Below are 72,089 nucleotides of genomic sequence, written 5' to 3' on the forward strand. Positions count from 1 at the left end.
GTTTCCGGACAAGCCCTGGGAGCCCCCGGAGGGGTCTCCTGAAGGGGGGGGTACTGTAACACCGGCAGTGCTCCAGCGCATAAACGCTGGATCGCGTCAACTCAGGCGCCGGCGCATAAACACCGGTGCATGCCAAAATGGACGCTCCCACCAAAACACTTAGGAGCTATGACATCTAATTTGGGCGCCTGGCTTCCTATTGGTCCCTGATCTGTCTGTCTTCCTCAGCCTGCTCCTGATTGGTTCCTGTCCCCTTAAATACCTTCCTCTTCCTTCTCACATTGCCCAAGCTGGCTTCTGTTTCCACAGTTCCTGCTCAAGTCCCGTTTGCCTGCTTTCCTGTTTATTCGACCCTTGGCCTGTTTATTCGACCTTGTACCTTCGCTGCCCGGACCGACCACTGCTTGAACTTGACGACGCTTTTGCCTTATCCCTTGGTACTTCGCTTCTCTGCTTCCTGAAACCGACCACTGCCTGTAATTGACTACACCTTTGCCTGATCCCTGGATACTTCGCTTTTGGCTAACACGCTTGGCTCCTTTGCTGCCTCCGCCGCAGAAAGTCCGGGGCCCCAAAAGGGCGTCGGTGAAGACCGGAGCCGTAGAGGAGTTCCAGTTGCCATCTGTCCGCCTAGGACCAGCTGTCCTCCTCCGGGATCCCAGGTAACAGATCGTTACATAATCTTAAAGGGGTGGTTCACCTTCAAGCTAATTTTTAGTGTGTTATAGAATGGCCAATTCTAAGCAACTTTCCAATTGGTCTTTATTGTTTATTTTCTATAGTTTTTGAATTATTTGTCTTTCTGTTCTGACTCTTTCCAGCTTTCAAATGGGGGTCATTGACCCCTCTAAAATGCTCTGTAAGGCTTCACATTTATTGTTATTACTACTTTTTATTACTCGTCTTTCTATACAGACCCTCTCCTCATATTCTAGTCTCTTCAAATCAATGCATGGTTGCTAGGGTAATTTGGACCCCAGCAACCAGATTGCTGAAACTGCAAACTGGAGAGCTGCTGAATAAAAATCAAAATAATTCAAAAATCACAAATAATACAAAATGAAAACCAATTGCAAATTGTCTCAAAATGTCACTCTCTATATCATACTAAAAGTTAACTCAAATGTGAACAAACCATTTAAAGTGACTCTATCAGCAATAATACACAAAGCATAAAGAAAACTATCATAAAGAATTGTATTTATGAGAAATGCTTGAAGGAGAACTAAAGCCTTACTATAGAAGTAGGCTAGAAATGTTGTACATTATGTTTTGGGCATCTGTACCTGTCCATGGTAAACACAACCCTTTATCAGGGAAGTATTTTAATCTGCCTCCTCCTCCTCTTCACATATTTTTTGGGCTGAAACCAAGTACTCAAGCATGAGCACTCAAGCCTGTACTCAAGCACGAGCTGTTTTATAAACAGACTAACTGCAAAATGTTACTTTTGCTCTCACCGTCAGACATTTTAAATGTAAGAATTTAAGCAGCTGAAGACTGTTGAAAGAGCTGCATAAAACACGTGAAAAATATAGGAAACAGCGTTTTTTTTTTCAGTCTGTTAAACTGTAGTTATAAACATAAAGCCTCAATGTATCCCAGTCCACAGTGCGTTGGTTAAACAACCAGAGTAATGATATTTTGATTACCTCCAGATTTGTCACCCACCATACCAATAAATAATGCCTCTGGCATTTTACAGCAGCCCTTCTGCCATTTACCATAATCCCCAGATTGTTGGCTGGGCTCATACCTCTACATAGCACACCCATTTTACACAACCTGGACCTACCAGTATAATCAATAAATAAAATGAATAAAGAACATATTAAACCCAGACATGCCAGTATAATCACTAAATGGGTAAACCTATATTATACCTTGTATAATCACTAAATAAAATGGATATTAATCCCAGATGTGCCGGTATAATTACTACAGAGAATGTATATCCCCCAACGTGAAACCTATATTATACCTTGTATAATCACTAAATAAAATGGATATTAATCCCAGATGTGCCAGTATAATTACTACAGAAAATGTATATCAGTATATGAGCATAGTAACCCCAGACATGCCAGTGAGATCAGGAAAAGCCACTAAGACCCAGGCCTAGGGCAGCAGGATTTTAGGGGGGTGGCATGCTGGCTAACCACATCCACCTTGGTATGGAAGCTCTAGTGCTGCTCATGAGATACAATAGTTTTTTTAAATTTCCTGTGCACCAATCCCCAGTGCTCCTAACCTGATGATGAAAATTTGTGCATGTGCACGAATGAAGGGGAAGGGACAGGGGTGACGAACGGCTGTGGGCATGAGGGCACCCCCTATGTAAATCTGGTCCAGAGTAGATCACTGTAGAAATGGCCAATGAGCACCCCATTAACCCCAGATAAGCCAGAAAGATCACTGCAAAAATTACCAGTGAGCACTCAATTACACCAATTCTTTCCTAAGTCCCATGCTGCTCTTCTCTCTCTCTTCTTCCTGCATTTGAATAAAAAATCCAAGATGTCCATGCATTCCACAGTGGAATGCACAATCTCCTTGCATTACAGAGAGCTAGCCAGGAAGAATCAAAGAGGAGCCAAGAAATGTGGGACATTCACAGTACAATCAGCGAATGTGCACTCAAAATCATGACTAACCTGCGACAACTGGGACAGTTGGGATGTGTGCACTCATTTTAGACATAATTACCCAGGTATGCCAGTATGATTACTTCCAAAATGTATACGTATATTAACCAAAGGCATGCCAGTAAGATCACTGCACAAATGGACAATGAGCACTCCATTAACCCCAGGCTTGCCAGTAATATCACTGCATGGATTTTGAGTACAATAAGTATTGTCAGACTATTGCACTGGGGCCCAGAAGAGAAATTTACTTACTAAATATGCAAGACCACAAGTTAAAAAAGTGCCTTAGTACAAAACTGGTGGCAGATAATTTTAAAGCAGAAAACTGAGTAGATGAGTAACTACTGATCAAGTACAGCACAGGCAGTTCTCACACCACCCCCAACGTGAAAGTTTAGCCGTGTTACATTTTATGTAGACTGAGAGGACATTAGAACAAATTAGACTGGAGAGCTGCTCCCACCCCACCTCCTTTTCAACTTAATGCTCAGCTCATAAATGTATTCATGTAGAGAACAAATGATTACTTCCTCTGAAGACACAGGTTGCCCACACTCTCACCCCCTCCCTGGTAAAGTTTTTCTTTTGCAACTGACAGAGGAGAGCATGTTACTTTCTGCAGCCTGTTGCAATCATCCTTCACTTTCCAGATGAGGACTGCTTGTTCCCTTCTCTGTTATTTGCACTGATGGAGCTGATGGCACTCTTCATTTTTTTTTTTTTTGAAAATAATCTTTATTCAATTTTCAAGAAAATACAGAAGGCAAAAAAAGGCAGCAGAAAGAAAAAAAAGTTTGACAGTCGGCAATATGACAATTTCCAACAAAATGCAATATAAACAAAGATATAATAGAACGTAATAGAACGGTTGCCTTAAGAAACTTCCTGTGCCATGGAAGGAAGAAGGAAAACAAGGGACAGTAAAGATAGAAAAAAAGAAAAAGGCAAGGAAGAAAAAGAAAAGAAACAAAAAAGTGTCTCAACTCTTACAGCGAACTGTCTCAAAGTAATAACATCCATGGTGGTATTCATTATATAGGCATGATATAGGTAAGGTGGTATTTAGATGAAGGGCTGTACTGTCTAGTGACGGGCGACAGGGCTGGAGTCATATAGTAAGTCCTCTATATCGGAGCCACGGGTCCCAGATCCCATGAAAAGTATCAATCTCATCACTAGCCATCATGGCAAGCTTCTCCATCACCATGTAACCATCTATTCTGGACTTAACTAAAAGTATATCAAGAGTAGGCGTTTTCCATGCTTTAGCTATAATTTGTTTGGCAGCCGAAAAAATACGGCATATCAATTTTTTCACATATTTATTACATCCTGTAATTCTGCCGTGAAGCAGTGCCACTGCAAGAAGTTTAGTTAAAGTGAGCCCTGTGATGCTAGTGTAACCTAGTGTACTCAACAATTACGCCATGGCAACATCAGTTTAAAACCAGCTACATCTGATTCCAGAAGTTATAGAAATACAAATTACTTCTATGTCAATAAGTGCAGAATTGTTTTTAAAACACTTACTGAATTAAACTACTTTGCTCAGTTAACATTATGTTTATTAAAACAACCCCACAAGAATATTCAAAGAAATAGCTAGTTAGCCTTGGCCACCATTTACACTGTTGGCAGTTCATTGTCAGACTTAAAAATATTTATTTAATATTGACAATGCTGGTGCACTATGTTGAGTAGACATTCTGACGCTGTTATGAAACCATTACTAATGTCACAGGTCACATAATTTTTTTTATAGCAGGGATAACGTGAGAACAATCATTTTTCTGTGTGAAAAGAGAAAGAAAAAAAAAGGCTCCCTGTGGCAAGCCCAGTTCATTATTTTCACTTCAGGAGGCCACACTTTGTTCTGCCAGATAAATCATCCTGTACATTTTTTGAAATTACGTACACGTTGGATAGTAAATCATATACTGTATAGAGAGCCTAATAGGTGAATCATTACGGGACAGTTTTCTCATCTTCATCCTTTTTTCTTTGAAATTTCCAATCAATTGAAACAATTTTAAGCAGTCTCTGACATCCTAAGAAAACTATGTGGAGTGTGTAAATAATAATAATAATGATAATACAGGAAATACAGGTATTATATCCGTTATCCGGAAACTGGTTATCTGGAAAGCTCAGAATTAGAAGGCTGTCTCCCATAGACTCCATTATAATCAAATAATTCAAATTTTTAAATATGATTTAATTTTTCCCTATAATAATGAAACAGTACATTGATCCCAAGATATTACGAATCCTTATTGGAAGCAAAACAGTTCTATAAGGTTTATCAAGGGGCCGATTCACTAAGCTCGAGTGAAGGATTCGAATGAAAAAAATTCGAATTTCGAAGTATTTTTTTGGTACTTCGACCATCGAATTGGTTAAATTTGTTCGAATACGAACGAAATCGAACGAATCGAACGAAAAATCGTTCGACTATTCGACCATTCGATAGTCGAAGTACTTTCCCTTTAAAAAAAACTTCGACCCCCTACTTCGGCAGGTAAAACCTACCGAAGTCAATGTTAGCCTATGGGGAAGGTCCCCATAGGTTTGCTAACCTTTTTTTGATCGAAGGATTTTCCTTCGATCGTTGGATTAAAATCCTTCGAATCGTTCGATTCGAAGGATTTAATCGTTCGATCGAACGAAAAATCCTTCAATCGATCGAACGAACGCTTAGCGCTAAATCTTTCGACTTCGATATTCGAAGTCGAAGGATTTCAATTCGAGGGTCGAATTTCGAAGTATTTTTTACTTCGAAATTCGACCCTTAGTGAATCTGCCCCTTAATGTTCACATGGTTTTTAAGTATACTTAAGGAATGGAGATATAAGAAATATCCCTTATTTGGAAAATCTCAGGTCCATTTATGTCCTGCAGGTTAAAGTATTGTTTAATGTATGCTTGTTCCTTCAGTTTAATCTTAGCCTGCATTATTGCCTTGTGTTGCCTGTCCTTATATTGCCTCTTCTTAAGCTATCATCTTTGCCTTAAACCAACACTTCTGCTACTCCACCATAATACTTGTCACAGTATGTGAAATGGTAGAAGAAATAGGCCACCAGATTTGTAAAAAAACAGATACTTAAATATGATTTGATTATTCAACCTGCATCTTAAAACAGACCAGCAACCTTAAATCACTTGACTGAAGGTATCAACCTAGTTTGAGCAGGCAATGTCAATAAGATGAGCTTACAACAAATGGTATGCTTATTTCCCTGGCTACAAAACAAAGGAGTCCACATGCTAGATTGCAGTGAATCACAATAAATAATTTTGGATTAATCCTTTTACTGGAATCTACTATGTAGATGTATCCCAATTATTGTACAGACATTTTTCAATATAATACAATGCAATACATTATATACAAAATTTGTAGTTCTGCCAAAGTTATAATTGCTAAGGTGAAATTAAATACTTATTAGGATAAAGCAGAGTAATATAACTGCTTATCTCCAACATCCCCACAGTCGATGATAATGGGATAATAATGTAGGTTGGTACATATGTGTATTTGTCTCTCTCTGTCAACACTTTATACATAATCTCACTTATTTTCAACTATTGCAGTGTGTACCATGTCTTATGTCAGGGTTATACACTATTTTTTATTGGCTCAGACAATACCAAAATGAAAGGACAGTAAACAAAACTAATGAATATAGCATACCATGGGCAATCTGCTAAGGAAACAATTTTTAGCTTTTATGGAGTGTGAACGCTCCTGGGGATATAATACTATCATGTCATTTACAGCCATGTGCAGAAAGGGAGTTCATCAATATCTGAAGAAAATATTGCAAAGGACATGCAATATAGATTAAAAGCAGTGCACTAGAAATGATATTACTGAATTGTGCCAAAAATATATTGAATCTATTGAATAAAGTATCTTCAGCTGAAAGAAATGACCTTATAAAACCTTAAACTGCCTATAATTATATGTTGGTGTTACATGTTTTGGTTGTCTCTATATTACGTAGAGTCTCTAATTTTGAATCTTGTGCTGAAGCATAACTGAAATTTAGGGTTGAGCTGAATATGACCTAGGGCTGTAATATGCCTTTCTAGCATTTGAGAAACAAAGGAAAAATGTGGGGAAACCTTTATAGCTGATAGATTGGGCTGATTTAATAATTTTCCTGAATGGCTTTGGGTTTATTTCTTTTTTTTTGTCAATCGTGTTTTTCCTCCTATTTATAAAAAATATGTGATCTCTATTTTTACCAGAAATCATTACTAAATCAGGCCTTACGTGACTTAGCAAGATTCATCAAACAATTAACAAATACAGTACAACAAATTGCATGGTGCTTACACAGGTGTATAAAGCAGACTTACCATGGGTCAACCATCCCTACTAAATTTAATCTCTGTAATCACTGGAACTTCTGACCCAAAGAACAACTAAAAAAAACAAAGCTACTACCAGGTTCATACCAATTTGCACGCCAAACAATCTTTCCAGGCTCTTGTTTCTGCCTTGCTGCTAAAGCCAAATGATTGGGACCAGGATATAATTCGAGAAGTTTTTGTCTTGGTTAGGTAAAATATCAAATCCATCATCTACTGTAAAAAGAGAAAACTCTTGTGTATAACATTCTGCACAATGATGTCAAATGACTTATAACAATTGTAAAGTAGTAATTCCTAAATTACTGAATGATATAATTTCCCTGCTAGACACATTTTTGCTCTTACTTATGAGTTGCATTGATGAGTTAGCCTATGTAATGTGGCATGGTATATTCATTACTCACTTCTGAGGAAGGATCCAGGAGAACACTATTATCCCTCTACTGTGAAGTGGTTGTGTATCTGATTAAATCCATATTCCCCCATGCAGTGAACCATAGAGCTATTGTTGCAGCTATAATGAATTCTTTGATTCTTTCAACAAACATTTGAAGGATTGCCTTCCTCCTTGTCTGGTATAACAATGTTTCTCAAGTTCTTTATTAGAAGGTCAGTGTAGTCATAGCCATTCTTCTTCCTTAACTAAATTAAAAATAATGTTAAGTTGGGTCACATGGTTTCGTCTATTTCTGCTAACCAATTCATCTGCTCGTGTTTTATGACCTTTTTGCCAAAGGTTAAAAATGGCTACATTTTTTCCAATCTAGACTTCAAATGGATTTACATTAGGGCAAACATATGAAAGGGAAGTAATATTTGTGTAATCTCTTACTGAAATGCAATCATTCATGCAGGATCTGAAAAGAAAAGGACTTCCTGTTCTTGTATTCAGTGCCCTGCTGAGAAAATAGCCCTCACCAACAAAATAAACAAAGCTTTTGACAGCTCATGGCTTCACCATTCAGTGATGGAGTGGATATCACTTCAAACTGTATTCTCTTTATGTAGGAAAGGTTAAAAAAACAGTTTAAATAATATACCTTAATCAAAATATATGCTAGAGAGTTTTATATGTACATACATTTTGTCCTCCTGTGCAACATCAGATTTAATTAATTGTTCAGGCAGCTGTAAATAGTGAATTAAAAACTGTGCTACTGTGTGCATAATTGTCATATTCTAAATACAATTGGTGGTAACTACAGAAATTGCATAATTTCTTATTAACCATGCAAAAGAGTTTTGCATATTAGAAATGATAAGCTAGTCTGCCCTCAAGTAATGCCAAAATTCATATTTGTAATATAAATTTGCAAATGGATTTTGACTGTTAAAAAAATGTTCTCCCAGGAATGCTATCACGTTATAAACTTAACTGGTCCAGTAATTTAAACCTATTGTTTCTCTTTTCTGCAAGGGCAGCTTTGTTATAAGAGCTTTAATAAATCACTTCTGAATGCTGTTTGGTCCATGTGCTCAGAGTTAGTTCCCATAAGTACCACTTTTGTTTTAAGAAGAAATGAGCTAACCTCCCTCTTGTTTAGAGGCCTCAGTGCCTTGGTTTCGCCTCCTCTCAACATAATGTTTCAAACAAGCTCATTGCTTCCCAGGCCGAAATCATCATTTGAATAAAATAGGGCTGCTGGTGTATACGTTGATGTAGCCTTTAATCTTTCAATGTTTCCATTCAGCTGTTTGGCTTTTACACAGGAAGATCATGCCTGGTATTTTATTGTTAGTTTGGGATCAGCACAAATATTCTATCATGATGTCTTAAATGCTACTGCGTAACCACGAGCCCAAGATAGTAAGGCCCAGGAAAACACAAAAATAACTTATCATGAAACATGACTTTTGGATCTAAGGACACTTTACTCTGGCTTCATTGAAGCATGTGCAATGGGTTACATTGGGGCTTCCTTTCTCTCTATTCAGGGTCGGACAGGGCCAGCAGGACACCAAGAAAGAACCCTAGTGGGCCCTGCTGGACTAGACCCACTACTGCTGCCCCCTAACCTCCATCCCTGGAGGGTTGCAGCCTCAAGCAGGAAAAAGATACGCAGGGGGTGGAGGCAGTTGTGGCTGGGGTGTGTGGCCCGGGGATCCATTATCTAGAAACCTGTTTTCAAGAAAACTATGATTTACAATAAGGAAATCTCCCATAGACTGCTTTTACGCATAAATAATAATAAACCAGTACCTTGTACTTGATCACAACTAAGATATAATTAATGCTTACTTAACACAATGCAATCCTGAAGAGTTTAAATAATGTTTAAATGAGTTTTTAATAGACTAATAGGAGATCCATATTATCAAAGACCACTTATCCCAAAAACCCCTAGTCCTGAGCATTCTGGATAACAGGTCAAATGCCTGTAATAATAATGGCTATAGTGTTGTCATTATGCTATGGCTACTTGCATACTTACTGTCAAGTGATCCCTGAATCTTTTCTGCTTCCTGCATCCTTACTGTCTAATTACAGGCTTTGACTCTGGTGTTTAATATCTCTGGTTATAGCCTGTTTTCTGTCCTTGCATGCCCACATAATCTCAAGCCTGTTCTATGGTTTAGCTTGATTCTTGTTTGTACCTACTTTGACTTGTTGCTAACTATGCTAATTTCTTCAGTCCAAACTCTGGTTTGATCCTGACTTTGATGAAGTCCTTTTCAGACCTACTTCAGATCTTTCAACAGATGCATTTTGACAACTACTATTGCCCTAGGTTATACCTGTGACCCCATTCATAAGTCCTTGAATTAACACCAAAACAACTGAATCTGTTTATCTGTTCTATATAAAAAGCAGATGAACAGCAGAATAAAAGTTATGAGCTTTATAAACCATGGGGAGAAGCAGGTGGTGGCACTGAACTAGCTTTTATTAAAGGATAAGCAAGAATAGTGTGGGAGATTCAAGGCAGGACGCAGGCATATACAGAGGATCAAAGATATTTTACAAGTGGTTTAATTACCTGATGGTTGGGATGTTTATAATATTTTTCATTCTCTAAATCTGAAATGTATTTGTGTTTCCAGATCTACCATTTGTAATATATTTATTTATTTAAATAAGAAATATTAATTAAGAGACATTTGTTTGTTTTCATTGTTGCATATTTAAGTACACTTAAAAGCAGTAATGTTTAAAAAATAAGTCTGACCAAGAAGGGAGGAGGGAGCAGTACATAAACATAAACAATAGACAGAGCTGTCCCTATTCAAAGGGAAGTTGGCAAGGCAGGGTTGTGGCAGAAAATCTCCAAGCAGTGATATAGGACGTGCCCAGACTGGACAAAACATGCTAATTGTCTGTAGGGGATTCCAAACTTAAACTCAAAATGAAGACAGAGCGAGCAGGCTACTTAAGGGTTTTCAGCTCCCTTGCTGTACTTCATGTTACATACCTTCTTGCCATCCAAACAGGTAAGACATTTGTGGAAATATAACACTAGAGTTCCCCTTGTAAGTTTGTAGTTCAGCTGCTAAATGAAGTTGGTTAAAATTGTTGGTTGGAATTTGAAAAAGGAATATTTTTATTCTGTGCAATGCAACCTATGTCGTCACTTGATAATGCAATACTAAGAATTCAAAGCAGTTTTACACAGTTAAATTGCTTGTGTGAGTTCATTTTTGCATTTAACAATTCATTTACATGTTTTTCAGCAGTAATTTCTTAGTGCCAGCAAAGGTATCGTTTAAAATCTGTCACACCCTGTAATAGTACATCACTATCAGTGTATACTGCTTCTTAAGTAAATGCATTTTGAAAAAAAATACTTCCTAAATATGTAATGAGTAGAAAATGAAAATTATTTAAAAAAATAAATTGTTGCAGCAGTCACTTTTACTTAAACAATTCATTTGGTTGGACAGCTCTTATATTTCATATATTTCTCATATTTTGCAATTTTTTTTATTTTATTTTTCCATGATACATTGCACATACCTTACTAAAAGAGAGAGGGGGAAAAGAAATGTTAAGACAAAGTAGAGACACAAGAACATTTTGTAATGCAAAACTATTATTTTATTTGTTTGGGGTAAAGAAAAGCTTCAAAGTTTGCCATGGTCTAGTAACCCAAGTAAACCAATTAAATGTTTAACTTTAAACAGCTGGCCAGTAAATGCTACTTATTGATGGGTTGCTATCGGTTACTAGACCATGTATTACATTGCTCAACACTAAAGGGCTGATTTATCAACATTTAAATTTGAATCTTTACCACAATTATAGTTTTTCTGAGCTAAAATACAAATTTGTATTAGAGATTTAGGGACCCAATTTTTAAAACCCGGATTTAAAAATTTGGTATCTAAAAGCTGCAGAGTTAATGAAGAAGGCAATGGGAGTTGTCTAGGCAAATTTTTTTTCAATTTTCAAAGAGCTTTTAGACCCGAGTTTTTCAAAGAGCTTTTAGACCCATTGATAATGATATGTAGAATACGTATTTCATTCATTCTAGTTTTTTCACAGTTTTATTTGATCATGTTTCTTAGGTTTTAATGATTTAACACAACAATAAAATTCATGCATTTGAATTTTGATGAATAGGCCGCTAAGTGAATTGTCTATGGTTGGTTTAAATAATAATACAGTTATGGGATATGTTATCCAGAGACTCAGTATCCAGAAAGTTGCAAGTTACAGGAAGGTCATTTCCCATAGAATCCATTTTAAGCAAATCATTTTAATTCCTTAAAAACAATTTCCTTTTTCTCTGTAATAATAAAGCACTACCTTGTATTGTTTTTAGTATACCTAACATATGTTGATCAGAATTACAGGAAACAATCCTTACTGTATGTGGATGTAGCTAGTGATGGGCGAATTTGCGCCGTTTTGCTTTGCTGAAAAATTCGCAAATTTAGTGCGAAATTTGCGAAACGGCGAAAAAATTTGTGAAACGGCGCTGGCGTCTCGTTTTTTATGCCAGCGCCCGTTTTTGATGCCGGCGTCCATTTTTTCGAATAAATTCGCCCATCACTAGATGTAGCGCTATAGTAAACTGACTTGTGCTAGGGCAGTTTTAGCTACTTTCCTTTGTGGGCTGACACCACAGATGAGCTCTTTTTCTCAGGGGCAAGCCCTCGCAACGCGGTGGAGGCAGGGTTTAGTGTAACTGTAACAGGTTCAATAGCACAATGATGGGCGCCAGTAGTTCTTTAATGGTTGAACATGGAACTGTATTTAATGAACAATAGCACATAGATCATTTAGCACATTGATCCACAACGGAGCATAGAACATACACAGCAGCATAAAGGAAGCATATACTCACAGCACGTATAGGCTGAATCCCCACAGGCTAGGGAATATACAGCAGAAAGTAAGTTGACAGCCTGTGATGGATATCGCCTAGTTTTCAGGATATCTTCCAGTGGCAGACTAGGGGAACTCGTATCATCCCTATCTCAACACTTGGTTCCTTACTCCGGGTCAGTAATACCCTGGGATCTTAATCCCTCTAATCTCCTCGGCGGAGCCTTGAGCTGCTCAACTAAATAACCTCTCTATCACTCCTAGAGTGAACTATAATTGAGTAAAGCTGTATCATTACTAGGGCCAAAGCGCCTAGGGTCGACACTACCCATTCCCTTCCAGCCTGCTTGGTTAAAGCAATGGACCCAGAACACATGGTTCCTAAACCTTTTATACTCTGGCACAGTGCCATCTGGTGTACACTGTGTGAACTACAGGGGTTACATAAGCACAAGGTCCCCATAAGGACCCACTGAGGTGTCTATATTACTAGGGTTGTGCCTGTCTGTAAAGTGTAAGGGTGTCTAAGATTTTCACATCCCTACATGGAAAACTAGTGCTTATAAGTATGCACAGTATGCTTTTTACCTTGCATAACAAATGTCTCAATTCCATTGAAGAAAAATGTTAAAAGGCATTCTGTCATGGGAAAACGTGTTAAAAATGCATCTGTTAATAGCGCACCTCCAGCAGAATCCTGCATTCATTTTTTTTTTTTCAAAAGAGCAAAGAGATTTTTTTATATTTCATTTTGAAATTTGATGTGGGGCTAAACATGTTAGTTTCCCAGGTGTTGCCATGTGCTCTGATAAACTTCAGTCACTCTTTACTTCTGCACTGCAAATTGGAGTGATATCACCTCCTTCCCTTTCCTTCAGCAGCCTACCAACAGAACAAGAGGAAGATAACCAGATAACAGCTCTTTGACACATACATTGCTAAAAATGCTCCCATACCCCACCGAGTGGAGATATGAGACATCATATTTGTTAGTTACATTTAGTAGGTGAAACAATAGCTTATCTGAAAGCAGTTTCATTGTGAAGTGCTGACTCTTTCTGAAAGTAAAGGATGAGACACAATGACCACAATGACACTATAATATTACAACTAAAAAAACTTATTCGAGAATGAAATTTCAATGGTAGAATGAATTATGTGCAATGTAGACAGTGTAATTTAGAGATAAAAACTACACTATAAAAATCATAAAATACATTTACAAGGTAAGTTTTGGCAGTACTTTGCATTCCATAGCTGTGTCTATTATGAGCAAAATTGCAGGGCTTATACACAACATTGGCAACAATCTACAATGTTACAATGTGCTCCTGCGAGTAACATGGCCAAGGGGGGAGGGGCACATTTTCGCCAGTGAATGTTCCGCCACACTTCACACCACTTTGCCAGACACAAATTCGCTAACACTACACTAATCCACTATAATGCAAAGTTGCATCTCTGTAACCGATCGCTGGCGAAGTTTCAGTAGCATTAATTCATCAGCGCTAGCATTATTTTTAGAGATGTTGGTGCGAATTCTTGAAGTGGCCACTTACTATTACAAATGTCCGAGGAAGCAAAATAAAGACAAAAGAGATCTCCTAATGCCCTTGACACGAACCCACCCTAAAACAAATGTGGCATGCCCTTCAAATGGTTTAAAAAAATTCTCAGCACAAAATTTTTTAATAGTTAGAACTTTTGAAGACAATCCTGCTTCAAAATACTTTTTAAAGAACTTTTATGAGTTTTCGGCATACAGGATATGATGTTACTGACATAAGATTGAGGAGGATGAAGCTTCATCTTATCAGGTCGCCAGGTCTAAGGTGGCAAAGGAAACTCTGGCATAAGAGGTAACATTCTGTAAAATTCGCACTTCAGGGGATTTGCAGAGTAATGATTGTGTGCCTGTGCAAGTATTTGCCTGGACATAGGGCACATAACTTCGCTAGCATCCATTATTTTTGCTATCGATGCTACGCCTGTTAGTAAATCGGCAATGTCCCTGCGGATGAAATTTCTGGCGATTTTTCACTAGCGATGGCCACTTCACCCTTTAGTAAATCTGTCCCAGTATGGTTATTAATTGATCAGTGGCATGCACCTCACTGGAGCAGCAATTAAATCGAGGCATTAAATGTTGCATTTATTGACACTTGTGTCCAAACATGCTCTTTGGATTTCTGCTTAATTGTGCTAAGCGCCATTGCGACTGTCTTGAAATTTCTGATGAATTGATGTGCAGGTGTGCCAATGGCAGGTGCTCCCCTTTGGGAAATAAAATTGCTATATGTGCACTTGCAAACAGACTGGACAGTGCAATGGCATGGGGGAGCATGTTGAAGTGAAAGTACCTAGAATGAATTATATCAGTGTGAACAATGACTATATCCAATTTTTGTGCGACTGCAACTGCTGTTGTTAATGAGCCATGACATCTGTATACACAGATAACTGTGAAAAAGTTGTTAGCAGATCATGACATTAAGGGGCAGATTTATTAAAGGGATACTGTCATGGGGGAAAACATTTTTTTCAAAATGGAGTGCTGCTCCAGCAGAATTCTGCACTGAAATCCATTTCTCAAAAGAGCAAACAGATTTTTTTTATATTCAATTTTGAAATCTGACATGGGGCTAGACATTTTGTCAATTTCCCAGCTGCCCCGGGTCATGTGACTTGTGCCTGCACTTTAGGAGAGAAATGCTTTCTGGCAGGCTGCTGTTTTTCCTTCTCAATGTAACTGAATGTGTCTCAGTGAGACATGGGTTTTTACTATTGAGTGCTGTTCTTAAAGGGATACTGTCATGGGAAAAAACATTTTTTTCAAAATGAATCAGTTAATAGTGCTGCTCCAGCAGAATTCTGCACTGAAATCCATTTCTCAAAATAACAAACAGATTTTTTTATATTCAATTTTAAAATCTGACATGGGGCTAGACATTTTGTCAATTTCCCAACTGCCCCCATTCATGTGTAGGGATGTAGCGAACGGCGGAAAAAATGTTCGCGAACATATTCGCGAACTTGCGTCAAAAAATGCGAACGGTTCGCGAATGTCGCGAACCCCATAGACTTCAATGGGAAGGCGAATTTTAAAAGCTAGAAAAGACATTTCTGGCCAGAAAAATGATTTTAAAGTTGTTTAAAGGGTGCAACGACCTGGACAGTGGCATGCCAGAGGGGGATCAAGGGCAAAAATGTATCTGAAAAATACATTGTTGACACAGCGCTGCGTTTTGTGCTGTAAAGGGCAGAAATCACACTACATTTCTAAACTTGTGTAATAAACTGCTTTAAAACGTCCGGCGTCTACATGCCAATCAAGTCGTGTAAAGGTTACAGCATGTTCACACGCAAAGACAAAACACGGCGCTTACTGCAACGGAAAAAAAACGCAAAGAGCTTTCATGAATGATACCGTCAAGTGAGCAAATAATAGTTTTTAATTACTAGTTGCTTGTCACCTCCAGGATGTTTGTCCTGTTGGTGGCAATATTTCTGTAGTGGTGTGTTTAGCAGTCACCGTGCTTGTGCACACGTGCACGGTCAGGCAGAGGTAATTCAATGTACAGTGAAGTGAACCAAAAAACACTGATTCTGCAGTGTGGGCCCAGTTTTGGTCTACTTTATTGATCACCTGCGGTGACCATAAAAGATGCGATTTTGCCACTGTTGCAGAACCCTGAAAAATTAGGCATGTGTACTTTCCTGAAAAATTATGTTTTTTTTGTCGCAGCCACTGAAGCACAGAGGCCAGAAAAAATATGTCATATGAATGCTAAAAATATAAAAAAAATTTGTCGCAGCCACTGAAGCACAGAGGCCAGAAAAAATATGCCATATGAATGCTAAAAATATAAAAAAAATTTGTCGCAGTCACTGAAGCACAGAGGCCAGAAAAAATATGCCATATGAATGCTAAAAATATAAAAAAATTTTGTCGCAGCCACTGAAGCACAGAGGCCAGAAAAAATATGCCATATGAATGCTAAAAATAAAAAAATTTTTTGTCGCAGCCACTGAAGCACAGAGGCCAGAAAAAATATGCCATATAAATGCTGAAAATATGAATTTTTTTTTGTCGCAGCCACTGAAGCACAGAGGCCAGAAAAAATATGCCATATGAATGCTAAAAATATAAATTTTTTTTGTCGCAGCCACTGAAGCACAGAGGCCAGAAAAAATATGCCATATGAATGCTAAAAATATAAAAAAAAATTGTCGCAGCCACTGAAGCACAGAGGCCAGAAAAAATATGCCATATAAATGCTGAAAATATGAAATTTTTTTGTCGCAGCCACTGAAGCACAAAGGCCAGAAAAAATATGCCATATAAATGCTGAAAATATTAATTTTTTTTTGTCGCAGCCACTGAAGCACAGAGGCCAAAGAAAATATGCCATATAAATGCTGAAAATATGATTTTTTTTTGTCGCAGCCACTGAAGCACAGAGGCCAGAAAAAATATGCCATATAAATGCTGAAAATATGAATTTTTTTTTGTCGCAGCCACTGAAGCACAGAGGCCAGAAAAAATATGCCATATAAATGCTGAAAATATGAATTTTTTTTTGTCGCAGCCACTGAAGCACAGAGGCCAGAAAAAATATGCCATATAAATGCTGAAAATATGGATTTTTTTTGTCGGCAGCCACTGAAGCACAGAGGCCAGAAAAAATATGCCATATAAATGCTGAAAATATGAATTTTTTTTGTCGCAGCCACTGAAGCACAGAGGCCAGAAAAAATATGCCATATAAATGCTGAAAATATGAATTTTTTTTGTCGCAGCCACTGAAGCACAGAGGCCAGAAAAAATATGCCATATAAATGCTGAAAATATGAATTTTTTTTGTTGCAGCCACTGAAGCACAGAGGCCAGAAAAAATATGCCATATAAATGCTGAAAATATGAATTTTTTGGTTGCAGCCACTGAAGCACAGAGGCCAGAAAAACTCAGGATTTACCTGTCCAAAAAGTTTTGATTAAAATGAAACCAGTAGGGTTTGCACCCTAGTTTGTAACGGTGGCGGAGGGAGGAGGACGCTAAAGGACAGCTGTGTGTGGAGTCATGCGGCGTGCAGAGAAGGACAGCTGCATGGGGAGTCAGAACAAGTCTTTCGGCGTGCAGTAACCCTCCGAGATCCATGCCTCGTTCATTTTAATAAAGGTCAGGTAATCCACACTTTTGTGACCTAGGCGAGTTCTCTTCTCAGTTACAATCCCTCCTGCTGCACTGAAGGTCCTTTCTGAGAGGACACTTGAGGCGGGGCAAGACAAGAGGTTCATGGCAAATTGTGACAGCTCTGGCCACAGATCAAGCCTGCGCACCCAGTAGTCCAGGGGTTCATCGCTCCTCAGAGTGTCGATATCTGCAGTTAATGCCAGGTAGTCCGCTACCTGCCGGTCGAGGCGTTCTTTGAGGGTGGATCCAGAAGGGTTCTGGCGCTGCCTTGGACTGAAAAACCTTTGCATGTCTGACGTTACAGAGTGGCCAAAGTGCATTGTCCTTGCAGGTGCGCTCGTGGCAGGATTACTGGCACCTCTGCCCCTGGAATGTTGATGAGTTCCTGAAGTGACATCACCCTTAAAAGCATTGTACAACATGTTTTTCAGGCTGGTTTGTAAATGCAGCATCCTTTCGGACTTGTGGTACGTTGGTAACATTTCTGCCACTTTATGCTTGTACCGAGGGTCTAGTAGCGTTGCGACCCATTACAGGTCCTTCTCCTTAAGCCTCTTGATACGGGGGTGCTTCAACAGGCATGACAGCATGAAAGACCCCATTCTCACAAGGTTGGATACAGAGGTATCCATCTCCGCTTCCTCGTTATCAAGGACTATATCATCCATGGTCTCCTCCCCCCAGCCACGTACAAGACCAGGGGTCCCCAAAAGGTCACCACAAGCCCCCTGGGAAGCCTGCTCCTGTTGGTCCTCCTCCTCCACAAAGCCACCTTCCTCCTCTGACTCCACTTCTGACACCTCTCCCTGCGTTGCAGCAGGTGCCTGGGCTCGTTCTGGTGATTCCGACCAGAAATCGTGCGCTTCCTGCTCCTCGTCACGCTGGTCTACAGCCTCATCTGTCACTCGTCGCACGGCACGCTCCAGGAAGAAAGCAAAGGGTATTAGGTCGCTGATGGTGCCTTCGGTGCGACTGACCATGTTTGTAACCTCTTCAAAAGGGCGCATGAGCCTGCAGGCATCGCGCATAAGCACCCAGTAATGGGGGAAAAAAATCCCCAGCTCTGCAGATCCAGTCCTACCACCCAGTTCAAACAGGTATTCATTGACGGCTCTTTGTTGTTGCAGCAGACGTTCAAACATGAGGAGCATTGAATTCCAGCGAGTCTGGCTGTCGCAAATTAAACGCCTGACTGGCATGTTGTACCGCTGCTGAATGTCAGCAAGGCGTGCCATGGCTGTGTAGGAACGTCTGAAATGGGCCGACACCTTCCTGGACTGCCTGAGAATGTCCTGGAATCCTGGGTACTTCGAGACAAAACGTTGGACTATTAAATTCAGAACATGTGCCATGCAGGGCACATGTGTTAAATTGCCCAGTCTCAGTGCTGCCAACAGATTGCTTCCGTTGTCACACACCACTTTTCCGATCTTCAGTTGGTGTGGGGTCAGCCACCAATTGGCCTGTGACTGCAGAGATGACAGGAGTACAGATCCGGTATGGTTTCTGCTTTCCAGGCACGTCATCCCCAAGACAGCATGACAACGGCGTACCTGGCACGTCGAATAGCCTAGGGGGAGCTGGGGGTGCACAGGTGTGGAGGAGGAGGACCCAGCAGCAGAGGAGGAGGAAGCAGAGGAAGAAGACGAGGTAGAGAGCGAAGGAGGAGTAGAGGTGGTGGCAGAACCGCGTGCAATCCGTGGCGGTGACACCAACTCCACTGTTGTTGTTGAGCCACGCATTCCCTGCTTCCCAGCCATAAGCAAGTTCACCCAGTGGGCAGTGTAGGTGACATACCTGCCCTGACCATGCTTGGAGGACCATGCTTGGAGGACCATGCGTCAGTAGTCATATGGACCTTTGCCCCAACACTAAGTGACAGAGATGCGGTGACTTGGCTCTGCACATGGTGGTACAGGTGTGGTATTCCCTTCTCTGAGAAAAAATTGCGGCTGGGTACCTTCCACTGCGGTGTCCCAATTGCTACAAATTTGTGGAAGGCCTCAGAGTCCACCAGCTGGTATGGTAAAAGCTGGCGGGCTAAGAGTGCAGACAAGCCAGCTGTCAGACGCCGGGCAAGGGGGTGACTCGCAGACATTAGCTTCTTACGCTCAAACATGGCCCTCACAGAAACTTGGCTGGGGGCAGATGACTGGGAACTGGTGGTCAAGGTGGAAGGCGGAGTGGAGGGTGGTTCAGACGGGTCAAGGACAGCAGAGGTAGAGCAGTAAGATGCTGGACCAGAAGGAGGGTGGCTTTTAGTTTGTCTGCTGCCTTTGAGGTGTTGCTCCCATAGTGCTTTGTGCTTGCCATTCATGTGCCTTCGCATAGAAGTTGTACCTATGTGGGTGTTGGGCTTCCCAAGACTCAGTTTCTGACTGCACTCATTGCAAATTACAACGCTTTTGTCAGAGGCACACACATTAAAAAAATCCCACACTGCTGAGCTTTTTGAAGCTGGCAGTAACATTAGAAGTTGGCGGCAATGGCGGGTGCGTTGGCCAGCTGACCACAGGTGCCGATACATGTTGTTGCCCTACTGTTCCCTGCGAGCTGTCCTCCCTGCTTCTTCTAAGTCTTATTCTCCTCCTGCCTCTCTGACTCTCCGTCTCTCCATCTGAACTATCCTCCTCTTGCTCTCTTCTACTGGGCACCCACAAAACATCAATCTCCTCATCATCATTCTCCTCAGATGCATCAATTTCTTCTAACAGCTCACAGAAGGAAGCAGCAGCGGGGACCTCCTCATCACTCATTATGTCCATCTCTGTTGTGTTGTCTGCCAGAATTATATCTGGTGTAACGTCCTCATCTCCTTCATCTTCTTCTGCCAATAATGGTTGCGCATCACTCAGTTCAAGAAACTCATGTGTAAATAACTCCTCTGACTCCAGTGAAGAAGGGGTGCCGGTGGTGGAGGAAGTGTTACGTGGGGTGCCCATAGCAGAGGAGGATGAGGATGTTGTGGCAAAGTTAGAAACGGTAGAGGATGGGGTGTGCTGTGTAAGCCAGTCAACTACCTCTTCAGCATTTTGGGAGTTCAGGGTAATTGCCTTTGTAAAACTGGGCAATTTCCTAGGGCCACAGGATAGCATAGCAGCATGGCCCCTAGTGCCTCTGCGTGGCGGCCTGCCTTTGCCTGGCATTTTTTTAAAACAACAACAACAACTCAGGTGGTGTTTCTGGAGATGGTATTATTATTGATATTTAGACAGAATGTGAAAAAGCTCACACAGCTAGGCGGCAGTTGTTTGAAGAACACACTGGGCAAACAATGCCTGCAAGGTCAACGTATACACTACAGCAGTGGATACGGAATATATTATTGCTGCTTGGAAAACGTCACTCAGGTGGTGTTTCTGGAGACGGTATTATTATTGATATTTAGACAGAATGTGAAAAAGCTCACACAGCTAGGCGGCAGTTGTTTGAAGAACACACTGGGAAACAATGCCTGCAAGGTCAACGTATACACTACAGCAGTGGATACGGAATATATTATTGCTGCTTGGAAAACGTCACTCAGGTGGTGTTTCTGGAGACGGTATTATTATTGATATTTAGACAGAATGTGAAAAAGCTCACACAGCTAGGCGGCAGTTGTTTGAAGAACACACTGGGCAAACAATGCCTGCAAGGTCAACGTATACACTACAGCAGTGGATACGGAATATATTATTGCTGCTTGGAAAACGTCACTCAGGTGGTGTTTCTGGAGACGGTATTATTATTGATATTTAGACAGAATGTGAAAAAGCTCACACAGCTAGGCGGCAGTTGTTTGAAGAACACACTGGGCAAACAATGTCTGCAAGGTCAACGTATACACTACAGCAGTGGATACGGAATATATTATTGCTGCTTGGAAAACGTCACTCAGGTGGTGTTTCTGGAGACGGTATTATTATTGATATTTAGACAGAATGTGAACAAGCTCACACAGCTAGGTGGCAGTTGTTTGAAGAACACACTGGGCAAACAATGTCTGCAAGGTCAACGTATACACTACAGCAGTGGATACGGAATATATTATTGCTGCTTGAAAAACGTCACTCAGGTGGTGTTTCTGGAGACGGTATTATTATTGATATTTAGACAGAATGTGAACAAGCTCACACAGCTAGGTGGCAGTTGTTTGAAGAACACACTGGGCAAACAATGTCTGCAAGGTCAACGTATACACTACAGCAGTGGATACGGAATATATTATTGCTGCTTGAAAAACGTCACTCAGGTGGTGTTTCTGGAGACGGTATTATTATTGATATTTAGACAGAATGTGAACAAGCTCACACAGCTAGGTGCCAGTTGTTTGAAGAACACACTGGGAAAACAATGTCTGCAAGGTCAACGTATACACTACAGCAGTGGATACGGAATATATTATTGCTGCTTGGAAAACGTCACTCAGGTGGTGTTTCTGGAGACGGTATTATTATTGATATTTAGACAGAATGTGAAAAAGCTCACACAGCTAGGCGGCAGTTGTTTGAAGAACACACTGGGCAAACAATGTCTGCAAGGTCAACGTATACACTACAGAAGTGGATACGGAATATATTATTGCTGCTTGGAAAACGTCACTCAGGTGGTGTTTCTGGAGACGGTATTATTATTGATATTTAGACAGAATGTGAACAAGCTCACACAGCTAGGTGGCAGTTGTTTGAAGAACACACTGGGCAAACAATGTCTGCAAGGTCAACGTATACACTACAGCAGTGGATACGGAATATATTATTGCTGCTTTGAAAACGTCACTCAGGTGGTGTTTCTGGAGACGGTATTATTATTGATATTTAGACAGAATGTGAAAAAGCTCACACAGCTAGGCGGCAGTTGTTTGAAGAACACACTGGGCAAACAATGTCTGCAAGGTCAACGTATACACTACAGCAGTGGATACGGAATATATTATTGCTGCTTGGAAAACGTCACTCAGGTGGTGTTTCTGGAGACGGTATTATTATTGATATTTAGACAGAATGTGAACAAGCTCACACAGCTAGGTGGCAGTTGTTTGAAGAACACACTGGGCAAACAATGTCTGCAAGGTCAACGTATACACTACAGCAGTGGATACGGAATATATTATTGCTGCTTGAAAAACGTCACTCAGGTGGTGTTTCTGGAGATGGTATTATTATTGATATTTAGACAGAATGTGAAAAAGCTCACACAGCTAGGCGGCAGTTGTTTGAAGAACACACTGGGCAAACAATGTCTGCAAGGTCAACGTATACACTACAGCAGTGGATACGGAATATATTATTGCTGCTTGGAAAACGTCACTCAGGTGGTGTTTCTGGAGACGGTATTATTATTGATATTTAGACAGAATGTGAACAAGCTCACACAGCTAGGCGGCAGTTGTTTGAAGAACACACTGGGCAAACAATGCCTGCAAGTGCACTACTATTGGTGCACTACTATGAAGAACAGCAAACAGCACTGGACACGTTAAAGAACAGTAAGATAAGTAAAATAAAATAATATATTATGTATATTTAAAAAAAAAAATTACTCTGGTTGGTGCTGAACTACTAGGAGCAGCACACCAGTCCCACTCCCCAACACAGCTAGACTAATAGCACTGGGCTCTTATAGTAGCAAAGTAAAAAAAGAAAAAAGAAAATAAAAGCAGTCCTTACAAGGACTATTGGGTTACAGGCAGCAGTCAGCAGATGAGAGATCAGCAGCAGGACAGCTGCCCACAGCAGCTACATACAGAGCACTGCAGTAGAAGGTAGATTACTAGCCAGCAAAGCTACCTAACCTAAAATGTCCCTCAAATCCCTGCAGAGTTCTGTCCCTACAATACAGAACAGTATCAAGTAGATTACTAGCCAGCAAAGTTACTATCAACTGTCCCTCAAATCACTCAACAGCTCTCTCCCTACACTAGCTCTTCCAAGCACACACAGGCAGAATGAAAAAACGCTGCAGGGCTTCAGTTTATATATGGAAGGGGAGTGGTCCAGGGGGTGTGGGGGTGGTCCAGGAGGGAGAGCTTCCTGATTGGCTGCCATGTATCTGCTGGTCTGGGGTGAGAGGTCAAAAATAAGCCCCAGCTAAGGCGAACCCAAATTGGCGAACGTCGCGCGACGTTCGCGAACATTCGGCGGACGCAAACAGTCGATGTTCGCTCGAATTAGTTCACGGGCGAACAGTCCGCGACATCCCTATTCATGTGACTTGTGCCTGCACTTTAGGAGAGAAATGCTTTCTGGCAGGCTGCTGTTTTTCCTTCTCAATGTAACTGAATGTGTCTCAGTGGGACATGGGTTTTTACTATTGAGTGTTGTTCTTAGATCTACCAGGCAGCTGTTATCTTGTATTAGGGAGCTGCTATCTGGTTACCTTCCCATTGTTCTTTTGTTTGGCTGCTGGGGGGAAAAAGGGAGGGGGTGATATCACTCTAACTTGCAGTACAGCAGTAAAGAGTGATTGAAGTTTATCAGAGCACAAATCACATGACTTGGGGCAGCTGGGAAATTGACAATATGTCTAGCCCCATGTCAGATTTCAAAACTGAATATAAAAAAATCTGTTGGCTCTTTTGAGAAATGGATTTCAGTGTAGAATTCTGCTGGAGTAGCACTATTAACTGATTCATTTTGAAAAAAAAAATTTTCCCCATGACAGTATCCCTTTAAGGTTCATAGTGTGTTTTTCATGAAAAATTTAAGTTTTAGAGGTTATTTTGTTATTCAAAAATAGATATTTTTTTTGGGTTAAAAAAAACCTAAAATTTTTCGAGTTTTTTAAATATTATTTATTATAACCTGACCCTGCTCGAATCTGAAAATACAACATCTGTCATGTTCATGTAGAAGTCAATGACAGAGGTCCCTTGAATCATTTGAAGATATTAATAGCCTTCATAATGTTCAAGTTTTTTTTCTGAGGGTTTCGCTTGAAAACTTGATCAATTCAAACGATTCGAGTTGTTAACCCCCGAACTCGCTGATTTGAGTTTTTCCATTCAAATTTTTTCTTAAATTAGAAACCATTCGAGTTGTGAGGTCATTTGAGGTATAAAAAAGCTCACACAACTCTAAAATTCGACCTTTGATAAATAATCCCCTAAATTTACATCTTTAATTTATAGTTAACCTGCTGTTATTTGCTCAATTTGCATAACTTTGTAGATAAAGCAACAGAAACCACTTCTAACTAACCATTATTATTTGCTTATCTGCAGTGATTTTGACGTTTTTACTCCTATGTAAGCTAGGCCACTGGCCTTAGAATGAGTTAAAACAGTGCTAGTACTAGTCAAAACATTGTACATTAAAGAATACTGATAAAAATAATCTGAGCATCTTCATGTAATGTTAATATCTGATTATGTTTTTGAGTTCTCCTTAAAACCTGGTACAAGTTTGTAAGCATTAATAAAAACTTAAATTTGATTACCACTGATCTGAAGCAATACATTGCTAGTTAAGCCCAATTTATTAGCATTATTTTGCTTATCATTTTTGTACACATAAAATAGCTTTGCATGGATTGTAACGTTCCAGTAATGAGCACAATGCATTCTCTGCCTTTACACAGCTGGCATTTAGTATCCACAGATCCAGCTTCCTTCAGAACACATACACTGATTTTCCTTCATGAACAACTATTCAGAGCATGCTCAGGAAGGAAATCATTCTAACAAATAAGGCCTTTGTTAGTTTATCCTGGCAACCTATGTTCGCTTTACAAACCATTACAGCTACTTGAAATATTGCCCTGCACTAGTGATTTTTTTTTTTGGTTCCTGACAAATGTGTTTTCTTCAGTCCCCAATAGAAAATGGTTCACTGATTTCTTCTGCTGTTCTCTGATGTTGAAAAGCAATGAAACATAGTTTTAACACCACCACTGTTTTCTGCTGACTCAAAGGATTCATCTTTCATAGACAGACAGAAACTAAAAGCAAACTATTTAAAAACGAGCTGTGTTATTTCTTTAATTAAGGGGTTATGTATGGTACAACCGGTACTGCAGAGTGTACAATTGATTATCATTATCAGTAATTCTGTTCAATAAACACATTGAGCTATTTTGGGTGCTATAAGCTAAGAGTTTTTAATTAGCCTAAAAATGTGGTGTATGAAATGGCCCTTATATACTTGGTGGTGTATGAAATGGAACCTTCTAATCCCACATTTATTCTGTATGTAACCCTTCTATGATAAATTATTGTAAAATCCATGTTTGTTATAAATTAATGTAAAGCACTTGCTGGTAGTATATGAATAAAGATGATGATGTTGATGAAGCCCTGGTACAAGATACAGTAGATCCCTGGAAAAAAAAATCACTTGGATGTTTTTTCAGGCAAAAACAGGTATAAAGTGCCTGGCAAGGACACATTTAAATTTTGCCTGCTTTGGGGGCAATTTTTGGGCTAATTAAAAAAAGCAGTGCTTAAAGGGACCCCAAAAAATATCCAAACTCCTATTTTATCCCATTAGTCAAACAAAATACACTTTAATTATACTATATAAATTATTTGAATTGTGTTTCCTTCAGTCTGGGAATTCATAATTATATCAAGCAGGCAGGAGCCATTTTGTGGCCACTTTTAAGGCAAGCCTTGCATCATCTTAGAATCTTGTTTGTGCACCAGAATGGGGGACCCAATTGTCCATCCTCATGCCCTGGTTACACAAATAAATGTTGAAGAGAGAGGAATGTGTGGAGAGCAGGTGAGCTGAATGGAAAGTGACAGCAATTGTCTGCCCTGCCTCTATGCCTAAGGCAATGTGAATGATGTCTGTGCCTGATTCTTTAGGCGTAAGTGTGCTGTACCCATTAATGCTGGACACGAAGGGGAGACTGGAGCTGGCTGGTCAGGATGTGGCAGTAGCTCCAGGGTTCCCTGCATCAATAGGCACAGCAGTGCGTAATTTGGAATGGATGGCAGGAAGAACTGAGTGGCACCGAGTGCAATTAAATGGAAGGGCCAGCAATCAATTCTGTCGCTTTATTGTTTAATTTATAGCAATTGTGCCATAGAAAATGTATATTAAAACATGACTGAAAAAAGTACAAGGAAAATTATAGATTCACAATAAGTCCTTTCATTTTTTAAACAAATACTAGATAGGTGACTTTATTTTAATTTTTAATCTATACGAGAAACAAAAATAGCAACAATTTTCAGTTTTAACAAACTTGCTCATTCTTCCACTTATCACAAATTAATTTAGAACCACATGCCAATAATCATCTCCATATATTCTCTTTATTTTTAGGCCTTGTGGAAGTAGTAAACATTACTAGCCATGTCCAACATATACATGGAACAGTTGGCAAGTCTGCTCTCCTATCCGTGCAATACTCCAGCTCAAGCCGTGATAAACCGGTGGTTAAATGGCAAGTGAAAAGAGAAAAGCTTGTCACTGTGGTGCAGTCCATTGGAACAGAAATCATAGGAAATTTGCGCACAGACTACAAGGATCGAATACAGATACTTGAAAATGGCTCTCTCTTGATAAAGAATCTCATGTTGTCAGATGAAGGGACATATGAGGTTGAGGTTTCCATTACAGATGATACCTTTACTGGGGAGAAATCAATCAACCTAACTGTGGATGGTAAGTTATGCATAAAAGTTGAATTGCTATGCTATATTTTATGAAGATCTGAGCATTAAAAGAGCAGGATAAGTATTTTAAACTAAAAGGAATATAGAGCAACATATATTTGGTCCCACATGCAAAGATGTTTTTGTGCTTTTTCATCTTGGGTATTCTACTGTGGTGTAATGGTGAATGAGAATTTTGGTAAAATTTAATGTTTTGAGTAAATTATATATAAGTATTAAGTTACACCCAGACTACTATAAAAAAGATAATGGTTCAAGAAGAAGATCCTCTAGAATTAGTTCAGTTTGATTGCACTAGGAATGAATAGTGAGAAAAAATATTTCTCGTGGAGGTCAGGTATATTGAAGGCATTTAAAGGAGAAGGAAAGGCTAAAACTAAGTACGCTTTATTAGAAAGGTCTATATAAATACACCAGTAAACCCTCAAAGTAATGCTGCTCTGAGCCTCTGTCAAAAGAAACACAGAGTCTCTTTCCTTCTATTGTGTACACACGGGCTCTGTATCAGACTTTCTGTATTCAACATAAACCTCCAGGGCTAGGGCTTGCGCATGCTCCGTTTACTCCTCTCTGCCTCCCTTTCCCCTCCTCCCTCTCTGCTGTAATGTGAGCCCAGAGCTATGAGTGAGCAGGGAGAGACTCAGGCAGGAAGCCATGTTCCACCAAGCTAATATGGCAAGTGAGAGCTTCTAGAGCTGTTTGCTCACATATGGTCAAACATTCTGCAGAATAAATCTAGGGACACATTTACTGTACTTAGGGTCGAATATCGAGGGTTACACTTAACCCTCGATATTCGACCGTCGAAGTAAAATCCTTCGACTTCGAATATCAAAGTCGAAGGATTTACCGCATTTCCTGCGATCGAACGGTCGAAGGAAAAATCGCTCAATCGATTAAATCCTTCGAATCAAATGTTTCTAAGGATTTTAATCCATTGATCGAACAATTTTCCTTTGATCAGAAAATTGTTAGGCAGCCTATGGGGACCTTCCCCATAGGCTAACATTGCACCTCGGTAGGTTTTAGGTGGCGAAGTAGGGGGTCGAAGTTTTTTTTAAAGAGACAGTACTTCGACTATTGAATGGTCGAATAGTCTAATGATTTTTAGTTCGATTCGAAGTCGAAGTCGTAGTCGAAGGTCGAAGTAGCCAATTCGATGGTTGAAGAAGCCAAAAAAATAATTTGAAATTCGAAGTTTTTTTTATTTTATTCCTTCACTCAAGCTAAGTAAATATGCCCCCTAGTGTTATAGCTTGCACTATTGTGGTTAATCTATTGGTGATAAACTTCTTTGGTAGCTTTCCTTCTCCTTTAAAAGTCTGTTGGGTGGGTGATAGATAAAGAGAGACTGACTTACTCACTGTAATGTCACATAACAAACCTGCTCTCATTTGTAATGTATTAGACATGTAATTAAAAAAAAAAATACCATGGTGGCTATTTGCAGCCGGTTGATATAGTTGCATTCATGAATACATTTTTATTTTTATTGATGTGTGAATCTTTTCAACTGTGGTCCAGTTTTAAAGTTCAACATTACTTATTTGTCAGGTATATTTCACTCTAACAAACATAGTTTCTAAAAATTATACAGTGGGTAATTTATCAACTCTTGCGAAATGTACTGTTCAATGTTTATCTAAAATTCCTGAACATACACATACTTGTATTTCTGAGATTAGCAGAGGGGGCATATGCATGAGTTATGTTAAATAGCTTTTATAACTGAAAATATGATTTCATTTACCATGTAATGTTCATTAAGTAAAAAAGAAAACACTGTCTCCTTTCAAAAATATAATCAGTTATCCTAATTTGTATTCTTCATCCAAACTTCATCAGTGCAGAAAGTGATGTTTTAGGTTGTGTTGTTTTTTAAATGCCAATTGAAAACAATCACTGTTTTTTAGGGTGAAACAATACATTATGTACGCTTAATTAGCAAGGGGACAAGCAATGTTAAATCAGGACAAGTTCTTCTTAAATGTACTTGATTTTTATCCAATGAAATCTAAACTTTTCTTTGCCATTCTACTTGTAGCAAATGAATAGAACAGCTTTCAGTTTCAGGACAAGTGTGGTGTTTTGCAATTACTTCTTTATTTATAGTATCTGACATTACTTTTGTTAAAGTAACTAGGAGAAAATAAAATAGTAAGCGAGGCATCTGAAAAACACATAGAATACAATCTAGAAATGGAAATCGAAGTACAATTCTGCTGTCTTGGTTTCTTAATTGTCATGGCTACTTGCGGCTCTGTTTTTTCTTATTAATCTTGCCAATTGTCTTCACTCTTCTGTTATGCTCAGTGCCTGTATGTGTCTTACTTTATTTATACAGCATCGCATGGATACACAGCACTGTACAAACTTACAATGTAGAAAAGTACACAGAGAGAATCATTATAATACATGATAAAAATAAATAAGTATAATTATACTGATATTAAAGGAGAAATCAACCTGTGGAGAAGATTTTCCCTTATACCTCAGAGGAGTAAAACCTTGAGATATATTTTCCTTACTGAATTGAATCTGGGCTAAAGTGAATGTTTATTATGTAGTCAGATATTATCAATATGGTAGCAATATGGCAGCCCACTATAAATTACATTGTAATTGCCACAAGCTATAAAATTACTCTCCCTATACCTTACAAACGATTATTCTTATATCTTACACTCTAGTTCTGTCCAACATATAACATATAGCATGTAACATGTAGGCCAGATTAAAGGAGAACTAAAGCTTAAATAAAGGGCAGCAATATTGTAAATTATGTTTTGGGCTTCTTTACCAGCTCAAGGCAACCACAGCCCTTTAGCAGTAAAGATCTGTGCCTCCAAATATGCCCCAGTACCCATCTTCTTTTCTGGGGATTTACCGCACATGCTCTGTGCTGCTGTCAGTTACTGAGCTCAGGGAGCGACACACAATATACTAAATATATATACATATATATAATATAAATGTCACAATATAAGGCTGATTATTAAATCATTATATTATTGGTACATGGCAGCTCAGAAATCAGCACAATTAGCGTCAGAATTTTATAATCAGCCCTGTAGCATCTTCTTATTTGACAACACCCTAAGATTAGTTTCTCATCAGCTGCTAATAGCATACTGAGCATGTGCATGTTGCAGACACTTTTAACAAAATCCAAGATGAGAAACTCCTGTGACAACTTTGATGGCCTGGATCTTTACTACTAAAGAGATGCTGAAGCATTAGGCTGGATCAATAAGTTCATTATATAACATTTCTAGACATTTCTAGCCATATTAACTTTAAGGATTTAGTTCTCCTTTAAATTAAAATGATGCTGTCATACAGTGACATCCTTTGGGGGAGCCATAAAAATCCTTTTTCCAGTCCGATTGCATCCAGTTGGACAGCCCTGCACTAGGGAACTACAAGACTGCAAGTTTGGATATGGCTATCAATATGTGACTATATGTGACTAGTTTTTATATTATTGTAATAATATTTTATAAAAATATATATTAATATTTAAATTAACAATTGTTGTAAGCTGATTTTACTGAATTTATTTTACCATTAGCCCTCCTCTTCCATATAAAGACATGTTTGGGGGTATGTAATGAAAGTTGGTAATGAAGAAAATACTCACAATGTGAAAAGTTAATTTTGCTATTTGATAAAAAAAAATGTATCTCATTTATTTCGTTTTTTTGCTTTTTTTGTCAGTTCCTATTTCAAAGCCTCAAGTCGTCATTGCTTCATCTACTGTTCTAGAACTTACTGAGAACTTCACTCTTAACTGCTTCCACGAGAATGGTACAAAACCTTCCTACACCTGGTTGAAAAATGGGAAACTGCTGAGCAACGATTCAAGAATAATCTTGTCCCCAGACCATAAACTACTCACTATTACCAGAATTATAACGTCAGATGATGACATCTACAGTTGCACGGTACATAATCCTATCAGTAATGGACGCAGTGTTCCCATTAAACTCACTGTCTATAGTAAGTACCCGAATAATCATCTTTTTAACTCTAACCTCACACATCATTTTTTTTACATAGAGCAGATATACAACAGAAATAAATTTAATACTGTTATAGAGCACTGACCCACCGAGTAGCATGTTAGTAAGTGCATTCTTATAGTGCATTCTTAAAAAAATCCACACCTCTACATGTTATATTAATTTGAGTGGGCAGGGATAATATCTAGGTAAGAAGTTCCTCTGAGATGCTAATTGAGATTCAGTAATAGATCATGAAGAGGCTTGAACTAAACCAAAACCAGGCTTCTGAAAAATGGCAGCTAATACAAAACTTCAGCAAGTCATCGTTGGAAGGTTTTATCATTTTAATCCATTATTCACTTAATTAACACAATCTGATTTTATTTCTCTAACAAACAAAGTTTGCAAAGCTAATAGTAAATAGATTAAAATATAACTTGCCTTCCATAATTTGTCACAGTAGGAAAACACAACACAATTAGGGGAAATGTAATAAGATTTGCAAAGAGAATAAGAATTTGCACAATGTAATAATGCTTTTATTGCATTGCAAATTTTAATTGCGCATGGCAAACCTTTAACACCTGCTTAAAGGTGGCTTAAACTTTTGGAGCAAACATAACTTTTTCATTAAGAAGTTTTATTACATACACTGCACACAGGTGCAAACTATACAATTCGCAATCGTTATCCTACTGTCGTGCGAGGAACAAAAAGTTTGCATAGGCAAAATTGTTCACTTTGCGTACATTTAATTTAACGAATTGCAAATTATTTTTGTGTTAGTGACTGATATTAGATCCCCCATGGAGCTTTAATTCTAATAAGGATTGTAAAAAAAGAAAGAAGAAACAATGTTTTAATTATGTAAGTGGGTGCAGAAAAAGCCATTGATAGAGGGGTGTTAAACTATTTTAAAATGACTTTGCATTGTATGGGACTGGGCACCAAGTTAATAGATAAAATAATGTCATTGTATGATAAACCTATGGGCAGTTTTAGAATAAATGGCACCCTTAAGGGGAAATGTAATTAAAAGTTGCAAGCGTTGATTAAAATGGCATCTTTTGCGAATGTTTAGCACTGCTTGTAATGTAAAATCATTAGCTGGTGAAAATAACTACACTAAGCAAAGGTTTAATATGAATACCTGCTCTGGAATTTTATTAAATATTTTGATTTTGCTATGAAGTCGGTGAGATCTGTAATAGTCAAAAAGGATGAAAACATGGTCATAAAAATGTAGCCCCATTATTTGATACTATGAAAAGACTTTAAAATGTAAATGTTTGTATTTTTGGTAGAATTTATATAGTTGAACATCTTGTTTTACCCAAAATCTTATTTGTTCAAGTATGGGATAAACCTGTTATCCAGAAAGCTCCGAATTATGAAAGGGCCATCTCCCATAGACTTAATTATAAGCAAATATAAAATTTTTAAAAATTATTTTCTTTTTCTCTGTTATAGTAAAACGGTACCTTGTACTTGATCCAAACCAAGAAATAATTAATCCTTATTGAAAGCAAAACCAGCCTATTTGGTTTATTTAATGCTTCAATGATTTTCTTGTAGATTTGAGGTTTGGAGATCCAAATTACAGAAGATCCCATATCTGGAAAACCCCAGGTCCCGAGCATTCTGGATAACGGTCCATTACCTGTAATATACCGATACATATCCCAATGGAATTTTTAAATAAAATTAAGATAGTTATAGCTTTATTTACATTAAAAGGATCATCCCCTAGATTGGCATATAATCAATTAACTAGGCCTAAAAACAAAGATTTTTTTTCATATTCTAAAATCTTACATATATTTAGAATAAATGTATTTTCAATAGAGGATTATATAGTCCCATGGTTGAATGCTCAAATGAGAGACATATACTTTTCATTGAATTCTTTAGCCCAGGTATGAAAACCTCAAATCCATTATTTATAAAAACATGAATTAACTTTAAGGGGGTTATTTACTAAACCTCGATTTTTTCAGGTCAATTTTTTTTGGTGAAAAACTCGAATGGGTTCATGGCAGATGTCCCTTTTACAATTTGAAGAAATTGTGATCTGCGCTGGTTTTCGTGCGATAATCCAAAGAATTCAGGGTTTTCGGGCAATAACCCCCCAAAAAAATCAAATCCAAAAAAAGTGTACAATTAGAATTTTCATTCAGTTTATTGAGTTTTTTCCTGACCCGACTTTTTAGAGATATTTTATTGATAAATAAGATAAAATCATGGATGAGTGTTTGGTTGAGCTCAGTTTAATAAAAATATTAGATAAATTCTAGTTTTAGTAAATAACCCCCTAAATGTAACAATTAACATTTGAGTTAAAATAAATGAAAATAAAGAAATCATATTAGCATTTTTTGTAAACCCCTCTGTTGGATAAAACAGAATTTACACCTGGTCTAGGGGACACTCTACAGCAAAGATGTAAGTGGTTAAAAAACATCATAGACAAGGGATTGGTTTTCTTATTGCCTTTATATAAAGCTTCAAATTTCAGTGGAAGTAAAAAGGAAACAGTTTTATCAAAACTTATCAACTTAATAATTTCATTGAAATCTCATTATTTACTTGACATTTCACCCATATTGACCAGATTATCTCCAGGTAATATTCTGACTTCTCTCATTTTCCCAAGTAATAATTCTTGATCTTCCCATTAATTATAGCACTTTTTTTTTTCAAACTGGGTAGTGTAGGTTTTGGGTTAAAACATCTATACTAAAATGTTCTTAATGTATGGTTCCCCTATATGTGGTGTTCCAGTGTAAGTAAAGTTTTAGAGATAGGCTCCTGAAGACTAATATCTAGTAAAAATTTATAGTCAAACGTGTGTTCTCTTTTTCTATAATGTGTGTTCTGGCAATCAGTATCAGTCTTTTCCTTCCAAACAGGAAGAAGTTCACTCTACATCATCCTTTCAACAGGAGGAATATTTCTGCTGGTTACCTTGGTAACAGTTTGTGCTTGTTGGAAGCCCTCCAGGAAGTAGGTGATAAATACATCAAATTAATTTTAGGGGCAGATTTATTAATGTTTGAATAGTAAATTTAAATTTGAATTTTCTATTTTTTCTTTTGTGTCAAAAAAAGCCCTAACTCGAATATAAATTTGAATGTAAGATTTATCACTCCTCACCCATGGAGACAGTTCATTTGATAAATCTGTCCCTTTAGGGTAGTACATTTATGAGACAATGTACTAAGGGGGTTATTTATCAAAGTTCGAGTTTGTGAGGTTTGTGAGGTTTTTTTTCAACCTCGAATAAACTCAACTCAAATGTTTGCTTATTTATGAAAAAAACTGAATAAAAAAAACTTGATTGAAAACAATCTTGGATACTTCGAATTTATTTAGTTATCGGCTAAAAGAAACACGAATACCTCGAATTAATCACGTTTTCAAGTGAAAAAACCTCACAAACTCGCCTTTGATAAATAACTCTTAGGGGTTGTGTTTTTCGCAAAATATTCAAGTTTTTCACTAAGAATTTGTATTTTTTGGGATAAAAAAACTCGAATCTGCTAAATGCCAGAATCCGAAAATACTCCAGCTAAAACATGTCAAGGTCAGGTAGAAGTCAATGGCAGAGGTCCCTTGAACCAATTGAAGATTTTTTTTGCCTTCATGATTTTTGGGCTTTTTAAGTTGGTTTTCACTTGAAAACTCTATCAATTCAAGGTATTTGAGGTTTTTTTTTTAGCCGATAACTCGAAGTATTCAGGTTTTTTCCCGATTGTATTCAATCAAGTTTTTTATATTCAGCTTTTTTCATTAATAAGCAAACATTTGAGTTGAGTTTATTCGAGGTTGAAAAAAACTCACAAACTCCACCTTTGATAAATAAATAGTAAATAGATAGGCTGTGCAAAATAAAAAATGTTTCTAATATAGTTAGTTAGCCAAAATTGTAATGTATAAAGACTGGAGTGAACAGATGTCTAATAAAACAGCCAGAATCCAACTTCCTGCTTTTCAGCTCTATAACTTAGTCAGCGACTTGAAGGGGGGCCACATGGTACATTTCTGTTCAGTGAGTTTGTAATTGACCCTCAGCATTCAGCTCAGATTCAAAAGCAACAGATATGACCCATGTGGCCCCCCTCAAGTCTCTGATTGGTTACTGTCTGGTAACCAGGGTAACCAGTCAGTGTAAACCAAGAGAGCTGAAAAGCAGGAAGTAGTGCTCTGACTGACATGTTATACATAAAATCACTCCAGCCTTTATACATTAAATTTTTGGCTAACTAACTATATTAGATACATTTTTTTATTTTGCACAGCCTATCTATTTACCCAGTTTTTATTTTTACACTGAACAATTCCTTTAATATCAAGGTCTTCTAGTAATTTGCCAAAAACAGGAAACATAAAAAAGGTTGCTGTAAGAGAGATCAGATTAAAAACAATCTAAAAATCTTTTTCCTTTAGAAAGAAGCAAAAATATGAAAAGCATGGTTCCTCTGAATATCTAGATCGAATGGGAGATCCTCTTAAAAATGAAGGTATGGAACAAAATACAATGCTTAACTGAGAAGAAAGTCAGACATACTGTGTAAGGTAAAACTGTGTTATATTTGCTTTGGGTTTATTATGCAGTGCCATTGAAAACCAGAGTTATCTTGATATGTCTTTACAGATAGGCTTCATAGTCTAAAATGAAACTCCCTCTTTTTTTGCACAGGGACTAGTCCTGCTTATAATAAAAAGTAGGAGACATGCCACTCTGAGTAAAGAAAAACTTTGTTATTGAAAAACAGTAAGACACTACAAAAATGAATGTTGGCAGGTAATCCCCTGGTCGGAAACAACATATGTGTGTAGAATTGTGTCAACAATTATCCTGTTTTTAATGTGAACTGTAATTCTGCCTTTCTGCTGCTTGACAATTACATTTATTTACCAAAACTAAGAAAAATTGACCAATTTTTATCTATCATATGGGCTGATTTCACATATGAGTTTTTGCTGCAGTAAAAAAAAAATGGAATTGCTACTAATGGAATTTCCCATTGTAGATAGTGGTGATTTTTTCAGGAGTATGGCATACCCTCAAGTTTTTCAGCATAACAATTTCTGTCCATTGTCCTTATCTCTCCATTAGCCTGCCATCATTCTAGCCTACTCTCTGAACACTCAGAGGTCTAATATTTCTGTGCAGCAACTGTTTCATTCATATTGCTTTCAGTTTATTGTGCTCTTTTGTGCAATATGTTTGCACTAAATTATGTAAAGTGATGTTTTATTTGATATAAGCAAATAAAAAAAAAAGCTGTATGTTTAAAGGGGCTGAAAATGTAAACATACATTTCACATCTGGCGATAGTCCAGTTAAATTCAGCAATGCCTCAGAAAATCCATAGAATATGGGATTTTAACCTGCACAATTGTGTGAGAGTATATTGCAGAAAAAGTGTATACATATGATTAATTACAGAAACTCCATTTCTTGTTACACCTGATGGATGCTCATCAGCATTTTAATGTAGAATGCCAATCAAAACATGCATTAGAAAAGCTAATGTTTTATACCTGGTAAAAGAGATTTGCACAGAACCCTTTGGGACTGGTTCAAGGCAAAAAATGTTAATTATAAAGCACATACAATCTCAGTTCAGGGCCCCTAGAGTCATACTCTTCCACAGTAGATTAATAGATCCAAAGATCTGCAGAGATGAATAGAACTCATTAACCAGAGCTTGTCACTAGGCTTATGTGATGGTATTTGGTCATGGCACACATTACTATTATAGCTTGCAAAACTGAACCTACAAGATACCTCTTTTATTTTCAACAGGAACTTACTTACCTGCAAAACTGTTATAATACTTCTGCATGTTACATATCAATTGATTCCAGATTATGGATAAATAACACAAACACATTTGTGATGTTTTATAGAAAGTATAGGACAATAACAATATAGTTTTAAAAAAAACTTTCCTGGTGGTGTTCTGTTTAACAAATTTTAAAAAAAAACAGGGCCCTGCTGAGATAAATTTTTAATTTTGATATGTGCCAGCAGGTGCAATTCTTTTGCTCTCCAAAATGTAGCACATATAGTGGCATCTGTTTCCACAACTCTGTAACGTGGGCATCAACACACACATCCTACTTTGTGCATAATGTTGGAGAGGCAGTACAAAGTCCAAGGCTACTGGACTTTGTACTTAACCCTGGTATTAAGTACACGCCTCCCTTTAACCCTGGTTATAAAGTACACGCCTCCCTTGAATGCTATACTAGGTGCTTTTTAAAATACCCTGTGCTCTGGGTAGGTCCTTAAGGATGTATGGGGGCTCTTAATGACTCAGTTTTGACCCCTTAGCAATCTTGCCTCTACCCCTATTAAAGAAACCCTGCAATTGAACTGAAGATGCTTAGATGAGTGGTGAAACATTTTTAATATTACTCAAAAAGTGGAGTGGCAGTGTATATTAGTGATGAGTGGAATTTTTCTCAAGGCCAATGACACCAATGTATAGTGTACAAAACACTATACATCTAAATTGCAGCTAATAAACATCCAGTGACCCCAATGTTTGATAAAAAGTCACCCAAAAAAAAACATTGACCTACACCCTGCCCTAAGAGTATAAGCTCCCAACGGTGCAGTTCTTTGCACTCCAGCACTTCTGTGATGGATACAGCACTACTTACATTGAGCAACTCCATATTCATTAGGAGTGGAACATGATGTGTATGTATGCCGTCTTCTGCCCATACATGTCCCCTAACTTTCACTTCAGTCAATCAGATACTGGATTTTTAATTCGGTTTGAGGTACAGACCCCAAATGTGCACAATTTTGTTGCTTTTAGTGTCTTAGCACTTGTTTGGGACATGTGTGAATTCACCTGCAGTATGTTAACAAATTCTCCCATTTTGTTTGCAGTTGAAATTATGTCACGGAGTGGGGAGCCTGAATGTAAGAATCCTGTTGCTTTATACAAACTGAAAGATAAGGTGAGAATAATTCCTTTTGCTTTGAGCTTTACAAGCCTGTTCAAAAACTAACAACAAACAAACAAACAAACAGAGGAATATACATAATGTATGCATTTGGGTGCCTATAAAATAGTGATGTGCAGGCCAGCCCGATACCCGCGCGAAACTGGAAGAGGAAGCCGGAAGTGGAAGCCGGAAATGGAAGGTGGCTTACACTGCCGGCTTCCTCTTCCGGCTTCCCGCTGGTATCGGGCTGGCCCGCACATCACTACTATAAAAGTATTATTGAGGAAAAAAGGAGTAAGTAACAGTGGATACTGTTTGGTAAAATAAATATCAGGCTCTTTAGATTTAACAATTTGCTAAAAAAAAATTTGAATACTCAATACCCACTTACAACTTGCAGTGAGGGTTAATGATTCAGAAGGGTGTAAGCTTTTAGTGGTATTGATGAGCTACACCCCATAGATCATAATGTTATTAAATTGCTCTTCTTGACAGAAGAGTTGATGAATGGAAATATATGGAGCTTCTAGTAATCTTCCAAATAATAAGAAAATAATGAGACAGAAAAAGAAATCAGAGGAAAAAATAAAATGGGTGCATCCACCACTTAGATGTAATAGCCTGTAATTGTACAAATGAATAGAGTCCTACAAAGAGTCAACTATCCAGAGATACCTGTGGCAGTAAGGCATGTAGTTCCTAAATCATATCTGTTGAAATGAGCCCCAGACTTTGAGAAATGTTTTCCATCTGTCTAGTTACATGTTATAGATAAGAGTTTTACAGTCCAACAGATTGATGCATGAAATGATGAACTATGTGGAGACGTTATAGCATGTTTCAGCATATCACAAATTATATTAAATCAAGTTTTAAAGGAATTGTACAGTGTAAAAATAAAAACTGGGTAAATAGATAGGCTGTGCAAAATAAAAAATGTTTCTAATATAGTTAGTTAGCCAAAAATGTAATGTATAAAGGCTGGAGTGATTTGATGTATAACCAGTCAGTCTATACACTACTTCCTGCTTTTCAGCTCTCTTGGTTTACACTGACTGGTTACCCTGGCTACCAGGCAGTAACCAATCAGAGACTTGAGGGGGGGCCACATGGGTCATTTCTGTTGCTTTTGAATCTGAGCTGAATGCTGAGGATCAATTGCAAACTCACTGAACAGAAATGTACCATGTGGCCCCCCTTCAAGTCGCTGACTAACTCAGAGTTATAGAGCTGAAAAGCAGGAAGTTGGATTCTGGCTATTTTATTAGACATCTGTTCACTCCAGCCTTTATATATTACATATTTGGCTAACTAACTATATTAGAAACATTTTTTGCACAGCCTATCTATTTACAGTTTTTATTTTCACACTGAACTATTCCTTTAAGACTTGTATGTAATAAATGCAATACTTTTATTCACCAGTAGATGTCGCTATCGCTCTAGTAACCAACATTTTAAGGAACGTGTCTCCAAATAGAATTGTATCCATAAAAATATATCTTTTACTAAAACTGTAAATATACAAAGGTGCAAAATTCTGATTTTTATAAGCACATAAAATAAGAGAGACCGGAGAGTCTGAAAGTAAAATATAATATGTATTTATAAAGAAGTTATCTGCTACTGCTTCTGAATTAAACACAGACAAAATTAATGTTTGTAAGCAAGTAATGGCTGGATTATTATTTATACACTACAAAGTGTATTTTATGTTGTTCATTCTTGCATAATGACTACAAAATAATGAATTACATTTACCTGAATTTTACCTGGACGTCTACCTGTAAAGTTTTCCCAAATATGTTAGTGATCTGTAAATACAATGCAATTATATAAATAAGGTCATGTCATTAAGCAAAGTCCCTTACTTTACCTGGTATCTGTTTTTTTTAACTGGAGTTTCAACTACACTTCAATAAAAATAATTAATAATTTCAACTAAGAAATTTTCATTTCATGCTAAAAAAAATGCTAAGAGTGTTTGGAAGCTGGACAAATTGGCTCAGTTCACCCCTGACTGCCTTAGTGAAAATGTAATTTATATTATTAGCAGGTGACATAAGAAAAAAGCAAATAAAAACACCTAATAACATCACCCACATGCATTTTTTCAGTACCCTAAATACTTGGTGGCCTGTTGATGTATTCCTTAGCTACTGGTAGTGTTTAGAAAGAGTTTTCAACCTGCTTTTCTGAACTTACTTGTGTATCTGTTGATGTCCCATCCAATGGGGAAGAGTATGGACATTGGCAGATTAATTGTTTTGGATTTACAAAGTGATTACAATCCTGATGTTCTGTCTCATCAATGCCCAGGTGGTCAGGCAGTATGGGTGATATCATAGAATCTATCTGACCAAAGCCAAGCATCTATAGCTACATTAGTAGCAGCACTTTCCACAATTACCCAATCTGCCAAGAATTCTACAAACAGTGGCATAAATAGATGCTACCATTGTAAATTCAATTTAGGGCCCCAAAATATTGGTAAATTTACCTAACCTACCTAAGATTTTAATCAGGGTCTATTAATTAGGGTCTCACATTAGGCCCTCTACACTCCTGCCCCCCCCCCCCGCAACCAGCAGGGTCTGCATCCTCTGTAGTTATGCCCCTGACTACAGAGAAATCAAGAAATATAGTAAGTGTTCACATGTTGTAAAATTGTTTTTTATTTTTTTCAAATGAAACTAAATTGCACTTACAATGTAACAGAGAATAATCCCTGTACAGCACTCCACTACTCTTGATAAAGTCAAGACACTGACCAAAATGCATTGGGAACACATTGAAGGGATTTTGCTGATCATTTCCTATTCTCTTTTACAATGCAATTGTCACGGCCGGCACCCAATACCAGAACAAGTGCCAAGTACCCTGTACTCGGCTCGGCTTCACCAGTAGTGTGACCACCTTTGGGCTTCGGGAGGAGCCCTCAGCTTAATTGGGTGCCACCTGGACTTAACGAGGGGTACAAGGCGAGATGTTCTGGCTGGCAAAGGGGCACGACCGGATAGCAAGAGTCTTTGGGCAGAAGGTCAAGGACAAGGCGTCTGGTGGAAACAGAAACAGGACAGACCAGATCAGGACAGGCAGATAACAGAATCGTCAGGCAGGCAAGGGGTCAAAACCAGGTAATCAGACAGACTGGATCAGTCAGAAGGAGTTGTCATTAGGCAGGCAAAGGTTCAAAACCGGGTGATCAGACAAACAGGATCAGGCAGGCTCGGTAGTCAATAAACAGGCAGGATCAGGATACAGAGGTCAGAATAGTCAGGAACAGGCTGGGTCAAACACGGATAGCAAATTCAGGAACAGGTAGCACAAGGCTCAGGAAACCACAGGATATGATCCTATAAGGGGCACTGGCTACAGGTCTGAATGGGCCTTAAATAGGGTCCCAATTCGCGCCAAAACATGCGCAAATTCGCGCCATTGTGCGCTGGCGCAATCACGCCAGCGCCTTTAAGAGACGCGCAGGCATGCCGCGGGCGCCCTAGGAATCCAAGATGGTGCCGGCAAGGGGAGGACAGGAGCGGTGCAGCGGGTGTCCACGCCAAGGACGCGGCGTGGACCCCGCTGCCCACTAGACCACCAGGGTAGGTTTCTTACAGCAATATAGGAATAAAGGTGCTGATACAATTTTACATGATAGGAGTGCACCCCTTCTTTTATGATTATTTGTAGACTTTGCCATCTTTGGTCCAGCAGATTAAGGAGGCAGCACCCCATGTGGAACACTTGTTGGAACTATCAAACCATTTGTATTTAACCCTTGGACTTATTTTCTTATACTATGTGCCAAGAAATATAGTAAATGAGTCAGTGATATTGGTAAGGTAAGCCTTTAAAGTGCTGTTACATAAAGCATATTTAAGGATATTCCCTGCCTATACAGATATGGGATCTTTTATATCCAGAATGTTTGGGACCTGGAGTTTTCTGGGTTAACAGATCTTTCTGTAATTTGGATCTTCATACCTTTAGTGTACTAGAAAATAATACTGTTTTATTATTATTACAGAGAAAAAGGAAATCATCGAATTTGGACTATTCCCTAGTCAAAGTACACAAAAATAGCTAGAAATTCGAATTTTTTTAATTCGAAAATTCACCTCGACACTTTGCTAAATCTGCCCAATAAATAAGGGTAATAGAAGATTACTATTAATAGAAGAATAATTGACTTTATTACTTTACACATCCATAAAGCTGTTTTATAGTAACAATAATAGAGTCTTGTAGTCATTTCAGGCAATACTAATGCTTATTGTATATTTAAGGAATCTACTGAAGTAGAAGAAGACTCACCAACAGAATCCAGAGCTGCATCTGATCATGGGTCTCCCAGTTATGTCAGTAATGTATCTTCTGGCAGATCCCCTGGCCCTCCAATTCCCTCTGCACACAAGTGCCACCACTCCCCAGCACAGTCATCACCTTCCACCAGAGAAAATGTATCTCCATCTAGTTCACCTGCCGTGAGTTCTGAACACAGAATTACTGCTCGATCTGTTCGGACAGTTGGAGCCCACAGTAAAAAAGAAGAAAATGAAGAAGATAGAGCTGTGGAAAGCAACAACTAATTCTAGTAATGTTCATGGCTATGCTATAGGAATTTGAGCTGCATGCCATTCACACAATCAGTATGACTGGGACAATTTAAAGGGATACTATCATTATAAATCATTATATAATTGCCCATTCCCCTTCATGCTATTTAAATCCCAACCTCCTGTTTAAATGTATAAATGCATCAATGTTTCTTCTAATTTTCTTTAAGCCATGTCTACAACAATGATATTTTTTGTGCACTTTGAAAAATCTGCAGATGTGTGGTCAAATAAGTCCCAAAATATTTGGTTTTGCTCAAAATACTTACCAAAATTGGTTCTGGCCTCAAGAAGATTTTGTGACACCTACTTTTTTAGGCTTCTGGTCCTGGGGGGTTATTTACTAAAACTCAAATTTATTTAAAAATTATTTCAAAAAACCCTCAATAATAATTGTAAACCCAAGTCATACAAATTTTTCAAATTTGACGCCCAAATTGCTTGATTTTTGGGTTATCACCCGAAAACACTGAATTTTTTTTACAATTTTGGACACAACCCAGTGCAGATCACGATATCTTCGAATTGTAAAAGGGATATAACCCACTAACTTATACATGACCTTGACAGGTTTGAGATGGCGGATTTTCAGATTCTGACTTTTGGTTCCTTTAGGGTATAATAAATTTTGCAAAATTAGAGGTTTTTTTCCTTGAAAATTTTGAGTTTTTGCCCAAAAAACCCCAACCAGAAAAAAACAACGTTTAGTAAATAACACCATGGGTCATGCTGTGTGGCCATGGAACTACAAAGACCTGCAGTACAGCATTTCACACTAAGGGGCATATTTATTATGTGTTGTAAAAAACAGGGGAATAATTAGCCAAACAACGCCAGATATCGCCTTGTAATAAAACGGCGTAAAAATGGTGTAATTTTTATATGCAATTTTTCTTTGAGCAACTTCCGCTGGAGCTTAAATACAAAGGTCTGAAGCAGTGTAAAATAAAGGTGGAAAAACTGGTGTTGACATGGTGTAGAATAACACACAATTTGATAAATTCACACATAGATTTACACAGCTTTTTACACCACTTTTTCCAGCAAATTGCGTTTTTACACAGCTTAATAAATATGCCTCCAAGTGTCTTTAGCACACATCCACAATGGAGGAAGCTATACAGTCTCCTACCTCTATTTACAGTACAACCCTACAGTACATAGTGCTCAAGGGTCATTTCAGAAAACTTAAAGGGCAAGGAAAGGGTAATTTACATGGGGGTGCCAATATGTTAGGCACACCCCAATGAATGACATATTTTTAAACCATATTGCCAGAGGGCAATATGTTCAGTATGTTCGTAGAACACTGATCTGGGAAAAAAGTTAGTGATTTAATACCTATATACAGTACATGAATACAATTATTGAACTGCCATTGCCCTTGCCCTTTAACTCAGCAGATGTGACATATAAATCAAGCCATATAAACTACATTTTGTTTTAATAGGAAAGTAGTTATTGTTACCTGGCAAACAGAAAAGCTTTATTTCTATAAAATCTGTATGCAAATAGAAAAAGTTACTACAACTCACATGAATATTAAATCACAACATGCAACACTAGTGCATATTGTGCAACATTACATGCTGTATTCCTTCAGCCATGCAGCATTTTTGCATTGATAGTAGCATCCCTTTAATGATGCACAGTGTTTGGGATAAAGCTTGCTTGTAGGCTATATTTATATAGTTGCAGGGATTACAATAATGCCTGTTATAATGCAGAAATCTAAATGGTATCATTTAGATTTCTGCATTATAACAGGCATTATTGTAATCCCTGCAACTATAGTAACAAAATGAATAGCAAATCTACTATATACTCCATAGCCCTGTCTTCATAGCCAAAATAAAGTGACTTGTTGGCATATTGTAAGTATTGTAACTAAGTTATGTGTTTGTGTTGGGTCATAGACTGTAGAATTATTTTTCCTAACAAGATACATATGCAAGTATTTAAAAAACAGTAAAGACATTGGGTCTGATTGACTGACTGAAATTCACTTTTTTTAAAGGGATATTTGTATCTTTTTTATAGCTTTGTTCCCCTTCATTTGTGTGACCCAGTGTGATTACTAGTAAGGATGCATTAAATTCCAAATGATTATAATCACCTGACATCAGAAGATGTGACTACGCATATTTCCCCCCATCCCCCGGGGATTTCTCTAGTTTGCATATGAAAATTAGTATTCAGAGTTGTTTCGGAATTTGTCCAAATCCTTACAAGTATAATGCATGTTATACAGAAACAACAACATGAAGGGGCACATTTACTAAGCTCGAGTGAAGGATTAGAATAAAAAATACTTTGAATTTTGAAGTATTTTTTTGGCTACTTCGACCATCGAATTGGCTACTTCGACCTTCGACTACGACTTCGACTTCAAATCGATTCAAACTAAAAATCATTCAACAATTCGATAGTCGAAGTACTGTCTCTTTAAAAAAAACTTTGACTACCTACTTCGCCACCTAAAACCTACCGAGCACCAATTTTAGCCTATGGGGAAGATCCCCATAGGTTTTCCTAGCAATTTGGGATTGAAGGAAAATCGAGGGAGATGTATACTGAATGGTCCCTGGTCTAGTAAACCACAGCAAACAATCATATGCATGTTATTTCATCACATATTTTCTCTTTACCAAAGTAAATTATTGATTGCTCTGCAATTCCAAATCAAGCCATTCAGATGAAACGTGGCTACAAATTGTACCTAATGATATTTAATGACATTGGAACAGTAAGGGCAAAACTGCATTTCAATTCTGGCCAGTACGATTGACTGACCTGAACCAGTAACCCTGCAAACACACAGCTAGGTGGGAGGCCATATACATACAGAGAAATTGCTAAGCTCCCAATATACTCCAGCTTCAGATCTGTCCTTCTTGTCTTAAGAGTTTTCAAAAAACACAAAGTATGCCATAGTTCAGAGATGTTTTTCATAAAATTGTCTTTACATGTGTTTTCATAATTTAGTCATATAAGTATTTTTTTTATTACCTATCTGATCCCCCATGTTACTGTCAAAATCCTTTTTGCTACGCCAGGAGTCCCAGCCTGTCGTCACTGTTGTCCAACCCCCCCATCTTTTGCTCTAATTGGGCCCAGTCACACCATACTTTATTGTAGCTGCTCCAGGTGCTTAGGGCTACAGACCACCCCCGGAATCTGAGACAAAGCATCAGCAATTTCATTAACTTCAGCTGGTATGTGCTTTGCCCTTAAATCTATATTGCATTGCAAGCACCGCAGCATGTGTCGCAGAAGAGCTAGCACTGGGCGAGATGACGTCAAGTTATTGACTGCTGCCACAGCTGCCGTATTATCCGTCGAAACAGATTTGTTCGCCAACAACTGACCCCACAGTTCTACTGCCACCACAAGAAAGACAAATTACTAGTGAGTTTATTGGTTTCCCATTCCTGCGGCCATTGTCCTGCACACCATCCTTGAAAATATGCCCCGAAGCCAACTGATCCTGAAGCATCCATGAATAGGGCAATCTCTTAGTTCTCGACTGTCTCCCCCAGCCAATAAACCTTCCATTATAGTCTCGGAGAAACAGAGGCGGGCCAAGCAGGCCGGGCGCCCTAGGCAGCCCAGTCAGCCTGCTCGCCCCTTCCTTTCCCCTGTCATTTGCGCATGCGCAGTAAAGACGTTCCCCGGCGCACATGCGCAGTAAAGACGTTCCCCGGCGCGCATGCGCAGTAAAGACGTTCCCCGGCGCGCATGCGCAGTAAAGACGTTCCCCGGCGCACATGCGCAGTAAAGACGTTCCCCGGCGCGCATGCGCAGTAAAGACGTTCCCCGGCGCGCATGCGCAGTAACTCCAATCCCGTGAACCGAAACGCCACTCAAACGCACGGAGCATATTGCAAACAGATTTCCAGGTGGGTTCAGTCTAGGGGTAGGCAGAAGAGGTAGCTGCCCAGCGCCCCCCAATCATTGTGCCCTAGGCAGCTGCCTCTTCTGCCTACCCCTAGTTCCAGCCCTGCGGAGAAAAGAGCTCCAGACCGCTAAGTCTGCCTTGTGCCCCGAATTGAGCCTAATGAAGTGGTGAGGTTGTGTAATGCCAGCTATCACCAAGGCCAACCCTCTAGAAAAAACCCTTCCCATGGGAATAAATCGGCAAGTTCAATTTTCCCAATAAAGATTGAAGCTGTTTTAGCTTTTTTGCCCTCCTAGCATATCCTATTTCCTCTGCCAGTACTGCCACTTTATCCTCCAGTTTTTATTTAAGAAAAGAAAATTAACTCTTAAAATAAATAAATACTCAGACTCTACAGCCACCCAAGGAGTGTTATTCAATTAAAAAGAAAAAAGAAAGAAAAAGAACCGTGTTTGTGATTGTATCAGATTCACCAGACCTCTTGTATTTAAGACACACTTCCCTTGGTATTTGTCACAATGATAATGGTTACTTAGTTTATATTTATTGTATAAGTTTAAATAGACAACCTTATCTGCTTAAATTAACCAACTTGATACTTTTTTATAAGTCTCAAGGATAAGCTGATAACACCAGGTTATATGAATTTTGAAAATTACAATGTTGCTTATTGTTGAGATAAAATAAGTTCAGCTTCACCCTGCTGTATAATGAATGAATATAACGTGCCATGTGTAATATTCACCATAAAACGTTTTTATTAGGGATGCAACGTATCCAGGATTTGATTTGGGATTCGGCCAGGATTCGGCCTTTTTCAGCAGGATTCGGATTCGGCCGTATCCTTCTGCCCGGCCGAACCGAATCCGAATCCTAATTTGCATATGCAAATTAGGGGTGGGGAGGGAAATCACGTGACTTTTTGTCACAAAACAAGGAAGTAAAAAAGGTTTTCCCCTTTCCACACCTAATTTGCATATGGAAATTAGGATTCGGATTCGGTTCAGTATTATGCCAAATCTTTCACGGAGGATTCGGGGGTTCGGCCGAATCCAAAATAGTGGATTCGGTGCATCCCTAGTTTTTATATAAAAAGAAAAGTGTCAATTGTTTTCGTTGTTTATTTGTTTTATTCCGAGTTAAATCCACAGCGCCATAAACAATCGATAGCAAACCAGGAGTTAATCGCAATAATTTCAATCAACTTAATCCATTATAAGTGGATATAAACACTGTTGCTCAACAGTACATGCAAAATATTGATGGTCTTCATGTCTAAGCATAATGGGGTTACCTACTTTATATATGTATAAAAGGCATGGATTTGCCAAAAGAAATATAGATTTCTTATTATAAAGAGCTTTCACATACAGTTTTTACTTTTTTGCTCTTTGCACATTTTCAGCCTATATTCAGCCTATAACAGCCTATGAAGCTTCTATTATGCCTTAGGCTTAGGTTATAGAGGGAGGCATAAAGACAGAGTCTCCGAATACAGAGAATTTAAGCAAAAACCATCTTATTGTGTGTATTAGGACCAAACCCTCAAAGTTTCTGAGCACACTAATACTAAGGCATCATCCTGATGAACATACTCATATCCTATGGCAAATAAATAATAGGAAATCCCCATTTCATAGTATCATTCATAGTATCATTCATTACTACTTTAAAACCCAGTAAGGAAATGTGAGCAAACTCTGGTATAAAGCATAGTTTAAAATGCTATTTTAATGATGATTGGGAATGTAAATGGACAATAAAAATATGGTCTCAGTAGTATAATGTTTTGATGGAATAGATTTCCTGCTATGCCCAATACAACACATTTACAGCACTGGCTGCACATGCCGGCAGTGTCACATATCACAACTGTAATTAAATGGAGAAGACAAAGAAAGGCCTGTATTAGTCTACCACTAAAAATCATGTTTTATGTACAAAATAAAATACAACGATCCTGAGCATAAAAAGAATGTAATGATTTTGATTATGCCCTGCTGTGCTCAAACGCAATTTTTAATCACTACATTTGTTCTATCCACAATATAATTATTTGTTCTATAAAAGAATAATATATGTATCTAGTAATATGCAAGAATTATTTTAATTGATTTCTTCACAGCAGATGATCTGACTATTAAAAAAAAAGAAACATTAGCAAATTTTGTTTTCATGGTCAACTGCCTGTTTTCCCTATTGCACTTTTGTATACACTGTAGATTTTTTTTTTTTTTGTAACTGTCTTTTTATTTATCAAAATAGGAAGAAAGGGACTTAACCTCCGGGGCTCTATCAATGAATTGAATTGAACAAGATCCAAGTAGTTTAAAAAGGCAATAATTATTAACAACCAGCTCTTGACAAAGCTGCGGGTGGCAGCGAAACAGTCGTCGAGGCTGGTGCGGCTCTTTGGGAGAAGGGGCCCCTCTCCAATACCTTCTGCTTACAGGCACTTCAAGCATGGATGTGAAATCCACCCACTCTCTTTAAACTGGCAGATATGGAACATGGACGCTGACTTCATCTGCTCAATCTAAACCCGCACAGCGGTGAAAACTGCAGGAGTACGGTCTGTATACTTACCTATATTGTGTGGGAGTGGGACAGGACATTGATCGCGATTGCTAAATCGCTAAGGAAGCCGCTGGACTTTTACACCTGGACTCCCAACATTACCTGTCATTATCTTCAATATACAGATCCCATTGCGGATTTACAGCATATACATTGTATACAGCGCCATTTATTCACATTGTGGAACTGTCTTTTGAGAAAGATCTAGTGCTCACAGCATTGGGACAATCCTGTAACCTCACAATATTTTGGACAGCGCCTAAGTTCTATGTTTTGTTGTATACAACACTTTTTACTATTTCAGCTTGGTGCCTTACCAGCTGTGTGACCATTAACTACCGGATATTATTATATATTATATATTATATATTATTATATATATTATATATTATTATAGATAGATGTGTGCCTAACCACTAAAATGCTATTACTCTTATAGACCCAGCGGTCTGTCCCACAGCTGCAGCTGCCATATACATGATTTGTTCTTCCCACCTGCTTAAATATAAGGCAGGTGGTGGGGTCAAATAATTTAGGAGAGGGATCCCTCCTCCCATGTGCTGCACCTTGTTTGTCTTTTAACTTGTTTTAACCTAGATTTGGGGCATGGTTGTTAATAATTATTGCCTTTTTAAACTACTTGGATCTTGTTCAATTCAATTCATTGATAGAGCCCTGGAGGTTAAGTCCCTTTTTTCCTATTTTGATATTTAACTTTGTTATTTGTGTACACTCCTTGTACTCTTTTCAATGATTATAATAATTATTATCTACTGTCTGGCTTGTTTATTTTTAAAGTGTAAGTCTTTTTATTTATTTTTAAAAGATTTTGAAAGACATTAAAATCGTAGAAATGTTGGTATCATTTTGGCATATTCAAGATACAAACAATTATCTTGCAGAAAGAGGAGGAATTGTTACAGACAGAATTAACAGGCAAGTTTGTGATTGTGTTTTTTTGCGGGTGCCAAGGAGAGCACAGGAATAAGGAAGGAGTGGATAGAAAATTTGGTTTGTTATAGAAGCAATAGGGAGAAGTATAGATGCACTGTGTATATCTATGGAGGCCCTATCTAAGGCTGTGTATTATGTGTGATCTTATTCCTTTGAATGCAGAGATCCCATCTGGACTATTAACTCTCTGACCATAATTTATAATTTTGAAATCAAAGTTCAGAAAATATACTTACTTAAAAGTAGACTATGCTGACAGCAAATATATAATAATAATAATAATCATACAGTGGTGGATAGTATGATGCTTGCCTTGTTATTAGGTACCCTAAACACAAGGGATCCTTTACTTCTGGGAAGGCAGCATGCAAAGTGCAAACATTTGGTCACAATCTGCCAGCATTCTGCACTGCTCTATCCATGAGGGATAGTAGACAGTAGGAGGAGGGAAGCATGTAGACTAGCCTACATGCCTCCCATAGGGACTCTTTTGCTCTAGCACTTCTGCCCAGCTTCAGCATAAATGACCCATGCAGTCATTTTCTTTTAACTTTGTGCAAGGGGAAATGATCCAAATTATCAGGTCCAAATAACATGTTGGTGTGCTCTCTTATTAAAACAATCAGAGAACACTCCCTGGTTCAAACAATGCAAACATTCCCTGGTTATTTATGCACCTCCTCTATACTTTGATACTGCCCTAATCATTTGTTGTTAGGTATTTACTGTTAAAAAAACTGTTAAAAATGTTATATGATATAATAATGGTAAAGCTGTTTTAGCATCAAGGAAGTACAGTATATAATGGTTTGACTAACAGCAAATAGTCTTCTGCCCCACCCCTGACCACCTGAACTTAAAAAGGCAGTAGATTTCCTTTTTCAGCATTAGTTTAATAAGTTCATGAAAATGTTTTCCCAGCTGGGTTGTGGTGGGCGAAAGTGATTAAACAAAGGAGCAGTCATGACTTAAAGGAATGATGATGCAATGGGGATGGAACAGTGATGCAATGGGTGGACAGTTGACAGATTCTGAACATATTGGGAAAGAGAAGGGGTAAAATAGATTTAGTATTGGGGAGGATTGGGGCTTAAGTGTGTGGGTTGGGTTACAATGAAAAGGTAATGCAAATCAGCTTTGCCGGGAAATTTGTAATAACGGCCACTTTTATGGCTGGTGAAATACCAAATAACAGTAGATTCAGAAAAACACGGTGCCCCAGAATATATTGTAAACGACTCACCAAATAGTAAATGTGGTCTGGGTGCACCACCCACAGACCCCCAGCTTTAGGGAGTGGTACGGGCACAGGATCTGAAGAAAAAACAGGGCCGACCGGCACTCAAACGCATCCACAGGACCAATGAATATTAGTTAAAAAATATCTTTTATTTGTACAAAGTTAAAAATGTATATTTGCATCCCCATCTGCCCTACGTGTTTCGCACCCACCCAGGGCGCTTAGTCGTGGGCTCAATGAGCAAGTGAGCCCAATAATGACAAGCTATTGAAAAGTTGCTTAGAATAATCTGTCAATAACATGCTGAGAGGTTATTCAAAAGTAAACTTCCCTTTTCAGTCCCTATGAAAACTGTGCGGGGGTGGTGGGGGGAATACATTTATTTGGAAACGTGTCATAGAGTGTGCAGCTATACAAACAGTAAACACAACATCTAAATAGATACTCAGATATCATGCATAAGTATAGGATCAGCAGGAATATGTGCATAAAATCGCTATGAGCAGCTGCCTAATCATAAGTGATGAGCGAATATTTTTTGCCAGCCATGGCTAAATTCCGCATTTCGCCATTTTCACCATGCAATTTTTTTGGCAAAACTGAAGCAAAAATTTGCCATGAAAAAATGATGCCAAGACAAAACTCATATTGCCACAAGAAAAAACTCACATTGACTTTAATGCATTTGGAGCACAAAAATTGTCTTTAAAATGGTTTTTACATTATTTGTATATGTATTGCTATTGAAAGCAGTATTTGCCCAATTCTATTCTCTGCCCTGATGGCTCAGACTGTTGATACAATGTAAGACAAGGCAGCTGATAACAGACCTGTCTTTGCTGGGGAACTAAGACTTTTGCAACATTGTTTAAAAACTACCAACCAGGAGTTAAACAAATGCTGCTTTCAATAGCAGTTGTTTTTACAAATAACTTTAAAAGCACTTAAAATCAAATTGTAATAAATGTGTATTGGAAAGTTGCTTTGAACTATATTTTCTTTTATTGGGCAAATTTTTATTTTGGAGTTGCCTTGCCCTTTCATTAAAAATCCAATGAGTAAATCTTGTGACCGCTAACTTGATTGTGACTGTCATATTCAATACAATGCCTTAGAATGGCCACTAAAACACTTCAGCACATGCACAGACTTTAGGGGTCAATGATTATTAGCCCACAAAAAATTTATATCAAAAGATATATGTCCCAAGGCTCAGCTTCAGTAAAAATAAATATTTATTATTCACATTTTTTAAAAGTATTATGATACATACTGACCCCACATGGCCCACCTATGATAATAATGATCAATGATTATTAGTACATCTATGAATTAATAAAACAATTGCTAGACATGTTTACATTTAAAATGCTTTTAGGTTTTATGACAGTTTTTGCAAGGGAAGAGCGTAACACAGGATACAGGTAAATATTCAGTGCATATGTTACATGGAATAGTTATTCCCAAAACAAACAAAACACCAATCTGCTTCTGTGAAAGCAAAGTTTGAGATCTGTCAGATGGTAAATCTTTTCTACACTTTCTCACCCCAAATAATCCTCCTCTGTGAGCATCAGAGAGAGCTTTGACCCTTGCAGCTGCTATGGGACTACCAGCAGTTGTTGGGGTTACATTCTGACCTTCAAAATGCCTTTTACAGTGTCTAAAATGGGCACACAGTGGGCAATTGCCAGATCTGTTTACACAGAAGCACACCATTGATTTAACTGGTCTGCAGTGAAATTCACCATATTTTCATGTTTGCTCCAGACCCAGTTCAATTATAAATCCAATACTTAATGCCAATGGGACAAATGTCAAAATAATAGTCATAAAGGTTCCACAATATCTAGTAACCCATAGCAACCAATCAGCAGGTAGTATTTACTGGTTTTATGACTTAACGCAAATGTCTGATTGGTTGATATGGGTTAATTGCTCTTGGGCAGATTAAATAACTCTGTCCCAAATATACATGGGAAGAATTTAAATTCTAACTGGTTGATGAGATTACTTTATGAGCTTCAGAGCACAGCACTTCATGATTTCATTCTGCATTTTTATTGTTAATAATGCATTTCTTAATTATTGTATTATTGGCCAATAGGGAATATTTAATAATATTGAATTGTTAGTTGTTAACCAATGAACCACTCAGATTGTAGCTGTTCCCAGGATGCTGGGAGCTGTATTTCAGCAGCTTCTGTAAGGTCACTTGTTATCTGTGTTTTATACACAATATACATGGTAATCACTTTATTAATGTATTATTATTATTATTATTACTTCAAAACAAAAAAACGTTTATTGCAAATGTTGTTTATGCTATTTCCTTGTCACACTGAGTTTACTAAAAATTCAGTGGAACACACACAGTCGGGTTGCCAGTCTCATGCTGGCTTCAGAAGGGCAAAGGCTCTCTAGAAATCATCAGAATCCCTCATATGAGCTTCATCTTCTGCCAGGCACATGTCGTGAATAACCTTGGCACAGAACCAGTTCTACACATAATCAGGTGTGCTCGCTGCCTCAAGCCATAATATATGCAAATTTAGGAGAGATAAAAAAAAACTTGGATTGGTGAGAATGGATTTAAATAAAAACGCATGGCCTTATCATTGCTTCATGAGAACATGCATCTACATAACTGTGTATCTATAAAGGAAAAGAGAATAAACATGTACTTATATTAGTTTGGTGGAAAGTAAGAAAGGCAACAAAAATATTAATTTATGATAACATGGTGGGAAGTGGGAAAGGAGAAAAAAAAACATTTATAACAGCTTGGTGGACAGTAAAATCCTGAAGATGTTAAATAAATAAAAGAAAAAAAAAACATAAAAAGATGAAAATAGTACAGGTATGGAGCATGTTATCCAGAATGCTCAGGGGTTTTCCAGATAAGGGGTGTTTCTGTAATTTGGATCTCCATACCTTAAGTCTACTAAAAATTATTTAAACATTAAATAAACCCAATAATGATTAATTATATCAATTTGGTATTGTTTTATTACTATAGAGAAAAAGGAAATATTTTATAAAAATGTGAATTATTTCATTATAATGGAGTCTATGGAAGATGGCCTGTCCATAATTTGGAGCTTTCTGGATAACAAGTTTCCAGATAATGGATCCTATACCTGTATTTTCAGTGGGAAAAGATTTAAACTGCATGACCCGTCATAATGTGTCCTCAAAACTAGGGACACCAAGATCAAAGCCAAAATATGCCAAACTTGGAAGGCATGATCATGAGATGGACAATACCACTGTTGGTGGATTATATACTATACAAGGAAGCTATTATTTAGGACTGCAAATAACTAGGGATGAACATGTGTATTCACCTTATACAGATCTGCTGTGAAATTTGCCTTTTTCATGAGTGGCAAAAATGTTCATAAATCAATTATGAACAACAATTTTCCCAAGTGTTGTGTTGTACCAGAAAAAAATTGTGGTTTTCACACTGAAAAAAAATGCAAGAAAATCTGCCTATTATCTCCAAAGCAATTGGCATAAGTAAAAAAAAAAAAAAACAGTGAAAAAACGCCCATTGACTCTAATGCATTTGGTGTTGGAAAAAATAGCTATTGATTCCAAAGCATTTGGCAACAATTTCAGTTTCAAATAGTGATGAGTGAATTAACCACTATCCTGTTCCATTATGGAGCCATGTCAAAAATACATAACTTCATACCCTGACATTTATAAACTAAACCAAGAAGAATTCAAGTTCTTCAACCACAACACACTTGTCATCTGATGGCAACAGCAGTTCCACTAAATTCCAGCCTTTTTATAAAGCTGCTATTTTAAAATAAAAAGATCTGATGTTTTTTTAACAACGCAGATATTCTTACAATATAATTACTGTATATTATGTCCTAGCTCATGCAGCAGCTCCCTCCCTTGACAGTGCAAACTGCCCCAGGGACTTCACTGATGTATATTTGTTATGATTAGTCACTGGGGTTTAATCGCTCTCATACAATTATGGGTGAATAAACACTAACTGCTTCTGACCAGTCACCAGAGGAGGGATGTTTGCTGCTCAGTCCTCAGTGCCAGCAGTAGGGATGCTGCCAACAAAAGAAAACAGGTTACAAAAATATACAATTTACAAACAATATTGGGCTTATCTTTTTAGTGCATGTATATTTTTATTTTCCACTTTTATTTTCATGGCAAAGTGTTGTGGCCTAATTCTCCAATTACAACATGCAAGAAGAATCCCCTTTAATTAAAGGCCTCAGAGTGGTGCTATTTGGGCAGGATACTGAACAAAGCCAGTTAGATGGTTCTTGAAATGTCACACAAATGTATTCATACCATTATGTGTGAAGGATTTGCAGGTTACATCTTCTTAATTAATCAGTGAATTGAAGTTGTTGTATTATTTTTGTATCTATTTTTACAAAAACGTATCCCTCGTAACAGAATATAAGCAATGTACATCACTCACTCAACCAATCCAATTCAGCCAGGGGTCACACAGGTATTAAATTATAAGCATCAGCATTTATCTGGCTTAAAGAGATACTGACACCAGAAATTAAACTATTTATTACATCTATCATAATATTGCCTTTGAAAGCTACTTATATCTTTGCCATGATGTATTTGCACAATGCTTTTACATTACTTGGCAAAACAGTCAGATTTAGGAAATTCAACTAACAATTACTTACAAAAACAAACCTTTCAGCAAAGAATAATCAACATGACCTATAGGTAACTTTTAATATACAGGTACCTTCATATTTTAAAAAGTATTTTTTTAGATATCAGTATCACTTTTTGGGGCATATTTATCAAGGGTCGAATTTCGAATTGAAAAAAACTTTGAAATTCGAATTTAAAAAGACCAGCTGAAATTAAGGTCAAAGTTTTTTGGGGGTCGAATAGCTCCGTTTTCGATCAAATAGGTCCGTACTCGGCCGAATTTGAATCGTTCAAATCGAAGGAATAGCGCATTCGATTGAATTCGGTTCAATGTTTTTCCCCCAAAAAAACTTAAATTTTTCCACCAATTGCCTCCAAATAGGTTCTATGAGGTCCCCCATAAGCTAAAACTTGGCAAAGGTCGAAGTAGAATTTTTAAAGAAACAGTAGATGATAAATTTCGATATTTGAATTTCTGAAAAGGTCCGTATTCGGCCAAATTCGAATCGTTCAAATCGAAAGGAATAGCGCATTCGGTCGAATTCGATTCAAAGTATTTCCCCCAATTTTTCAAAGTCCACCAATTGCCTCAAAATAGGCTGTGTGAGGCCCCCCATAGGCTAAAACAGCAATTTGGCATGTTTTAGATGGCGAATGGTCTATCAAGAGACAGTACATGATAAATTTCGATATTTGAATTTCTGAATTTTTTGCAAATTCAAATCGAATTTGGACTATTCCCTAGTCGAAAGTACACAAAAATAGCTGAAATTTTGAATTTTTTCAATTTAAAATTCACCTTGACCTTTGACAAATCTGCCCCTAAGTGTATATTTATTCACCTTTGCTTCCTATGTGTGTGAGTGCGTCCGTAAAATGGTAACCCCCTCCTGTTTAATTAATGCTTACATTGACATAATTGTATTGTGTTGGGTATTCTCTGACAGTTTAGCATCTTCCTGTGGATAGAAACATCTGTTATAATCAAAAGGAAGGTCTTTATGGTTACGTTATATGTGGTTGACAGGGTTCCTTACAGTTCTCCCTGTTGGTTGCTACCACTATGCTATACTCTATGTTTATTCAAGTGTCTGTGTGGGTATTGTTTCCTTGTCACAGATTATGCGTGTGACAACATGTGATAAGAAAACCGTGTATAACCTTAATTATGTTCTAAAATCAACTTCAGTGGTGTCACACCCAAACATGATCAATTCAAAGTAAAAAAAAAAATATAAAAACTATTTTCCACACAATTGAGACATTCAGCTTTGCCTCCTAATTATAAAAGCTTAAATACACAATTACGCACCATAATGAGTCACAAGAATGCCTATCACATAAAAACAATGACAGCAGCAGTTTGAGAGGGGCCCCTGCATTGCTATTTAAAGGTGTGTGTACTGGAATCAAGAGGTGAATATGGTAACATTAAAAGCTAACTGTAACCAATTGATTATGGAGCACTTTTTAAAGTTTTAGAGTTGTAAACTGAAATGTGCATACTGTAGGAAAGTGCAGGCGCTCAGTTCTGACCTGAATTCCAAAACACATATAAGTGGTGTGTGTCCCCAGATAAATCTATTTCTTAAGGGTGTGTGTTCAAGTTAAATACCTATAATAAGGTATTAAGACAAATAATACTAGAAAACACATTTTTCTAGTATGTGCCTTAAAGGGCAAGTAAAGGCAAAAAAAATTAAATCCCAATTTTACTTTAATGAAAAAGAAACCTACCTCCAATATACTTTAATTAAAATATGTGTAAAGTTTTTATAAGAAACCTGACTGTATGCAGTGAAATTTTCCCTCCATTTACTGCTGTGGATAGGAATTGTCAGACGGCCCCTAACTGCTGAGCAGGGAAACAATCATACTTATGAACAGCAGGAGGAGCCCCCGCCTTACTTCCCAGCCATGCAGAACTCGAGCAGCTTTGTTTGTTTCCCTGTAGAGCAGTCGGCGACTGTGTAGAGATTTGTATTGGATTTTATTTTTGTCTTTACATCCACTTTATTGTTTCCAACTCCAGCTGCAGGGACAAAGATCATGGAGCCAGATTTAAACAGATAAACTGGGATTCTATTTGGAGGATTATTTTGATGCAGCCTCTGGTTCTGCAGAGTTGGAAAATGTTTGTATTAAACAATACAAAAACTATAAAATCCACATTAGATTACATGACAGCACAGGACTCAGTGCAGTCTGCCTATTCTGATTATTAATCAGTCTTGCTGTATCGGCTTCTGGCAGATATTTGACTTGTGCTGTTTTGATAATTTATGACAATCCCTAAGCAGCCCAGATCACACTGAGCAGGTGCACAGTCTTGGTCTTGCAAAGATGTTTAACAAAGTTACAAGATGATGACCCCCTGTGGCCAAATTTGAAAGCATAAATCATTTGTTTGATTAGGCTTGTGGTTCAGTAAGTTTATGTTCATGTTTAGTATACAAAACACAGCATTTCTAGCCTTATTCTATTTTAGACTTTACTTCCCCTTTAATTATGTGTATATAAACATGAATATAAACATAAAAAATGTATTACAGTATACTGTATATGGAAAAGACATAACAGTCATTAAAACTGAGTTTCTTTACTGTCTGCTGAGAAAATGCTTAACATAAGAGATCAGTAGAGCATCTGTCCGGCTCATTGAAAACCATTCCAGCTTCAAAAAATGTTACACGCCCAGTACCACAAGCTTCATATTAGCAATAAAATCAAAAGCCTGGGAGCGTGAAAACATATTTAAAAAAAAAAAAACAGTGAGTCTAATCTTCTTCAAAATATTTCTTTAGACCTCACTGCCTCCCAGTATCCTTTCCTGTGTTTCGGAGATGTATAGTTATTCATATTAGCTCACTGCATTCCTTAATCCATGATAAATGTTGGGAAAGATGTTGCTACGTGTGATGGAAACCAAACCAGGCTGCATAAAAGGGATTTAATGAAACAGAGTCAATCCTATTAGTTACGGGTTGTGTGTCTTAGAAGATAGGATGAAGCAAGTGAAAAAAAGTAACAGACAGTTGCCGACGAAACTCTAGTGAAACATTTTCCATTGTTATGTAAAAAAATAACACACATGTAAAATCTTATTTATTACTGTTAGACATGTCAGCACAGCTATGTTATTGTTAGATTCATCCCATAACACTACCTGCTGCCCTTCTGTAATTGATGTTTTATTTAGGCATACCAACAGACCACAATCTGCCTTAATGGAGACTGACACTGAAAACAAAAATGTGACTGTGTTATCCCTAGGACCTGAATTCCTGGGCATGATCATTTTTTTGCTCAAAATAATGAATTTTTGGCAGCAACGCTCTTTGCTTAGGAGGGTTTCTGTAAGCTTATATAGAGGAATGTGGATTTGTCCCCTAACAAAATTGGACCAGGAAGTCTGCTAAGCTACTGTATATTGCCACAACTACAATGTTTGGATACAAAACATGTAATGAAAAACAGTTTTAATTTCCAGGATTTATTCTGCGTTCAAACAAAATCTTTGGTAAAAACCACAGTAAACAGAGGGCACACAGTTGCCTACTAAATCAGTTTTTAACAATATAATACAGGCACTAGGATGATCATTATAATATAGCAAGATAAACAAGTACAGATCATGCACACTGGACAAATATCAAAAACAAGGGCAAGGCTTAGTCACCAAAACATATACTCATTGGCCTAAATATCCATTCTTTAAGCCTTTTTGCTGTTATGCTTGGTGGTATGTACTACAATGTCTTATCCACGTTACATGACTACAATTACAATATTTCAAATACAGCTAAGAGACCTGTTATTCAGAATGCTTGGGACCTGGGTTTTCCGGATAAGGGATCTTTCCATAATTTGGATCTACATACAATAAGCCTAATAGAAAATCATTTAAACATTAAGTAAACCCAATTGGCTGGTTTTGCCTCCAATAAAGATGAACGACATCTTCGGTTGGATCTAGTACAAGATACTGTTTTATTATTAAAGAGAAAAAATTGTATTATTTGGGTAAAATGGTGTCTATGGGAGACAGCCTTTCCGTTAGTCAGAACTTTCTGGATAATGGCTTTCGGGATAACAAATCCCAAACCTGTACCACCTTTTACTTTTTCTTAAGATTATTTATGTATCTTTATCACAGTCAAATGAGAAAAACCTCAACTTTCTGGTTGTCACGATTAAACAAGGGATGGATATATGGATGCCAACTCTGTTATACCAAATATATCCAGGTTCCCCTGAGCATCTCAATTGAATTACACATAGTACTGCAGCTTAGCAGATGACTACAGATTGTAAGGGTAGTTGGAGTTGGAGTATCTTTCAAGAATATTTAAACAACCCTGCTTGAGTGCTGGATATAACACAGGCCACCACTCTACACTCTTTACTATTTCTCTGGCAGTGTTGAGCGTGACTCAAATCTGTTATAATTATCAGCCAGACTTATGAATGAAGAGTCAGCCAGCAGCTGGAGTTTTGGTTCTGGACTTGAGGAATAAGAGTTTGAGCAACTCCAGGGCCCATCAGAAATATTTTGAAAATTATTTCACTGCACATGCACGTCAGTTATGCATACAGTCTTGTAGTGGATGAAATGTGTCTCCCAGTTACAGGCTCACAGTACACAGGTGTCCTATAGATTTGAAGTATTAATAAGCTAGTTTATGAGTATAGAGTATGACCTCACACATGAGAACTGAGGGATATAGGTAGAATGAGGTAAGGGATGAGGAAAATGACTGTGATCAATGACAATGAACAGGTCAGATTTTGCACCAGACATTTATGCCATACAGACCAGTCATTTATATGTTCATCATGTGTAGATGGAAGCCAGTCAAACACTTGGAACAAAACAAAACTGCCCTCGTTCGCATGGGGTAATGTATTTCATTACCCAGAGCAGAAACTGTGCGTAATGTGTAGGTTATTATATTGTGGTATGTCTCACTAAAAAAACAGTCCAGCTTAATGACTTGCTGGTTGGTGTGCTCTGTTTCACCTGGGATTTGGCAAATAACTGTGACACTAGCAAGTGCCATTTTTGTGACTGCTTTCTAATCTTTGGCATGCAGAAATTCCAACATAATTGCCGGCCTCACAAATGACACATTTGCACACTGTTTAATTTCTGGAGGGGGGGATGATTGCAGTTAAGAGTATGAGGGGCAAATTTACAAAAGGGCGAAGTGATAACGCTGGCATAAGTCGGGACTTCGATGATTTACTAACGCCCACTGGCATAAATTCGCTAGCGAAGGAGATAGATTGTAGCGCTACTTCGCACTCTTTGCCTGACAATTTTTTGCTCTGGCAAATGGAGGTAACTATATAAATTCACTAAGATGCAGATTTTAATGACCGTTACCTCTTGCCTCATGCAATAGACGAGATAGGAATTCCTCAAAAAATTTTTAGAAAATATTTCTAAGTCCCAAAAAACACTGGTGACTTTTTCAGCCAATGCTAGCTCAACTTTGTTTTGCTTGCCGAATTAACGCTAGCGAAACTTCGGCATCGTTCGGCACCCTGGATGCAACTTCGCATTTTAGTGATTTAGCGTTGTCCTGGCGAAGTGTGTCGATGTGAGCGAAGCTGTCGCTTGCGAATTTGTGCAGGTTAGTGAATTTGCCCCTTTGAGTTTACCTGAAAATAGGATTCATTAGATGCCAGTAATTTAAGGGGGTTATTTATTAAGTCCTAATGCCAAAAACTTGAAAAATTTGATTTTTTTTTACTATAGAATCCAAAATTTTTGTGAAAAAAAAATCTCAAATTTCTTGGTATTTATTTCCCCCGATGATGGAAAAAGTCAGAATCCAAAAATCCGGCATCTCAGACCTGCCGAAGTTGTATATAAGTCAATGGGAGAAGTCCTGAAGATATCCTGATCTGCGCTAGGTTTTGTGCAATAATGGGAAGATTTTGTGGTTTTCTGGCAAAAATCCAAAAAAAATTTGGGCAGAAAATTCATACAATTCGAATTTTCATATGACTACATGTTTGGTAGCAATATGCAAAGGGAATTACATTCTGTTTTCATCAGGGAACCATAGGATGCCCTTTGGGACATTTTCTGAATGATTTTTTCATAAACTGGAGCTGAAATTTATTTTGGCTCTATGTTCAGAAAGCAAACATCACCATAATTACTTCAGGCTTTTATTTTATGAAAAAGAAATTAGATGTAGCAGTATTAGATGTAGTAGTCAAATGGGTAGGGGCCAAAAGATCCTCTAAAATTCTAAGTCTAACCCACTATAAGCACTTTTTTCCATATTGCGAACTTAACAAAGATCACGTCGAGGACACAAAAAGAGGAGGTCTAGCGAAATATTATAACATATTCTAATCTAATTCATGTACACAACAACACTATGTACACTCATCTTACACTGCCAATATAATACACAATAGGGCATATTTATAAAGCTGCATTGAAAAAGCTAAACTGAAAATTTTCAAGCACTACCACAATTGCATGTTACCCCACCCCCAATATTTATGAAGCCGTGCCGTTCATTTTGTCATTTGTGTCACAGGGTGTACATTTCTAGCATAAAACAAAGTGTGTGCCTACATATAACTGCTTGAAAAAGGCATTGATTCTTGCTGCTGTTTTTCTTCGTGCCATAATTGCCTCCTTCATTAGGCCCATTGAAGTGAATGGCTTCCACCAGATCTGAGTTGGTTTAAATATATATATATATATATATATATATATATATATATATATATATATATTTTTTTTTTTTTTTTTAAATAGGCTTTTCAGGTATTGCTAATTAAAGCTATAAAAAGACTTTACTGCATCCAATGGCATCAAGCATCCCATTATATTATTTCTGTTATTATAATCAATTATGTTTACATTTCCTTTTGTTTTATCCACAGCCTATCTTCCACTAATAAAACCCACTTGGTCTCCCTTCACAATAATGTTTCATATTGCTCTCCAGGAGCTCTTTGATTACATAGAGAACTAAGAAACTATAAGCCTGTATTAAAGGAGGCCACATATTCAATTCCACGCACATGCACTACAATTCCATGCACTGCAGGTATTGTAACATATTTGGATTTATTTAACAGATCAAACATAAAAAAGGCTCAAAGAAACCATGGAAACAACTAGTAGAATAAAATGATGCCCATATATGCATAGCAGGTGGAACAGAGTGTTTCTCTATGCTTCAGTAACTTCATTCACGATTAAGAACCATTCCACCGAGTGCAACATACAAAAGTATGTCTCAAGTGGGCAGACACTGTAAATATTTAATTTTCACATTAAAGAATGTGTTAAGCATTTCATTATACACATTCTAAAAGCAAAGTAAGTCATGCAGAAAAATAAAGAAGAGTGAAGAAAATATTTGAGTAAAGAGTGATTCCTATCTTTTTTTCTTTAATGTTGGGGTCATGGGCAAGACTATGGCATCTTGACAAAGGCAGGATTTTGATACAAGTGGAAATTTGCTGGCTAACATTGATTAGCTTGTCTGTCATGAATGAATGAGAATTGACAGCAAGTTTGGGTGGTGCCTTCAACAGACACAGGAGGTTTTCAATGGAGCTGGTTTGAATGCTATCAGTGATAGCTAGTGACAGGCATGTCGGAATCCATGATCATGTGTCTGCGCAGATTTCTTATTTCTTGTCATTATTAGTGTTGAAAACAAATTCTTGGTCCAGTGAGGACACATAATCATAAGTGTCAAAGCTATGTCTTTTAAATTGCTATTCAATATTATTCCGTAGCTCAGCATGGTTTCTCTACAATGTTCTTGTGAATTTACTTCTCAGATTGTCCTAAAGGGATTGAAACAATTACTGAATAAACTATAGCTGGAATATAATCCCGTTATTTAAGATGTAGATCATATATCCTACACCACCGCCTGCACCCTTCGGGTACGAAACTAGAAACAGAAGGAGATCTGTTTCACAAAGCATTTGCAGAATAAGGCTTTAAAATAAATAATGTGAGGTGCGAACTAAACTGGTGAAGTTGCATAATGGGTAACCATTTGCATATTTTTTCTTTCTTGATATGAAGATGTAGCAGCTGAAATGTAATTTATCTTGCTGTCTATAATCGTGTGCGGTAGTGTTTGGTCACAAAATTGATGTTACAATTGGATAGATATTTAAGATTGGCACTGGTGAAGAAAACATTGTTGAACAGAGCTGTCCAACTGAAACATTGTAGTACAGCACTGTCCAACTTTTATCCATGTACTGTAGTAGGCTGAATATCCAGCATATCAGAAATTTGTGGGACCGATTATAATAAAAAAGTAACTTCATACAAAGAAGTATATTGAAACTCTGAGTAGGCTTAAGGCCATAAAACATTTGTAAGGAATTTACCTTATCCTGGTGGTCTAGTGGGCAGCGGGGTCCCCCGACATGTCTCAAGTGGGAATGCCCGCCACATGCTTCCTGCTGTCCCTGCGTCCAGTCCCTCTGTGGCACGAGGGGGCTACACACTTGTCTCCTTAGGAAAGGGCCCATAGGCAATCCCTGGGTCTATGCATATATTGTGAGGATAACAGCAACCGATAAGACCCATTGGGAAGTATCCAAATTTCAGGTTGGGGACTTGGTTTGGCTATCCACAGGGAATATCAAGCTTAAAATTACATTTCTTAAGGAGCTTAGCTTGGGTTCTGGATATAGGGTGCTGAATGTGACAACATTTCTGTAAGTTCTCAAAGCTCAAACACAGACCTCCAGGTGACAGAACTGTGCAGAGGTTAATGGACTATAGTAGTAATACTTTGAAGGCACATTCTACACCAAAATTATAGTTGGCTTGTGTATATACAATATTAGTGATATAAAATATCAAAGCACAATAAAATACTTCATAAAAGAGGATGCTCCTGTGCCTTCTTTGTTTACACTTACACAAATGAAGGGGATACTATTTCACAGAAATAAAAAAGTGATGGCATCCCTATGCATCACTCCCTAATTCCAGCACTGCCTGTAAGACCAGCAAATGTATTTGAAAATGACGTGTCCCTTTTCATAAAGAGTCCTTAGGATCTAACAAGTCTGTGTAAATGTTTAAACACAGCCTGTATTGTTTCTTCCTCTGCAACAGAAGCCTATGAAAAGAAAAGATTCCATCAATCTTACAAGGTATTCTTGTTAGACATGTGGAATGCTCAGACCAGCCTCACTCACAACAAGGAGTATAGTTGTTGTCACCTTAAAAGCTGAACTAAGTGGTTAGCTTGATGAAATACATATTGTTGTAAATGTGCTGCAGATTTCAGAATCACAGAACAGATGTTTACTTTCATGGGTCTTTCTCAGGGGTCAGCGCACCATTTTCGTTGTCCAATTCAGGCACTTGTTGAGGTCTCCACATCTAAATAATACACATTTTGTACACATCTGTTTAGTGAGGACTCCTCCTGAACAATAATATAAAGATGAAAATACTTTGAAACAGTATTATAGAAAAGCAGAAGTTAAAAAAGGCAGTTTAGACACAGTGGGGCTCATTAATTGTCACAATCGGCACCCAATACCAGAACAAGTGCCAAGCACCCTGGTCTCGGCTCGGCTTCACCAGTAGTGTGACCACCGTTGGGCTTCGGGAGGAGCCCTCAGCTTACTTGGGTGCCACCTGGACTTAACGAGAGGTGCAAGGTGAGATGTTCTGGCTGGCAGAGGGGCACGGCTGTTAGCAGAGTCTTTTGGGCCGAAGGTCACGGTACAAATGGAGCAGGCAACAGAATCGTCAGACAGGCTGGGTCGAGGCAGGCAGATAACAAGAATCGTCAGGCAGGCTAGGGTCAAACCAGGTTGTCAATCAAGGGGTTAAGCAGGAAGAGTTGTCGTAGGCAGGCAAGGGTCAGGATACAGAATGCAGAATAGTCAGGAACAGGCTGGGTCAAACACGGGTAATCAAACAGACTAGATACAGAACAGAACGGATGCACAAGGCTCAGGAACCACTAGAAACAAGTTCTATCACCGGCAATTACCAACAGACAGACTGGGCTTTAAATATTATTTGAATTTCGTGCCTTTGCGCGCTGACGTCATACGTCAGCGTGCCTGCGCCTTTAAACACCACAGAGGCGCGCCGCGCGCGCCCTAGAGATTCGGCGCCTTCGCCCTAACGTGCGCCCACGCGATCTGGTGCCTGCAGCCTAACAGAACCCGCACGACGCGGCGGGCGTCCCTGCCGTCCCCCCACTAGATCACCAGGTATGTCTCTTACATTGATATAAAAAATGTATATTAAAAAATAGCTTTTTTTCAGCCAGCTGCAAGTGAAGAATGAAAGCAAATATTTGATTCATTGCCATGGGTTACTGCCCAGGTTCAAATTTGCCCAGTCTTTATAAATGAGCCCCATCTGCAGTACAGCACTGCATGCAAAGGTATCTCAATATAAATGAAAATATGCATAAATATGTAGGGAATTCTGAATTCTATGACCTATTGACTTCTAATATATAATATATATATAACAGGGGGTTGATTATCCCATATGTAAAGCATTAGCATGATTAGCATATATAAATGCTAAGAGGAAGGCATGTACAAGTGCCCATAGCTAAATGATTATGCTGTTTGCAGAGCTTTGAACTAGGATTATCATTGCTTTTATAGGAAACATTAAAAGCTAAAAACACTGGGGGTGCCAATTTGCTAGGTATACCCCACTGACCAAAATTACAAACCTTTTACCTTGGCCATTTTTTTGCAAATAAAAACCTCACTGTCCCAGAGTACTTTGCTGGGGAGCGTGGTAGCACCATTTTTTTCTCTGTTCAAAGGTGTCCCTTTCTGTTGCTTGGGTGCAGAATTACAATACTGCACATGCACTCAGACCAGGCCACACTTGGAAGCAGAAGAAGAATGGCTCTCACTAGCAGTACTCAAAGCTGACTTGTTTATAGAAGAGGTACACTTGCTTTAATTGGTAACTGACAGAATTGTCTATGTAAAAAGGACTATATTGACAAAATGTACCATATGCCACTGCGATCAAAGCCCCAGTGATGTAAACTGTACATCATTCAAGGAACTATAGACTCTAAGGTCTTCTAAGGAACTGTTTCCCATAAAATGTAGATACATATGTAACATTAAATACAGTGTTCTTTTGAAAGCAAAAAAGGATAATAAAATGTCAGCATATCTAAGACTCTTTTATGTTGCATTAATTCATACGTAATACATTGCTTTTGACCATATACTGTATGAATATAATAAAATACTCATGACATTAAATTAGGTATAGCCACTAACTCTGCATTGCAAACCAAATTTTCTGGGGTTTATACATTACATGCACTGTGATAAATTAAATCTAATTGGATCTGTCTTAGTAGTTTGATGGTGGCAGGAAAGTGTCCTGTGATTTATATATTACAGAAATATAATACATAATCATAAGTGCTACCAAACAGAAAGCAGTAGAGCTTGCTATTTTCTTGTAATACCAAAATGTAAGGTTTTAAGATTCCAACATAATTTGTAGTTTATAGCTGGCACAGGCAAAACAATGACATCTGAACACAATCTCCACGTATGATGGATTTAGCTGAAAATGTAGTATATGAACTATGTCCGATGTAGAAATCGCTCCATCTGGTCCCTGGATCAGATGCTTGGCAAGCAGCCTAATTGGAAGTGTGATGACATTAGACTCCTTCAGGTAACTGGTGTGATTTATTGTGACATAATGACACACAGTTATAGTAGTTATAACCACAGATTTTATGATATTCTCTGTGCTACCTCAGAGATCACCTGACCAGAAATACTGCAGCTCTAGCTGTAACGAGGACAAGTATGGGAGACAGAAAAGACAGATTTTTTTCCATTAATTGGCTCATTTGTCCTAACATGTTTGGTTTGTTTGTATGAACCACGAATCATAAGATCACCAGGGGATGGCCCTTTGTTCTTAAAATGGCAATTTTTTATTTAGGATTAACCAATGGCACATACTGCTAAAAAGTATATTATTATGAAAATGGTTTATTTACATGAAGCAGGGTTTTACATATGAGCTGTTTTATGCAATACATTTTATAGAGACCTACATTGTTTGGGGGGCATGGCCGTATTTATATGTAGTGCCTATTTTGTGTTAACCCTCCCTGCCACAGATTTCCATAGGAAATCTGGTGACAGAGCTGAGGGATAGGGGGGCTGAGGAAGAATGCGGAAGTGACATCAACGCGCACGTCGTGTGACAGCAACGGGCATGTCACATGACGTCAACTGGCACAACACGTGACGTCAATGTGCACAACGCGTGATGTCATCGCACCGGCGTGTGACGTCAGCACGCGTGACATAGGGGCATGTTTAGGTTTGATGCCTAGCGTGGCATCGGACCTAAATACAGCCCTGTTAGGGGGTATAGTTTTCCTTTATAACATTTTGAATTATTTGATTAAAATGGAGCCTAAGAGAGATGGCCTTCCCAGAATTCAGGGCTTTCTGGAAAACAGATCCCATACCTGTATCAGATAACAGTGTAATAACTGCTCCATTAGTACCTGGAATTCCTGATAAAATAGTATCACATACTTTGATAAAATGTCCTTCATCTTTCATTATGAAAGATTGTTACCTTCTTGTCATTAATTGTTTTCAAAGGAAATATTCCTTTTTTTTCTCTTCTTTAATAGGCAGATTAAAAATGCATTACTCTAATATACTATTTGTTAACAATAATACTCAAAATATAACATAAAGAAGAAAGAAATATATATATATTATTATTATTGCATAAACAACATCATAGCCATAATGTATTTAGATAGGTCTAGTTGCTCTTTACCTTTATTTAGTTCCTGCCTTCCCCCACCCTTTGCCACTCACTTTATCCAGTTCCCCCGTCTTAGCCCAGAGTGGGAAAATCCTTGGAACAAAGCACTACTGAATCAGTATGTCATTGGAGATTGTGTATGGCACCCTCTTTGTCCAGATCCAGCTGGGAACAAGTTACAAAGAGATCCCCTTCTTCACAGCCTTGGTCTTCTCCATTCAGCATCACTCATGCAGAAGGAGACCACAGACTCGAGGTCTTTCTTTTCTCTCTTTCCTTTTTGTCCATGTTAAACAAAATTCCACTTTCAGCACCTTTTCTCTATATTTGACACGTCTTCCTTTATTGCGAAACTCTAAAGAGAAAGATGTACTTTTCATTTTAACTGACTCTGTAAGGCATCCCTTGACTTCATATTTTCTTCATGGACAGCAGGTTTGGCCCAGGAAGATGGAAAATAAATTACAAGGGACAATTGTTGTCATTGATGTTGCTATGGGAATCATGTCTGGTCTGTGCCAAATGTAAAGATAAAAACAAAAAAATACCCTTAACTGCTCACCTGCAGTGAGAACGAATGTAACATTTTTTTAAAGTGCCTTGATCTGCTCACTTTCACACATTGTTGCCTCAAAAGCTGTCAGATTGTAATGGGCTGCAACAAAGGCTAAGAGCTAAGAAAAATGACCTCTCTGTGGGAGGGATTAGAAAGCTCACTCATCCTGTGGGGATGATTAGGGTCCAATTTAAGGGTCAAGCTATATGAAAAAGTCTCATGCTGGTTTTAGCTGTGCTGAGACTACCTGCCTGCCAGGCTGGAGTGTGTCCTGTACAGTCCCTACTGGGAAGAGTTCACAGGTGAATAGAAAAAAAGCCTAGTGCCAGTAAAAGAGGATGAATGCGAAACACAGAAAAGCATCAGTATCCAAAAGAGATCAAATGAGACCTAGCTGATCAATTTGCCGCAATGAGCAACTAAAGCATTGAATGGTTAGCGGGTGAATTGAGACACTCACTCTATGCAGACTAGCACAAATGCATGACACAAATCTAACAGACGTAGAATCTATGATATCTAATTGCATTGACTTATCAGTTTGTATTGGACTGGCATGGGCTCTAATTTTATCACAGCAAAAGGCATTTAGCTGCCATTATTTTACATTTTACTTTTTTCTTGAATTGCTAGAATTTTTGGATTTCGGGTTAAACTCAGCTCAGACCACAATATTTTCAAATTGAGATAGATGCCTCTCCCATTTACTTATACGGGACCTTAACAGGTCTGAGATGGCGGATTTTTGGATTCGGATTTGTAGAACGCCAAAAAATTTGAGTTTTTATTATCCTCTAAAAATTTTAATTTTCTAGTGAAAAAAAATTAAATTTTTGGAATTGTCAAAATTCAACCTTAAGGGAGTTATTTATCAGTCCGAATTTATCTCAATATTTTCAGAAAAAAACTCTGACCAAATCCGCACTTTTTTTGCCTTATTTATTAAAACACTTTCCGAAAATTTTGTTTGCCATAAAAAAATGAAAAATCTTGAAAAATACGAATCATATGATTTTTTTCAGATTTTTGCCCAAAAACCCTGAAATCTTTGGATTATTGCACGAAACCTAACGCAGATCAAAAAATCTTTGGTACTTCTCCCATTGACTTATATGCAACCTCGGCAGGTCTAATATGCCGGATTTTTGGATTCAAACTTTTTCCATCCTCGGGGTATAATAAATCCCAAAAAAATTTAGATTTTTTTTTCACAAAAATTATAAAAGGTTTTTGGAATTCAGAGTTTAGTAAATAACCCCTTAGTAAAGGGGGTTTTCAGGATTCTTTGAGGTCTGGCTTAGTGCCAAGAGACTGGCGAATTGCTAATGTGGTGCCGTTATTCATAAAGGGATCCTGTTTTCCGCCTCAAAATTATAGGCCAGTTAGTCTGACGTCAGTGGTAGGAAAGCTTTTTGAAGGGTTAATAAAGGATAAGATACTGGACTTCATAGCAAATCATAATACTATGAGTTTGCGCCAGCATGGTTTTATGCATAATAGATCTTGCTGGACTAACTTAATTTATTTTTATGAGAAGGTAAGTAGAGACCTCGATTCTGGGATGGCAGTGGATGTGATTTACTTAGACTTTGCAAAAGCAGTTGATACAGTGCCACACAGAAGGTTACTGGTTAAATTAAGGAATGTTGGCCCGGAACATAGTATTTGTACCTGGATAGAGAACTGGCTAAAAGATAGACTACAAAGAGTGGTGGTAAATGGAACATTTTCTAATTGGACCAGTGTTGCTTTTCAACTTGTTTATTAATGACCTGGAGGTGGGCATTGAAAGTACTGTTTCTATATTTGCAGATGGTACTAAATTGTGCAGAACTATAGGTTCCATGCAGGATGCTGCCACTTTGCAGAGTGATTTGTCTAAATTGGGAAACTGGGCAGCAAGCTGGAAAATGAGGTTCAATGTTGATAAATGCAAGGTTATGCACTTTGGCAAAAATAATACAAATGCAAGTTACAAACTAAATGGCAGTGTGTTGGGAGTTTCCTTAAATGAGAAGGATCTTTGGGTTTTTGTAGATAACAAGTTGTCTAACTCTGGGCAGTGTCATTCTGTGGCTACTAAAGCAAATAAAGTTCTGTCTTGCATAAAAAAGGGCATTAACTCAAGGGATGAAAACATAATTATGCCTCTTTATAGGTCCCTGGTGAGGCCTCATCTGGAGTATGCAGTGCAGTTTTGGACTCCAGTCCTTAAGAGGGATATAAATGAGCTGGAGAGAGTGCAGAGACGTGCAACTAAATTGGTTAGAGGGAAGAAAGACTTAAATTATGAGGGTAGACTGTCAAGGTTGGGGTTGTTTTCTCTGGAAAAAAGACACTTGCGAGGGGACATGATTACACTTTACAAGTACATTAGAGGACATTATAGACAAATAGCAGGGGACCTTTTTACCCATAAAGCGGATCACCGTACCAGAGGCCACCCCTTTAGACTATTAGAAAAGAACTTTCATTTGAAGCAACGTAGGGGGTTCTTCACAGTCAGGACAGTGAGGTTGTGGAATGCACTGCCGGGTGATGTTATGATGGCTGATTCTGTTAATGCCTTTAAGAGTGGCTTGGATGATTTCTTGGACAAACATAATATCAAAGGCTATTGTGATACTAAATTCTATAGTTAGTATAGATACGGGTATATATAATTTATGTGAAAGTAGGGAGGGG

General features: G+C 38.0%; 1 protein-coding gene across 1 annotated transcript; it reads left to right on the forward strand.

Annotated features, from left to right (window-relative positions):
• The first annotated feature begins 10,273 nt into the window (after positions 1 to 10,273).
• Positions 10,274 to 43,179, forward strand: hepacam.L (hepatic and glial cell adhesion molecule L homeolog). Its single transcript, XM_018225725.2, has 7 exons — positions 10,274 to 10,457; positions 26,741 to 27,082; positions 30,811 to 31,092; positions 34,007 to 34,100; positions 35,544 to 35,617; positions 38,008 to 38,078; positions 42,353 to 43,179. The coding sequence occupies exons 1-7, from the start codon at positions 10,373 to 10,375 to the stop codon at positions 42,653 to 42,655; spliced, it is 1,251 nt and encodes a 416-aa protein (XP_018081214.1). The 5' UTR covers positions 10,274 to 10,372; the 3' UTR covers positions 42,656 to 43,179.
• Positions 43,180 to 72,089: the final 28,910 nt, after the last annotated feature.

This window comes from Xenopus laevis, chromosome 7L, assembly GCF_017654675.1.
Source record: "Xenopus laevis strain J_2021 chromosome 7L, Xenopus_laevis_v10.1, whole genome shotgun sequence".
NCBI classification, from domain to species: Eukaryota; Metazoa; Chordata; class Amphibia; order Anura; family Pipidae; genus Xenopus; species Xenopus laevis.

Bases quoted from the DNA above. Each gene is read 5' to 3' on its own strand.
- hepacam.L (XM_018225725.2), top strand. From the start codon at position 10,373: ATGAAGACAGAGCGAGCAGGCTACTTAAGGGTTTTCAGCTCCCTTGCT. The intron at 27,083-30,810 runs GTAAGTTATGCA...TTTTTTTGTCAG, and splicing joins AATCAACCTAACTGTGGATG to TTCCTATTTCAAAGCCTCAA. The intron at 38,079-42,352 runs GTGAGAATAATT...TGTATATTTAAG, and splicing joins TATACAAACTGAAAGATAAG to GAATCTACTGAAGTAGAAGA.